Source organism: Procambarus clarkii, chromosome 65 (assembly GCF_040958095.1).
Source record: "Procambarus clarkii isolate CNS0578487 chromosome 65, FALCON_Pclarkii_2.0, whole genome shotgun sequence".
Lineage (NCBI taxonomy): Eukaryota > Metazoa > Arthropoda > Malacostraca > Decapoda > Cambaridae > Procambarus > Procambarus clarkii.
Genome location: NC_091214.1, coordinates 20467533 through 20539154, shown reverse-complemented (window position 1 = coordinate 20539154; position 71622 = coordinate 20467533). Strand labels below are relative to the sequence as shown.

At 43.8% G+C, this 71622-nt stretch overlaps 7 protein-coding genes across 7 annotated transcripts in view; 4 read left to right on the top strand and 3 right to left on the bottom strand.

Moving 5' to 3' along the window:
* The window catches only part of LOC123771170 (mucin-2), a 17736-nt gene extending 9017 nt beyond the window's left edge, over positions 1-8719 (bottom strand). The window contains exons 1-6 of the mRNA XM_045763622.2: positions 8485-8719; positions 7834-8007; positions 7337-7510; positions 5322-5735; positions 4919-5125; positions 1961-2052 (exon numbers count right to left, since the gene is read on the bottom strand). Of these exons, the coding sequence (XP_045619578.2) occupies positions 1961-2052; positions 4919-5125; positions 5322-5735; positions 7337-7510; positions 7834-8007; positions 8485-8542 (1119 nt within the window). The 5' untranslated portion in view covers positions 8543-8719. The remainder of the gene's footprint in view (positions 1-1960; positions 2053-4918; positions 5126-5321; positions 5736-7336; positions 7511-7833; positions 8008-8484) is intronic.
* An 8366-nt stretch (positions 8720-17085) lies between these two features.
* Positions 17086-34426, top strand: LOC138354959 (uncharacterized). Its single transcript, XM_069309573.1, has 3 exons — positions 17086-17203; positions 22943-23023; positions 31379-34426. The coding sequence occupies exon 3, from the start codon at positions 31566-31568 to the stop codon at positions 33606-33608; it is 2043 nt and encodes a 680-aa protein (XP_069165674.1). The 5' UTR covers positions 17086-17203; positions 22943-23023; positions 31379-31565; the 3' UTR covers positions 33609-34426.
* Positions 34202-40312, top strand: LOC123771229 (uncharacterized). The gene is made up of 2 exons (XM_069309722.1): positions 34202-34208; positions 34289-40312. The coding sequence occupies exons 1-2, from the start codon at positions 34202-34204 to the stop codon at positions 40192-40194; spliced, it is 5913 nt and encodes a 1970-aa protein (XP_069165823.1). The 3' UTR covers positions 40195-40312.
* Positions 40313-47125: 6813 nt separating this feature from the next.
* Positions 47126-47476, bottom strand: LOC138355012 (SUMO-interacting motif-containing protein 1-like). Its single transcript, XM_069309721.1, has one exon. The coding sequence runs from the start codon at positions 47474-47476 to the stop codon at positions 47126-47128; it is 351 nt and encodes a 116-aa protein (XP_069165822.1).
* On the top strand, positions 47475-55029 carry LOC123771230 (uncharacterized). The gene is made up of 3 exons (XM_069309720.1): positions 47475-47904; positions 48237-48436; positions 49239-55029. The coding sequence occupies exons 1-3, from the start codon at positions 47475-47477 to the stop codon at positions 53850-53852; spliced, it is 5244 nt and encodes a 1747-aa protein (XP_069165821.1). The 3' UTR covers positions 53853-55029.
* A 3372-nt stretch (positions 55030-58401) lies between these two features.
* On the bottom strand, positions 58402-66955 carry LOC123771081 (uncharacterized). Its single transcript, XM_045763399.2, has 4 exons — positions 66749-66955; positions 64750-64824; positions 64462-64594; positions 58402-64289 (listed from the first exon to the last, which is right to left on the bottom strand). The coding sequence occupies exon 4, from the start codon at positions 64264-64266 to the stop codon at positions 61588-61590; it is 2679 nt and encodes an 892-aa protein (XP_045619355.2). The 5' UTR covers positions 64267-64289; positions 64462-64594; positions 64750-64824; positions 66749-66955; the 3' UTR covers positions 58402-61587.
* Positions 66956-70099: 3144 nt separating this feature from the next.
* Positions 70100-71622, top strand: part of LOC123771082 (uncharacterized) — a 37778-nt gene continuing 36255 nt past the window's right edge. Inside the window, exon 1 of the transcript XR_011223754.1 lies at positions 70100-70308. The gene's annotated coding sequence lies outside the window, so the exon portion shown is untranslated. The remainder of the gene's footprint in view (positions 70309-71622) is intronic.

The following is a 71622-nucleotide window of genomic DNA, read 5'->3' as shown; positions in this document are numbered from 1 at the left end:
ACCCCAAGTGACCTGAGGTCAGATCATGCGAATTTCACCTTACTTCTACTAATCTCATAATTGGAGCCTGGTAGCCTTCAAACATGCCGACGTTTAAGGAGTGGCTTGGTAGAGAGCCGGAGGCTATCTACTTGTGGGCGGAGTTAGCTATTAGGAACTCTAGAAATGTATTCTAGAGTTCTCTCTAGAGTTTCGGGTAGCTGATCCAGTTACGGCGCCTTGTAGTCTTAGCACCTAGGTAGTCAAATACCTAGGTTACAAGGTGTTGAACGAGAGAGGTTGCCTTAGGAACTCTGGAGGTGCTCTAGAATAGTTAGCTAACTGGGGACGGGATAACGAACTAGAGAGAGCTGTTTCCCCCGGCCTCGTTAGTTAACTGGGGGGTGGAATAATGGACAAGATAGAGCTATTTCCCCCACCCCCCGTTACAAGAGAAACTCGGCCCATCGTTTTTCGCCGGCGCCCGGGATCGAACCCGGGACCACAGGATCACGTGTACAACGTGCTGTCCGCTCGGCCACCGGTTGTGTGTGTGTGTGTGTGTGTGTCAAGGTCCGGTATGAATTCATTATATATGTAGTAGACAATAAGAATAAAATATATGCAGTGACCGACGTATACTGAACCGTTTTCTTCTAAACTGCTGCAACTCAACATTTCCAGGATCATTAAATTTTCACTCTTTGTGAGTACAAGTACCTCAATATTATAATGTATTTTCAAATTGCATGTTCCGGACAAGGAATTTATTTACACGAGAAACGTAGCTCATTTGTCGGTGTTTTTACACTGTGGGTTTACGTTAGTCTTAGATAATTCTTGACTAATGTTCACGACAAATTATATTAGACAGTCATTAGGCTACTAAGGTGGTCATACAAACCCCCCCTAAGGTTACGAGGCCTTAAACCCAACACCAAACATGAAAGCATGCTACCAAGTGTCACCCTAGGTTCAATTCCACCTCCACTAGTGTCTTCAACAGTCTCACACTTTTACCTCCACGAGGAAGTGGTGTGGCGGAGGCAGACTCCAGACAGTTTCAAATGTAGATATTAATGAGCTCGATAGCCTCAGGAACCTGTAAACCAGTTGATTGATGGTCGAGAGGCGGGACGAAAGAGCCGAAGCTCCACCCCCCACAAATACCACTAGGCCACTAATACCACTAATGTCTTCAACAGAGCTTTGCTTTGATGTCCATAGGGAATGGAAAGGATGGGGGAGGTAGAGGGATGGGGAGATGAAATTCAGGAAGAGGATGTGGGTGTAGAGAGAGAGGAGGTTTGAAAGTTCGGTGGCCTGTCCACCATGGGTTGACATTTTTGTATGTGTTGTTTGTTTGCGTGTGTGTTATGTTGGGTTGTCAGTACATTGGCTGGGGGGGCTAGTGTTTGTGACCTTGTTGGTGTCCTAAAGCACTAGAGCCGATGGAGTTGGCTGAAGGAGGCTAATCTTAGAAACATCAGGGTAGTTACACTTCTGACGCCACGACAAATGGCAACAGAGCCTCACCATTAAAGAACTAAGTTGTTACATATTTAATGCACCGACTCCCCACCTTCCAAACGCATTGGTGCTTGCATTGATCAAACTCAAAAAAAGCATATTATTTAGCATTTGGTGAAGCATAAATTTACACAGAGAGAGAGAGAGAGAGAGAGAGAGAGAGAGAGAGAGAGAGAGAGAGAGAGAGAGAGAGAGAGAGAGAGAGAGAGAGAGAGAGAGAGAGAGAGAGAGAGAGAGAGAGAGAGAGAGAGAGAGAGAGAGAGAGAGAGAGAGAGAGAGAGAGAGAGAGAGAGAGAGAGAGAGAGAGAGAGCGAGAGCGCGAGAGCGCGAGAGCGCGAGAGCGCGAGAGCGAGCTAGCTAGCGAGAGCACGAGCACGCAAGCAAGCACGCAAGCATAGAATGTTTTGTTGTAATGAACATAGGACAAAAGTAATGTTTGGTGGGTACTCACGGTAATAGTGGTGTTGCTGGGCCTGATATTGTATATCTGACCATTCATGTTAGTCAGGTTGCTGGCAGCGACCTCAGAGCAGTCCCGTGGTACTACACACCACCACCCACACCATGGAAAGAGATGGGTGGGGGGGGGGGGGATGGAAAAGGAGCGTTGAGCGAAAAGAAAGGACAGAGCACGGGGAGGAGGAAGAGTGGCACGGACAGTGGAAGAGGGGAGAAGGAGCAAGGAGAGACATCGATCAGTAATTTTATACATTTTTCTGGCAATATCCCGCAGTATCTAAGGTATCTAACTCGAACTCTGAACCTAACCTAATACCTAGTTTAGAACTATCACAGGTAAAGCCATGTGTCACTCATGTGTCACCAGTCATTGATTAAATTCTATTCGTAAATGATTTATACAAATTGTTACAACTGTAGCTGCACTGAACAGGTGTCCACCCGGAAGAAACCCTTTAAGCTAACAAGTAGTGATGAGACTTGTTTTGGACCGAATATAAGATAAGGCTACGGTAGTTTACATAGCCTATGAATTACAATTAAAAAAGCATACACCAATAATCATACCAATATGACTGCAAGACATATATTGTGAAGAAAATGTTGCTTACAATACTACCTTATTTCAGTTTACATAGTAAGTATATATTAGATTATTCACATTTTGAAGATATATTTTGAGACCAATAGAAAGGTCATCGGTAAGGTGGTTCCCTGATTTTAAACTCTTGAGTTTACTTTAGTACTGAACATGTTCAGGACTAACGTTTATAATAATAGCAATAATAACTTTAGGTTATTTAAAAAATATATATACTAAAGAATAATATACAATGGTTTAATAATTGTTATAGAGTATGCATCTTTATTAATAAGACCAGTAAGTTATGGCGTTTCTGCCAGAACTTAAAATATGTCAGTAGGGTTTAGCGAAATATTCAGTCTACCTCAACTGTGTAGAAAGTTTTGTTCAGGTAAATGCTTAATACTATACAAGAAGTAAACTAACATAAGCATTCTTAGAGACAGTTAGCACATGATATACAACTGTTAATGAAGGCATAATGGAAAGAAACAGGAGAAAAAGAACATGTGTTATTGAGTGATACTTAACATTAAATGAGAAATTGTAACATTTATGAATTGTGGCAAGATCTGAAAATAATTGACAATTATACAGGAGACATGTAAACAGCCGTTTACATGTTATTAATTTTAAAATTGTAGATGACACTTAGAAAAAAATTACATACCATTTGTTATGACATTTCGAAAAGCAGTATATAGTAACAGTATATATGTAGTAATTAAGAATTTAAGGACAAAATAACAGCAAAATACAGGTTGACATGGGTGAAGAGAGGTAGTGAGGGAAAACTAGTTACATCAAGTGAATAACGTAGTTCTTAGTTTCCATTTTAAACTGGGCGGGCGGAGCACAATTTTAAAATTCCTTAGGGAGGTCATTCCACAGTTTAGGATCTTTTGATTTGCAGAGCGTTTCTGCTTTGGTTAAGTCGCCCTCTTGGAAATAATTAAAATGAAAAGATATTTGTTCCTCGTGTGATGCTCACTGGTTCATTCGCTGATTTATGTTGAGTAATTAGGGATCAAAGGTAATTTTAGATTGTAGATCCCCAGGCACTGATAAGAAGTATTTTGCCGCTTTTTAGAAGAAGAAATGGTGGGTAGTGGTCTGTTGAACTATAAGTTATTATTCCAGAGGTTTGTGTAGAGGTTAGGTTGGTCCTGGTCACATTCTTTATGACATCACTGTTCTACTTGGTCATTTCTCCTTAGTATCTCGTATGTCGTTATCATGTCTGCCCTATCCCTTTTTTTTCGCCCGGTGTAGTGAGCTCCAGTTCCCCGAGTCTTTCTTCACAATTCTGGCACGAGTCTTAATTGTTGCATGTCTATTGATGTTCCTTGGTTTTCTTTTGTGTTTCTTTGTGTAAAGGGTTCCGTGCAGGCGCAGCATACACAAGAATGGGTCTCACTGGCAGGCGCAGCATACACAAGAATGGGTCTCACTGGCAGGCGCAGCATACACAAGAATGGGTCTCACTGGCAGGCGCAGCATACACAAGAATGGGTCTCACTGGAATTATAGTCTTTGAAAGTGGTCTTTTGTCCAAGTTGTTAATATTTATCCAAGTTCGGACGTGTCACGGTGATACAAATACTGTGAGATTGTTTTGCTATGCCAGTGACATGGTAATACTGTGACTGTTATTGAGAACTATGCAAATTTATGAGCTAGAAAAAAGACGTTTGTTACTGTGCATGACCTCACAAATTCTAAAATGTGTGGTAGTGCAGGCAGGCACTACACCCCCATGGGCAGGAACACAGTAGCCTCAGCACTGTGAAATCTCCATTACACGATCCATAAGCTGGCCAATTGTCATGTACCACACTAACAATAATAATTTAAGTAGTTAAGGTGAAACCATTCTAAATGCTCTTTAAATAGTTTTGTCCAAAGGCCTTGAGAAGATATCTATTATAATGAATATAATTGTATAGTATAAATAAAATATTTGGTGTAGATTACAAAATTGTTAATACCAGTAGATGAATTTTAAAGGATTTACTACGACCCATTACAACTACCATGTCACGTTACCAGTGAACTTATACAGTTTGCTTCAAAGTTAGCAGCGATCGAAAAAAAAAACTTGAGGCTACTGTAAGCAAACTTTCCTCTACACCAACCACCCAAGGTTCCTCATGAACTTGGGAACTTTTGCCCGAAGCGTGCTAGTGGCTTTACAAGAATGTAAATTCATCATTGCTATGTACAATGTACAAACCGATCGCCACGACCGAAAGAGCAGAAACCCCTGCGCCGGAGAAGAGCATGAAGCTCCCCGACCCGACCCCCGGAGACTAAACCCCCCAATGTATGTTCTTGTATATAAATATATAAACTGTGCCAGCAACTCACCCTTAACACAAGTGTCATTAGTGGTGACCCAAGTGCTGCCTGTACACTGCACGAGGCCGCCGGGCGCCCCAGACGCCGTCTGCCACCCGTCCATACACTCCCAGTACACAACATAGACGGTACCGGTACTCAACGTGAAGTTCTTCACCATGCTGGCGTTGGGGTCAAGTGCTGGCGCAGGACCGGAGCAGCTCACAGTGTTGCTTACTGACGCAACAATAGATACATAAAACACTAACAGGTTTAACTAGGCTAGGTTTGTTTAAAATTTGTCGCTATAGGCGACACATGGATAAATTACCATGCGTAAAATTATCTAGTATTAACACGAACGCACACAAAAGAACGGAGGCTCGTAAAGTAGCCTATTGCCTCTTGAAAATATAATAAAACAAAAACTTACCATTACAAAAGCCAGGAGATGCCCAGGAGGGTCCGCCTGGGTATGTGAGGACTGCGGTGATGTTGGGTGCCCAAGCTTGGGCTGAGTTATTGCATATCCATACCCAAGCTCCAGTCCCAACCTGAGTCAACGTCGCTGCTGGTACAGCTGTCGTGGTGGGTGCTTGTGTGGTAGTGGTGGTTGGGGCTTGAGTGGTAGTGGTGGTGGTAGTTGGTGCTGGTGTGGTAGTGGTGGTTGGTGCTAGTGTGGTAGTGGTGGTTGGTGCTGGTGTGGTAGTGGTGGTGGTTGTTGCTTGTGTGGTAGTGGTGGTGGTTGGTGCTTGTGTGGTGGTAGTGGTGGTTGGTGCTTGTGTGGTAGTGGTGGTTCTAGTCATTATAGTGGTGGCAGTAGCAGTAGTTGTAGTAGCAGCTGTTGCTGCAAAGAAATTAAAAAAAAAGTGACATTAACAATTATTAAATTAAGAAAACAGATGCCTGAAAACTTCAAGACAGCAAAACAAACTAAAATTTCTGCTTGATGGAAAGAAAAGCCTCTACTTCGATGGCTCTCAATGCAACAGTGACCCTTGATGTCTGATTCTTCAAATGCTAATTCATGAATAACCGCAAAAATAAATAAATATGTCGTTAAAAGAATTGGAATGGCATCTAAATATTCAAATAATTCTATACTTTGAGTAGCCTAATGAAGGACTTTGGCTGGTATTGTTGACTAGAAGAGAGGCAGACAGTGTTGACCAACTCTATAACCATCAACAAACAAATTCCAATCAAGTCAGTTACGTGTGCAGCAAGCCCTGCTCAATATCTTTACGTGTGCAGCAAGCCCTGCTCAATATCTTTACGTGTGCAGCAGGCCCTGCTCAATATCTTTACGTGTGCAGCAGGCCCTGCTCAATATCTTTACGTGTGCAGCAAGCCCTGCTCAATATCTTTACGTGTGCAGCAGGCCCTGCTCAATATCTTTACGTGTGCAGCAGGCCCTGCTCAATATCTTTACGTGTGCAGCAGGCCCTGCTCAATATCTTTACGTGTGCAGCAAGCCCTGCTCAATATCTTTACGTGTGCAGCAGGCCCTGCTCAATATCTTTACGTGTGCAGCAGGCCCTGCTCAATATCTTTACGTGTGCAGCAGGCCCTGCTCAATATCTTTACGTGTGCAGCAGGCCCTGCTCAATATCTTTACGTGTGCAGCAGGCCCTGCTCAATATCTTTACGTGTGCAGCAGGCCCCGCTCAATATCTTTACGTGTGCAGCAAACCCTGCTCAATATCTTTACGTGTGCAGCAGGCCCTGCTCAATATCTTTACGTGTGCAGCAAGCCCTGCTCAATATCTTTACGTGTGCAGCAGGCCCTGCTCTATATCTTTACGTGTGCAGCAAGCCCTGCTCAATATCTTTACGTGTGCAGCAGGCCCTGCTCTATATCTTTACGTGTGCAGCAGGCCCTGCTCTATATCTTTACGTGTGCAGCAGGCCCTGCTCTATATCTTTACGTGTGCAGCAGGCCCTGCTCTATATCTTTACGTGTGCAGCAGGCCCTGCTCAATATCTTTACGTGTGCAGCAGGCCCTGCTCTATATCTTTACGTGTGCAGCAAGCCCTGCTCAATATCTTTACGTGTACAGCAGGCCCTGCTCTATATCTTTACGTGTGCAGCAGGCCCTGCTCTATATCTTTACGTGTGCAGCAGGCCCTGCTCTATATCTTTACGTGTGCAGCAAGCCCTGCTCAATATCTTTACGTGTGCAGCAGGCCCTGTTCTATATCTTTACGTGTGCAGCAGGCCCTGCTCTATACCTTTACGTGTGCAGCAGGCCCTGTTCTATATCTTTACGTGTGCAGCAGGCCCTGCTCTATATCTTTACGTGTGCAGCAGGCCCTGCTCAAAATCTTTACGTGTGCAGCAGGCCCTGTTCTATATCTTTACGTGTGCAGCAGGCCCTGCTCTATATCTTTACGTGTGCAGCAATTATTCAACCACCTCCCAAATGTCTCGGTAGCGAGGCTACTTACTGGTGGTAGTTGCGGGAAAGTCACACTTGTTGAGGCTCGTGTCCCACACAGTGCCTACAGGACAGGGCATGGTGGTCCATTTTGACATGGTGCTGCAGAGCAGGTACTGTACCGTGCTGGTTGAGTCGGCCACCATTGTACCGATGGTTGTGCACGATCCCCCGGCCACGGGCGCTACGGAAAGCCAGAAAGATGTTATGGAAAGCAATATTTGGAGAATAAGTAAATACATTAGTAAATAAGATGGAGTTGGGTTAACAGCCAAGAGTAAAGGTAAGACATTCAAAACGCTTTTGTGTATTTAACACATTTAAGTTCAAGTTTATTGAGGCAATAAGATACATCTCAAAAAGGTTAGAAGAGCTTAGGCTATTTCTACCCTCTTATTTATCATATTTGGTAATGGAGATTCGCTAAGAGTTATTAATCATTAAAACAAATCACAGTTCATTATTTAACCCATTATAATGCATGAAGCAAGTCTTCCTAGTACTCACTAGTGGTCAGCGGCGTGCCACATTTGTTTAGGTCCGAGCTCCATGTTGTGCCGGAAGGACAGGCCATAGCTACCCATATCATGGTGGTACACGACAGGTAGCCGTTGGGGTTGTTCGGGTCTGCTGCTGTAGAGCCAGTTGAGCATGATCCACCAACAGTGGCGCCCGTTGATCCTACGGAAGCAAAGAGGAACATTCGGATGTTACGATGTAGCACTAGGGAAGGGAATTATCAGGAAATATCACTTGGAAGGATTGAGGATTAGGATTTCGGATAGAAAGGAGGGACAGAATGGTGCCCAACCACTAGGAAAGTAACATATATATTTTCCTCGTCAGCACATACGAATATGTTGACGACATATCTAAAGTATATACTAGGGCTAAATCCATCCATCTGAAGGGTAGACGACGTAACGTGAAACATAATGCCTGAGCAAACAAGATTCTCAATGGGGGTGAGTCCCACTATATCCTGTAGATATGTCCACGACATATTCGTATGTGTACAATGAAATCACAACAACGTGAAATATCAATGAGAAAATCAGTAAAGCCAATCAATTCGAATCTACATTGTGATTCAGAGGAAATATCTGTTCCATCCATGCTGGCTTTAGAATTTCTAGAATTAAATATATCAATAGATACCCTTCTCCGGGACACAGGTCAAGACGATGAATACAAGCAACAAAAGGTGCCGCTTCATGGTGCAGAAACTCTATGGTGCTCCCGACTGAACAGTGGAGCACTTTCCTCACGTCTCAGGCCCGTGTGGCGAATGAACACGTGCACGGCTGCTCTTGCGTCTTGCCGCTTATTGGCCTGCTTGATGTTGGTCTTTCTTCGTGTCTCGTCTCTGATTGGTTCGCTTCGCCGTTGCTCCTCCTATACATGGCGATGATTGGTTCGTTCGTCCCTGCACCGCCTTATTCATGCTAATTGGCCCACGTTTAGACGGTCATGTTTGCTAGGAAGGAGGAGCCCACATTGGTCAAAAAGTGACGAGCGTCATATAATTAATGCAATTTCAAGATATGACGTGCTTTCAGTTGCACGGTGCTGGAAGGGGAGGGGTGTGATGCATGTCATTTGGTACGTGATACATTTCAGCTGTGATGCATGCCTGAACTCACCCAATCAACAATTATATACACAAATCATAATAAATATCCATAAATTACTTCTCACGCTGCACAGGAACACCGGTGTTCAACACAACGTCATATAATATAAGACTAGTTGGGTTGTCACCTGTATTTAGCCTGGCTGTCCAATCTCATGTTCGGTGAACTAACTCACGCGAAAATAAACGCAATAAGGTAAGCGTTTTTATTCAACCTGGTTTAAGAGGTGGGTGAATTATAGAGCGTTTTATAAGTCTCATGAACTTGAATGATTCGTCATGAGGTGCACGACAACGGGCCCAGAGTGCATGTCGTTCTGGATCTCGTGGAATAATTAAGTATAAGTATAATTGGCATATTGATTTACCAGTACACGTGACGCAGTTGTTCGCGGAGCCTACTCATCCAGTTAATAGCCACACTCCGAAGCGTTTAACCTTTTTTGAAAGGAATTTACACCCACGTCGTAAATGCTTATCACCTTTGGACTAAAATAATAAATGGTCACTGCAGGTTTTATTGATCCGTTGATCGATTGTTGCCGCATGAGGCAACTAGGTTATTGTGCACCCCATACTCATCCTGTGAGCAGTTGCTCTAAAAAGGATTATAGAGGGCACAAATAAGGCATCTCTTGTAGTAATCATCGCCGGTATATTATTGTGTTTAAGCAGTATATCTCAACTTGTATTCTTGACATGCATCTCATTATGTATAATCATTTACCAAGCATATATTCATTTACTCCACTAATGGGAATATATATATTTACAAGTATACACACAGTATATTAATTCCTACATTTCTCAGCACCGCCCGAGCCCACACCGGCGTCCCCGCCCGCCTTCATAGCCTCATAACACCGCTTATCGCTCAAATTTTCAAATTTACAAATTTTATGTTAAGTCACTTGTAACTGCAGATATGCTACTTACAACACATGTATTCCACAAGATTGATTGATTGACGAAGATTAAGCCACCACAAGAAGGGGCACGGGCATGAATAGCCCGTAAGTGGAAGATGTTTGGAGTGAATGTGATCTATTCCACTAGAGGCTTCTACCATCTAACTTCCGGTAACAGCCCCATTCCTGTGCCAGGTAAGTCCACGACGGGCTCACCATAGCCCGTGCTAGTTGGAACTTTTTGTTCCCTGAATCTAAAATAACAACAACTCCCATCTGAGACATTATCACTTGGTGAGGTGGTCCCGTGACACCTGTTCCGACCGGTCTTCACAACGGAACTGCTCCTCTTCTCTCACTTCTGCCTAAATCTCAACTCAAAATCCACATCTGGTCACATGTCATCTGGCCCTCCAAGACCATAACCCCTCTCCTTTCTGGTCGTCCACCAATTCTTGAAGTATGTACATTAATGACACTATGTAAAAGACACATCTAATAGTTTATGTAGGGCGTACGTAAATCTGTGTATCTTTGTATTTACGTATGTAGGTTAGCTTAGCATTTTAAAAGCACCGAATCACCTTCTGTGGTTGAGTGTTCAATAAACCCTTGAACTGTATGTTTAACACTTCTCTAACCCTGTCCATGGAGGACAGAAGAAAATGTATATATGCTGGTTAGCATTGTAAATGTCTGGCCACGTCTGTGGTAGAAAATAATAAAAAAAAAAAAAAAAAAAAAAAAAAATTCTTGAAGTATCGCCGCCCCTCATATAATAGGCGGCCGGTACACACAGGCCTCCAAGTGTCGCTCTTCAGCCGCTGTCGGCGACATCGGAGTCTCTCCTCCCAACCGGATTTAATTGGCGCCACTCTCAATGATAGCGACAATTTGGCGTCCCATATTGTCTGCACAACCACAGCTTCAAACAACATTTTAGTAGATGTGGTCGCTGGTATACCATTGTAGTAGATGTGGTCTCTGGTATACCATTGTAGTAGATGTGGTCGCTGGTATACCCGAGTTTATTGGGCAGCGCCACTCGTCCTGTGAGTGAACACACCGCCATAGCAGCATGTATAACATTCCCCAATAGGAAGAAAACCCGCTTGTTCATCTTGTCACTTGTACCCAGACACAGCTAGACTTGCTTAACTGTATAAAGTGAACAGCTTATCAAACAAGATTAAAAAGAGTGGCTTGTGAAGTCAGACCCATCATTGGTCAGCAAGAGGGAGAAGAGGCATGGTATGTGGTGACAAGGGCCACACTGGTAACTGATGTGGGATTGTAGCAGGAAGAGGAGAGGGGGAGTGTACTCACCTAATTGTACTCATTTAATTGTGCTTCGCCTGTTTGGTCCCGCCTCTCAACTGCCAATCAACTGGTGTACAGGGTCCTGAGCCTACTGGGTTCTATCATATCTACATTTGAAACTGTGTATGGAGTCAGCCTCCACCACATCACTGCCTCATGCATTCCAGTTGTTAACTACTCTGACACTGAAAAACTTTCTCATGTCTCTGCCTCATTTGGGTACTCAGTTCCCACCTGTGTTCCCATGTTCGTGTTCCACCCATGATAAATAGTTTGTCTTTGTCCACGCTGTCAATTATTCTGAAAATTTTGTAGGTGGTGATCATGTCTCCCCTTACTCTTCTGTCTTTCAGGGACGTGAGGTTTAGCTCCCGTAGCCTTTCATCGTAGCTCATACCGCTCAGTTCTGGGACTAGTCTGGTGGCATGCCCTCTAACTTTGTGTGTATATTTGTGTGTGTAATTACCTAAGTGTAATTACATAAGTGTAGTTACAGGATGAGATCTACGCTCGTGGTGTCTCGTTTTCCCAGCACTCTTTGTCGTATAACGCTTTGAAAAAGGTATGTGTGTATTGACTTAGGTTGGTCATTAGTTAAGTCATGTCAAAACAGTTTTAATTGAAAACCTATAGAATGCTATGAATGATGTTTTTAATATACTTAAGAGCACCAGTGTATAAACTTTCAGTGGTACAGTGGTATCAGGTAGAGGGTTACAATGGTAGCAGGTGTTACAGTGGGACCCCAGTCAGACCCCAGCGACCCCAGTGAGACCCCAACGACCCCAGTCAGACCCCAGTGGTTGTTTATCTCTTTACGGGGGAGGGTAGAGAGTGAGGAATTTTCAATCACGGGGTGTTTATAAACACAGTACAACACTCAGTGTCCCCATGATGTATTTATCCCTTCATGGGTGGAGGGGAGGGTAGATAGTGGGGAAATTGTCCCATTAAAGGTGTTTACCAAGTGAGGTGAGCCTCATGAACTCTTTTCCCCTTACCCTGTACAGGAGAAGATGCGAAGTAGTCAGACGAGTATGTGTAGGGTGTAGGAGGAAGGGCAGAAGAGTGTGTAGGGTGTAGCAGGCATGGTGGAGAGTGTGTAGGGTTCAACAACTATTGCTGGAGTGTGCAGGGTGTAACAGCCAGTGTTGGAGTTTAGCAGCCAGTGTTGGAGTGTGTAAGGTATGGAAGTCAGCGTAGCTATTAATATATGAATTTATGAGTGAATAATTTGGAGAACAACTGTGAGAACACGTGTGAACACAGTCTCCGTGGCGCAGTGGTAAGATACTCGCCTGGCGTTTCGCAAGCGCCTTGCCTTGGGTTCGAATCCTGGCCGGGGAGGATTGACCGGGCGCCAATCCTTAACTGTAGCCTCTGTTCACCCAGCAGTGAATGGGTACCTGGTTGTTAAACGATTCGGCGGGGTCGTATTCCGGGGAAATTAGGGTTAAGGACCTTGCCCGAAACGCTACGCGTAATAGTGGCTTTACAAGAATGTAAAAACTCTTGTATATAAAAATGTGTTATTCAGGGGTCGAGAACAAGGCAGAGGCAGTGAGGCTGGACCCCCATTGAAGATGATTAAGCTGCCGGCCAGACGGGACTCTTGGTTATCCAACCCGTCAAATGTAATCTTAAACAATTTATCAAGAGGCTACGAGACGCCCGATCTTGCCATCTCAGCAAATTACTTTCAGGATTTGCACCTTAAAACAGACTAGGATTGAAACTTTAAAACAGACCTTGCTACCTAATCCCAGCCATTCAAAAACGAAAGCTCCTTGACATGAGAGAGCAAGCTTAGCTTAGCTGCCAACACACACAAGTACACAGTGAGTACACAGTGGAATAGGTGAGCACACAGTGGAATAGGTGAGCACACAGTGGAATAGGTGAGCACACAGTGGAATAGGTGAGCACACAGTGGTATACAACACACACAATTCGGGAGCCGGTGGCCGAGCGGACAGCACGCTGGACACGTGATCCTGTGGTCCCGGGTTCGATCCCGGACGCCGGCGAGAAACAATGGGCAGAGTTTCTTTCACCCTATGCCCCTATTACCTAGCAGTAAATAGGTACCTGGGAGTTAGTCAGCTGTCACGGGTTGCTTCCTGGGGGTGGAGACCTGGTCGAGGACCGGGCCGTGGGGACACTGAGCCCCGAAATTATCTCAAGATCTGGGTCCTTGTTTGAATTACACCATCTTGGAACAAAGACAGCACACCTATCCACTCACAGTACTTTGCGTTGGGGAAATAAAAAAAATATATACGAAGTAATTAAATACAATTTAGTCCATGTAACATACTAAGTTCGCTATTAATTTGCTTAGAAATAAGTTTGTTTTCCTATGGGATAGGTAGGCGACAGTGACGTTGAACAGAACCGGCAATGTTTACATTCTTCCCGAGGGGAGGTTGCGAGGGGTAATAAATTGAAGGGTGACCCTTGACATTGGTAGTCAGTCAATAAAGATAAAAAAAAAAATAGCATACAAGGGATTCTTAACCGGAGGGGGGAACCTTTGGTGGGGGGGGGAGGTTGTATGAGGCTCTCAACAATATGCCAAAATGTGGTTTGATTAGAATTATCTACATCATCCTATTGAGTACTTTTTATAACTCTGTGTACCATCGTACATTCATAGACGTGATGGGTAATTAAATAGTAGAATTTGGTACTATTCACTCTACAGTCCGACAAAATAAAGCTGAAAACCAAACTTAAATATTCCTAGGCCTCGTATTGTACATGTATGTACTATATTAGGCCTCAGATAGCGTGTATTTGGCTTAGGAAAGTTAGGTTAGGTTAGGTTTTCCTTGCAACATCAGTACAAAAACTTTCCCTAGTACCGATTTCTAATTGCCTTTAATTTTTAAATTTTGCCCTGAGTGGCGTGTTTATTGGGCAGCGCCACTCATCCTGTGAGTGGACACACCGCCATAGTAGCATGTACAACACTCCCCAATAGGAAGAAAACCCGCTGGGTTCTTCATGCAGTTTTGTTTTGAATAGAAACCAGTCCACAGTTTCTAAGTATCTGTTAGACGCATGTGTAATGTGGTTATCAACTGCACATTACCTATACTGTCAACTCAGCAGTATTCAGCAGCATCCGAGAAAGACAGCAGATGTTAATGCGGCAGTATCAGCAAAAAATGCTGATTGTTATGGGCGTGGGTGAGGGTTGTTGGTTGGTCAGGAGGGTGTTGTGGTCGTGGGTGAGGGTTGTTGGTTGGTCAGGAGGGTGTTGTGGGTGTGGGTGAGGGTGGTTGACTGGTCAGGAGGGTGTTGTGGGCATGGGTGAGGGTTGTTGGTTGGTCAGGAGGGTGTTGTGGGCATGGGTGAGGGTTGTTGGTTGGTCAGGAGGGTGTTGTGGGCATGGGTGAGGGTTGTTGGTTGGTCAGGAGGGTGTTGTGGGCGTGGGTGACGGTTGTTGGTTGGTCAGGAGGGTGTTGTGGGCGTGGGTGAGGGTTGTTGGCTGGTCAGGAGGGTGTTGTGGTCGTGGGTGAGGGTTGTTGGTTGGTCAGAAGGGTGTTGTGGGCGTGGGTGACGGATGTTGGTTGGTCAGGAGGGTGTTGTGGGCGTGGGTGAGGGTTATTGGTTGGTCAGGAGGGTGTTGTGGTCGTGGGTGAGGGTTGTTGGTTGGTCAGGAGGGTGTTGTGGGCGTGGGTGAGGGTTATTGGTTGGTCAGGAGGGTGTTGTGGTCGTGGGTGAGGGTTGTTGGTTGGTCAGGAGGGTGTTGTGGGCGTGGGTGAGGGTTGTTGGTTGGTCAGGTGTTGTGGGCGTGGGTGAAGGTTGTTGGTTGGTCAGGAGGGTGTTGTGGGCGTGGGTGACGGTTGTTGGATGGTCAGGAGGGTGTTGCGGGCGTGGGTGAGGGTTGTTGGTTGGTCAGGAGGGTGTTGTGGGCGTGGGTGAGGGTTATTGGTTGGTCAGGAGGGTGTTGTGGTCGTGGGTGAGGGTTGTTGGTTGGTCAGGAGGGTGTTGTGGGCGTGGGCGAGGGTTGTTGGTTGGTCAGGAGGGTGTTGCGGGCGTGGGTGAGGGTTGTTGGTTGGTCAGGAGGGTGTTGTGGGCGTGGGTGACGGTTGTTGGATGGTCAGGAGGGTGTTGTGGGCGTGGGTCAGGGTTGTTGTTTGGTCAGGAGGGTGTTGTGGGCGTGGGTCAGGGTTGTTGGTTGTTCAGGAGGGTGTTGTGGGCGTGAGTGACGGTTGTTGGATGGTCAGGAGGGTGTTGTGGGCGTGGATCAGGGTTGTTGACTGGTCAGGAGGGTGTTGTGGGCGTGAGTGACGGTTGTTGGTTGGTCAGGAGGGTGTTGTGGGCGTGAGTGACGGTTGTTGGATGGTCAGGAGGGTGTTGTGGGCGTGGGTCAGGGTTGTTGACTGGTCAGGAGGGTGTTGTGGGCGTGGGTCAGGGTTCTTGGTTCGTCAGGAGGGTGTTGTGGGCGTGGGTGACGGTTGTTGGTTGGTCAGGAGGGTGTTGTGGGCGTGGGTGACGGTTGTTGGATGGTCAGGAGGGTGTTGTGGGCGTGGGTCAGGGTTGTTGACTGGTCAGGAGGGTGTTGTGGGCGTGGGTGAGGGTTGTTGGTTGGTCAGAAGGGTGTTGTGGGCGTGGGTGAAGGTTGTTGACTGGTCAGGAGGGTGTTGTGGGCGTGGGTGAGGGTTGTTGGATGGTCAGGAGGGTGTTGTGGGCGTGGGTCAGGGTTGTTGACTGGTCAGGAGGGTGTTGTGGGCGTGGGTGAGGGTTGTTGGTTGGTCAGAAGGGTGTTGTGGGCGTGGGTGAAGGTTGTTGACTGGTCAGGAGGGTGTTGTGGGCGTGGGTGAGGGTTGTTGGTTGGTCAGGAGGGTGTTGTGGGCGTGGGTGAGGGTTGTTGGCTGGTCAGGAGGGTGTTGTGGGCGTGGGTGAGGGTTGTTGGATGGTCAGGAGGGTGTTGTGGGCGTGGGTCAGGGTTGTTGACTGGTCAGGAGGGTGTTGTGGGCGTGGGTGAGGGTTGTTGGTTGGTCAGAAGGGTGTTGTGGGCGTGGGTGAAGGTTGTTGACTGGTCAGGAGGGTGTTGTGGGCGTGGGTGAGGGTTGTTGGTTGGTCAGGAGGGTGTTGTGGGCGTGGGTGAGGGTTGTTGGCTGGTCAGGAGGGTGTTGTGGGCGTGGGTGAGGGTTGTTGACTGGTCAGGAGGGTGTTGTGGGCGTGGGTGAGGGTTGTTGGTTGGTCAGGAGGGTGTTGTGGGCGTGGGTGAAGGTTGTTGACTGGTCAGGAGGGTGTTGTGGGCGTGGGTGAGGGTTGTTGACTGGTCAGGAGGGTGTTGTGGGCGTGGGTGAGGGTTGTTGGCTGGTCAGGAGGGTGTTGTGGGCGTGGGTGAGGGTTGTTGACTGGTCAGGAGGGTGTTGTGGGCGTGGGTGAGGGTTGTTGGCTGGTCAGGAGGGTGTTGTGGACGTGGGTGAAGGTTGTTGACTGGTCAGGAGGGTGTTGTGGGCGTGTGTGAGGGTTGTTGACTGGTCAGGAGGGTGTTGTGGGCGTGGGTGAGGGTTGTTGACTGGTCAGGAGGGTGTTGTGGGCGTGGGTGAGGGTTGTTGACTGGTCAGGAGGGTGTTGTGGGCGTGGGTGAGGGTTGTTGGCTGGTCAGGAGTCAACAGAGAAAACTAGTTTCCTTCAAGAAGTGCCGGACCAACCGGGCTGTGGTAGGTATATGGGCCTGCAGGACACTCCAAGCAACAGCCTGGTGGATCAAACTCTCACAAATCAAGCCTGGCCTTGGCTTGGAGAGTAGAAGAACTCCCTGAAGCCCACCATCAAAGTGCCCAGAGTGGCCTTGAGTGCCCGACTGACTGTTGGAACTCACTCAGCAACACTGTTTAACTGGGTAACTGAGTCAGGTCCAAGCTCAGTGCTCCCCGCGCACCCAGCGAGGGAGGGTGTGTTGTGTTCGTGCTCCGGTGGTTCTTGACTTAACTTTGTTTCATTTATAATATATACGAATTTTGGATTACCCTTCGACTAGTTAGCCTCAAAAGTAAGTTATCATAGTTTTGTAGACTTTATTAGTTATAAATAAACCCCCGTTATGACAATAAATTCATTAACTGTGAAGTCACAGGTACTTTATAAGTCAATTAAGCTATAAAATTATTATCTCAGGTATGGACATAACCTTATATTTAAATGTTTGTTTGATTATATATTAATTTCGGTGTTCGGATATCTCGAATGACTTCACATTCACTAATCCACGTGTATAATGGAATAGACTAGGCAGTGATGTGGTGGAGGCTGACTCCATACACAGTTTCAAGTGTAGATATGATAGAGCCCAGTAGGCTCAGGAACCTGTACACCAGTTGATTGACAGTTGAGAGGCGGGACCAAAGAGCCAGAGCTCACCCCCGCAAACACAACTATATGAGTAACGAGGCTTGAGGTCTTTAATTATTTCATTAATATGTGCTCTTTAATGATCGTAGTGATTAATTAGGTTTCTTTTTTATTAAAGCCAGTATTTACGAGCTGAAGAGTATGTATATATGGTATTATACATATTTTCAAAATTTCTGCAGTTTTGCCATACCATTGACAAGATGTATAGTGAGTTTACTTGTAGTTCAGTCGACTCTAAAACTATTGCTGCTTGAACCAATAGTTCAATAGAACCAAGTAATTCATTACCAGGTTGTGAATGGGTCAAATAGGCTCTGTGAGTGTGAGTTTTACAGTCATTAAACTGTAACAATATATTTATTGCTTTCGTGTGAATGTAAGGATAATCATCTTTCACGGGAATCTAGAACTTATTCAGGGCTAGGTTAGTGAATCCTATCCAGGGCTAGGTTAGTGAATCCTATCCAGGGCTAGGTTAGTGAATCCTATCCAGGGCTAGGTTAGTGAATCCTATCCAGGGCTAGGTTAGTGAATCCTATTCAGGGCTAGGTTAGTGAATCCCATCTTGAGTGAACGATCAGATCGCAACACACAAGATTCTTCCTTCTTAAGACGTCTGGGATCCTCTAGGAAGTAGGTTCGAACTCTCATCACGGCCCTTATGGATTTGTTCTTCCTTCTTATTCAAGTTTTCAGATGAGCAAAAGATTCAGATTATGATTAGGAGATTATGATCCCTCACCCAATCGTACACTTGTGTTGAAAGGGAGGGACAATAATATTCAAGTTTGATCAATACTTTTTCCAGATGAGTTTCAATAAGACTTGAAATTTGCTGATATCCTTTTCCACTCTGCAGTAATTGAAACATTTTAAGATTTCCTTTTGCATCCATGATTTTTCCAGAGATTCAGTCTTCTTTTAAATCCATGATTCTTGGCACTTGAGGTCAATGCATTTCTCCAGGTTCTATCTTGAGGTTATCTTGAGATGATTTCGGGGCTTTAGTGTCCCCGCGGCCCGGTCCTCAACCAGGCCTCCACCCCCAGAAAGCAGCCCGTGACAGCTGACTAACACCCAGGTACCTATTTACTGCTAGGTAACAGGGGCATAGGGTTAAAGAAACTCTGCCCATTGTTTCTCGCCGGCGCCTGGGATCGAACCCAGGACCACAGGATCACAAGCCCAGCGTGCTGTCCGCTCGGCCGACCGGCTCCCTGTGACTTCTAGCAGTGACTTGTTCAACTGATTCATGTGACGAAAAATGCTTGCTAAGGAGGCTCGCATCAGCAATCATTCTTCATCTTCAAAACACTTTGCAAAATCTGGCTTATCCTTATTTGACCCTGACAGCTGAGTGGACAGCGCTTCGGGTTCGTAGTCCTGAGGTTCCGGGTTCGATTCCCGGTTTAGGCGGAAACAAATGGGCAGAGTTTCTTTCATCCTAATGCTCCTGTTACCTAGAAGTAAATAGGTACCTGGGAGTTAGACAGCTGCTACGGGCTGCTTCCTGGGGGCGTGTAACAAAAAGGAGGCCCTGGTCGAGGACCGGGCCGCGGGGATGCTAAACCCCGAAATCATCTCAAGATAACCTTGAAATCCTTGAAAGTACTGTATTCACCTAGTTGTGCTTGCGGGGGTTGAGCTCTGCTCTTTCGGCCCGCCACTCAACTGTCAATCAACTGTTTCTACTATTACTATTTTTCCACACCACACACACACACCACAGGAAGCAGCCCGTGACAGCTTACTAACACCCAGGTACCTATTTCTGCCCATCGTTTCTCGCCGTCCCCCGGGATCGAACCCGGGACCACAGGATTACGTGTCCAGCGTGCTGTCCGCTCGGCCACCGGATCCCGGTGTGTACAACCGCTAGTGATCACACGGTTGCGGTTCCAAGGGACGCCCCTAGGGGTTCAGAAACGGTGGTTTAGCGTTCCCTTTCCCTACCATAGTGCCCTGAGGCCCCTCTCCCTCCACCCCTTGCCAGGGTATTCTGGATATAATCTTACACTTGTGCGCCAAGAGCCCTAAATCTTTCTCTACATTGACTCAAGTTTCCTTCCTCAGTTGGGTTCCTTACATCTGATGCCTCTATTCACCTAGCAGTCAATAAGTACCTTTGACTTTTTTATTTATTTATTTATTTATATACAAGAAGTTACATTAGGTTTATAAGAGTACATAGCATGTGTTGTTTACATTCTTGTAAAGCCACTTGTACGGACAGCGTTTCGGGCATTACAGTTGGTACAGTTTGTACAGTGGGTACAACCCACTACAGTTGGCTGTACTGGGTTGTATTCTAGGGAAAGATAGCCAAAACAGGGAACTCTCGATAGGCTTCGTGTCCCAGACTATGGCACGAAGGGAACACTGTAATAAGTCACGGTGCCTATAGTCCTTGACGACCCATGACTTGTCCTGGCCGCTCCAGCAACCCACTACCTCCCACATCCTCTCAACCACTTCTATCCTCACCTCTCTCCACCCCCACCGAATCCAAACTATCCCAAATCCCACCACCTGCCAACCAACCTATCCCAGTATCTCCCACTTAACCTAGCCCACCACCTCCCACTAAACCTAGCCCACCCAACCTAGCCCACCCAACCTATCCCCTCACTTCCATCCCCAGCCTGTCCTGCCATCCCCCGCCCACCACCACCTCGCTAAGCCCACCCCCAAAGCGGCGTTGACCGTGAAACATTAGAACGCCCATAAAAGATCTCTGTTGTAGGCTAATTTGCTCATTGGAAGCAGTACTTGTGCTTACTACAGTAGGCCTAGTGGTCAAGAGAATGTGCCTTTTCATTGATTTGTGTATCTAATTCGATGCCTTACCAACCCGTTCTCCAAATAGAGGTTACCTTGAGGTGCTTCCGGGGCTTAGCGTCCCCGCGGCCCGGTCGTCGACCAGGGTCGCATTTTGACCTATACTCTCCCCAAGGCCAAAAAATTGTGCTACTTAATGTTAGTGGCTCGCGAAATTGACGCACTGTCCCGTTTTCTGTTTTGGGACCTCTGGTAGGTTAGGATAAGGGCACTTAATTTAATTAAGTAGAACAGTTTCTTGCCGTTTGGAGACCTTAAGAGGATAGACTGCGTAATGCCTACTGTAGTGTTATGGTGTGCATACTAAATGAAGTAATCCATTTTTTCGGTATTATTTTTTTGTTGTAGAATTCTTGGATAGAAAAATGTAGAAAAGATGGAGATAGACATAGCGAGAGATAGGGATAGATAAAGATAGAGGTCAAGAGTTAGATAATTGGAGATAAAGGTCAAGAGCTCAATAAATGTAGATAGATATTGAGATAGAGGCAAAGAGATATAGATAAATTGAGATATAGAGACAAAAAGATATAGAGATGCAGATGGCTGGAGATAGATTAACACAAGTGATAAATATAGATAAGCGATAGATGGAGATAGATAAAGGTATAAATAGACATAGAATAGAGATAAATGCATAGGTAGACCTGGAATATATATATATATATATATATATATATATATATATATATATATATATATATATATATATATATAAATTAGATAGTCTCTCTCTTTCAAATATATGGGGTGACGGAAGTGTGTATGAGTTTAATATGAATGGATTCCATTCATCTAGGCTGTATGGGTCTCGAACCCTGGAACCCACGTGCATGAGGTCGAAGCTCTAACCGGTCCGTCTAATTACCAAAAACTACCACATACTACACACGCTTCAGAAAACTTCCTGGCAATACGTTAGTAATGAATAAATATGATATATTTACTCATTACAATGTTGGTGCTGAACATACAACATGAAAAAACATAATTTTAATCCGAAAAAGTATCTTTTTATAAAGAAATTAGACGAAAATAAAAAGCTGGTGACGCCAAATCAAGTCGACGATCCAAGCTTCGGTTAGGTTAGGTTAGGTTTGGTTAAGTTAGGTTAGGTTAGGTTAGGTTACGTTAGGATAGGTTAGGTTAGGTCAGCCTAACTTAATATATCATATTTATTCATTACTAACGTATTGCCAGGAAGTTTTCTGAAGCGTGTGTAGTATGTGGTAGTTTTTGGTAATTAGACGGACCCGCTCTAACCACTATTGACCCATTGAATGGGTGTTTGTTTGAAGGGGGGATTGGTCAAGACCTCTGGGAGCCAGGGTGTCGCTAACATTGGACAGTGTCGCCAGTTATTGGAAGCTGGGCGCCAAATTTGATGACGTCTTGTTGATTTAGTCGAGGCTTTGTTGCTGATGTTCATGTTGAAAGTATTTTGTTGGTGTGTTTGTCGAGTGTCTGTTGTTGTTGTGATTGTTGAGGTTTTCTTTAGAGACATTAGGAAGTGTTCAATGATTAGCTGTGGATCATGATCATGAAATCATGGGAGGTAGTGAGACGCTTCCCCATTTCAGACAGGAAGAGGAAGCTTATACTGACTTTGTGATTGATTGGCGCTCAGCTGTACAAGTGTCTTACACTGATGGGTCTCTCTCTACACTGAGGTTTCTCTCTACACTGATGCATCAGCTGGTAGTTTTGCTCACCCAAGTGCCTGTTATCAATCTCGTTAATAATATCACACTTAGCATTCTATAGGAATTTTTAATTAAATTTGCTTGGCATAAGTTTATCAGAGAGAACCGTTGGGGTCGCGCCCCGCCTGGTGGTTCCATTAAGATGTTTGAAACAAGATGATACATCAGCACTTGAAAGATTCTGTAGGTGGAAGAAGGTCATCTGGGACTGACCTCTCTCAGTGAAGGGTTATGTTACCCTGGGTGTTATATCTACACTGATGGCTCTCTACACTGATGGCTCTCTACACTGATGCCTCTACACTGATGCATCTCTACACTGATGACTACACTGATACATCTCTACACTGATACATCTCTACACTGACACATCTCTACACTCTATGTAACACCATCAATGTGTTTTATTTAATATGGACATACAAGGAGAGTGAGTCACACGGGATATTTGGTGTCGCCAGACTACCGGCCATGAGCAGTTAACAAGTCACACTTTTAGAGATTAATGGTCAGAAGTTGAGTAGGTTGAGTAGGGGTCAGGTTGTGTGAGTTGACTTTGCTTTCTGCTAAGCTGATAATTGCAGACGGTTGGTGGTGTCTTTTCATGAAACAAACCGCTGTTTAGGCGTGGTAGGTAGATGACCTGAGGCTATCTATCTACTTAGTAGGGGGAGCTTAACTCCCGGTTCCCCCCTATAAATACCCAGGGAACTGTACAGAAGAGATAGAATCCAACTTAAATTCAGAGACTTTGGTGAGTGACTGTTAAGGTGATGTATATTGTTTTTCAACTTAAGTTGTTAGGAAAGGTCACTCAACCTTTTCTTTTTTAACAGACAGACGTCAGTGGGCACATGAGCAGACGACTACAGACTCCTGTTATCAAGTTGAGAGCTTTCCCCTTCTCATAGCTCATGGTAAGTGTTAATGAGTATCTGTATATGTTTTGTCTGTGTGTCTATTGACCATCCCCCAAGGTGCAGCCCCATAATATTGTCTAGCTTCCAGGTACCTATTTTCTGCTAGGTGGAAAGAGGAATGGGGTGACAGACTGCCACAGTGTTTCTGTGATTGTGAGGTCATGTCTACCTAGATAGATAGCCGGTCGGCCGAGCGGACAGCACGCTGGACTTGTGATCCTGTGGTCCTGGGTTCAATCCCAGGCGCCGGCGAGAAACAATGGGCAGTCAGTCACGGGCTGCTTCCTGGGGGTGGAGGCCTGGTCGAGGACCGGGCCGCGGGGACACTAAAAGCCCCGAAATCATCTCAAGATAACCTCAAGATAACTTATAGTGCACATCTAGTTACCACTCTTGTGTTTGCAATAAGTGAAGTGTATGCAGGCGATGAGTCACAATAACGTGGCTAAATTATGTTGACCAGACCACACACTAGAAGGTGAGAAGGGACGACGACGTTTCGGTCCGTCCTGGACCATTCTCAAGTCGATGGAGAATGTTGAATGAATGAAATTTGTTGCGTACCTTTACCTGGGTCATATCCGGAGTGGGTTTCCAGAATTCTACTCCCCATGCTCGACTTGTGATAACTTGGTCCAACAGGCTGTTTGCTTGGAGCGGCCCCCAGGCCCACACATCCAATACAACCTTGGTTGGTCCGTACCTGTACAAAACCTGTACAAAACCTGTACAACCTGTACAAAACCTGTACAAAAACACTCGGGAATCTTTTCATTAAAGTTGTTTGACAGACTATCATACACCTCTCAAGGGGGTGAGATTAATTATGGAAGGGTGAGGGAGGAAATGAATGTTTCCATTAAATAAGATGTTTGCATAATCAAAACAAACTCAACTCTGCAGGTGTCAGGGTCACCGGGGTCTGACCTCTGACCTAGCAGAAGGGTAGGCTTCTAAGAGTTACAACCGGGCCGTAGGTCCTTTGGTTCCTGGAACGTACATATGAGACGCCCCATTCCCACAGCTGGTGGCTCAAGATGAGACGCCCCACTCCCACAGCTGGTGGCCCCAAGATGAGACGCCCCACTCCCACAGCTGGTGGCCCAAGATGAGACGCCCCGCTCCCACAGCTGGTGGCCCAAGATGAGACATCCCACTCCCACAGCTGGTGGCCCAAGATGAGACGCCCCACTCCCACAGCTGGTGGCCCAAGATGAGACGCCCCACTCCCACAGCTGGTGGCCCAAGATGAGACGCCCCACTCCCACAGCTGGTGGCCCAAGATGAGACGCCCCATTCCCTCAGCTGGTGGCCCAAGATGAGACGCCCCACTCCCACAGCTGGTGGCCCAAGATGAGACGCCCCACTCCCACAGCCCGTCCATTTAATTACCCAAAGCCACAACATTGTCGCCTGGAGCGCCGACTTCCTGTCGCGTCACCTGCCACGGGTAACTTTGAGTAGCTTTGGATAGCGAAGGTTAGGTTTGGGTTAGGTGACTCTCAATCCCCCTCCCCCAGAAAAAGACATTGGTGCATCCCTCCCCACAGAGGTGGCACGGGCATGAATAGCCCGTATACGTAGAGGATGTGGTCATTTGCTTAACTTTGTTTTAATTAGTCCACATTCTCCTTCTAACTGTCCTATAATCAACTTGATTTTATTATATAAATTGTACCAATATCAGTCTCGCCCCTCTAATGGTAAACTACTTTGTCTTGCCCAAATAGCTTTCAAGTTGTAAGCTAAATATTACTTTATACCAATAATATAACATTGATTTAGACAGGAGGCCTGGTCGAGGACCGGGCCGCGGGGACGTTGAGCCCCGAAATCATGGCAAGATAGACAGCTACACAGCTATTTAGTCCAGCCATTGTTATAATGATTTTTGTAAGTTATGAATACATTTTCTGGTACTAGGTTTATGTATGTTATCTGTGGGTCGGTGTAATGAACATAAGAACAAAGGTAACTGCAGAAGGCCTATTGGCCCATACGAGGCAGCTCCTATCTATAACCACCCAATCCCACTCATATACATGTCCAACCCACGCTTGAAACAATCGAGGGACCCCACCTCCACCACGTTACGCGGTAATTGGTTCCACAAATCAACAACCCTGTTACCGAACCAGTATTTACCAAAGTCTTTCCTAAATCATCAGACTTTTGGTCTCTGTAGTCTACCAGTAGATGTCCCGTGGGCGGGGGCCTGACAGCTGAGTGGGCAGCGCTTTGGATTCGTAGTCCTGAGGTTCCGGGTTCGATCCCCGGTGGTGGCGGAAACTAATATGCAGAGTTTCTTTCTGATGCCCCCTGTTACCTAGCAGTAAATAGGTACCTGGGAGTTAGACAGCTGCTACGGGTTGCTTCCTGGGGATGTGTAACAAAAAGGAGGCCTGGTCGAGGACCGGGCCGCGGGGACGCTAAGACCTGAAATCATCTTAAGATGACCTCAAGATGGGTCAGAAAGCGCCCCTGAGGAGTTAGGTTTAACCGTGTCAACTATTTCCATGTAACCTTTTTAAAGCACTAATCTAGGGGTGTGTATCCTAGCGGTCAAAGGGCGAGGCTACTGGGAATTTTCTCCCCCAGAACCAAATCTTTTATGGTGACAAAATCCTGAAACAATGCTACATTGAAGTATGTGCGCGTGTATTCCTTCTATATTATCTTCGTTCATCCTAGCCCTCCGTTACTATCCATTACTAGTGTTGCCCTCCGTTACTATCCATTACCAGTGTTGACAGAGTGTCGTCTGTCAGCCATCGTCGACACCTCTCTCTCTTCACCACCCCGCCAACACTCACTGACACACACCCACACCACCTCGCGATGCCCTGCGCCACACCCCTCGGGTCACACCTTGGGTCACACCTCATGTGCTAAGGTTGAGCTTTGGCTCTTTGGTTCCGCCTCTCAACTGTCAGGTCAACTGGTGTATGGATTCTTGAGCTTATTGGGTTCTGATCATATTTACATTTGAAAGCCTCCCACCAGGTCCCACCTCACACCAGGTCCCACCAGGTCACACCTCTCCTCCCACCTAACACCAGGTCCCACCTCATAACATGTGGGGTGAGGTGCGGCGGTTTCCCTGGGTAAAAACCTCTTAAGATATATGGTGGTCTGAGCGGACCCTTCACTTGTCAGGTTTATGACCTGCTAGGGGAGAAGGGCCAGTCTTGGGTCACGACCCTGGGAACACCAGGGTGTGAGGGGGACCAGGGCTATCTTGAGGTTATCTTGAGATGATTTCTGGGCTTAGCGGCCCCGCGGCCCGGTCCTCGACCAGACCTTTTTGTTACACATTCCCAGGAAGCAGCCCGTAGCAGCTGTCTAACTCCCAGGTACTAACACTGCTAGATAACAGTGGCATCAGGGGTGAAAGGGAACTGCCTATTTGATTCTGTCGGCCCCGGGGATCGAACCCGGAACCTCAGGACTACGAATCCCGAGCGCTGTCCACTCAGCTGTCTGAGTGGACAGCGCTTATATTAAACCTTGATACTATCAAGGTTTAACTGAACACTTCCTATTGGTTGCATTTGGTAAAACTTTGTAACACAAGTGTTTGTATTCAATGTAATATGAACTGAAATGTTGGCGTTACAAATCTTCTTGTGAGAACGTTTGGGGTGGTCTTGTTCCCAGCTGATTCAGCCTGACCATAAATTTACAATTAAAAGTGTTTTGCACACCTAACCTCTTGGTCAGCATTTGAAGGACTCCAAGAAGATCTGAGCGGTCCGTCTAATTAAGCAATACGTTAGTAATGATTAAATATGATATATTTACTCATTATAATGTTGGTGCTGAATGTACAACACGAAAAAACATAATTTTAATATGAAAAAGTATCTTTTTATAAAGAAATTAGACGAAAATAAAAAGCTGGTGACGCCAAATCAAGTCGACGATCCAAGCTTCGGTTAGGTTAGGTTTGGTTAGGTTAGGTTAAGTAAGGTAAGGTAAGGTAAGGTTAGGTTACTCGGCCACCAGCCCCCAATATATATATTTACATATATATGTATATATATATATATATATATATATATATATATATATATATATATATATATATATATACTTCAGTGCGTGTGTGTTTTAGAGAAATATATATAGTAGACATAATAGGAAATATAATTTAGTTAAAAAGGCAGGGTCCAAGAGCTAATAGCTCTATTCTGCAGATACAAATAGCAAATACAGATACTAATCCTGCTCCACCCCCACCCCAACGGGTCGGCAGTTTTACAAATATGTGCGTGTATTACCTACAGTAAGCAAACTTTGGATACTTGGCTAAGATTCCTGGCAGAACATCATTATGAATTAAATTGTTACACATTTCCTGAACACCATTGGTAGCTACAGCATTTCTGAATTCCACGATTTTTTTGGCATTAATTTATATAGTGATGCAAAGTACCGTATGTTGACTAGTTCCTGCTTTTCATTTTGTTAAAGGCTACCAACCCAATCCTCACCTACCCTAGCCTCATCTACCCTAGCCTCATCTACCCTAACCTCATCTACCCCTGCCCACACCTACCCTCGTTCTACTGTTCAACCGGGTCCGTCTAATTACCACAAGCTACCACAAACTTCGGAAAGCTTCCTGGCAATACGTTAGTAATGAATAAATATGATATATTAAGTTAGGCTGACCTAACCTAACCTAACCTATCCTAACCTATCCTAACCTAACCTAACCTAACCTAACCTAACCTAACCGAAGCTTGGATCGTCGACTTGATTTGGCGTCACCAGCTTTTTATTTTCGTCTAATTTCTTTATAAAAAGATACTTTTTCAGATTAAAATTGTTTTTTCGTGTTGTATATTCAGCACCAACATTATAATGAGTAAATATATCATATTTATTCATTACTAACGTATTGCCAGGAAGCTTTCTAAAGTTTGTGTAGTTTGTGGTAGCTTGTGGTAATTAGACGGACCGGTTCAACCGAGTTTCGGGTGGCGCCAGGCAGGAATTAGGAGTCCATCATGTTTGACAGTTATCAAATTATGTACCAGGACCAGCGTACCCCCCCCCCCCCCTTCGCTAGCCTAGACCTGTCATCCCGGGTAGTTACAAGGACTAGGCTCCAGGCCTTCCCGTGGGAATGTGTCTCTGGGTTCACTAAAGCCTACCTAGCCTTGCCATTGGCCCTTGGGTGCCCGGGAAGAGCCGCAGGGGGCGGAGATTCATAGCAAGGTTTGTGAAGAAAGTTTGAAGAATTTAATGAGAATTGACAAGTGTTGGGGAAGTATCTGTGTTGTCACTTGAGGGGAGAACCGGTTGTGCCATCTGCTGGTGGAAGTGGTTATCTTGAGATGATTTCGGGGCTTAGCGTCCCCGCGGCCCGGTCCTCAACCAGGCCTCCTTTTTGTTACACATCCCCAGGAAGCAGCCCGTAGCAGCTGTCTTAACTCCCAGCTACCTATTTACTGCTAGGTAACAGGGGCATCAGGGTGAAAGAAACGTTTTGCCTATTTGTCTCCGCCTCCACTGGGGATCGAACCCGGAACCTCAGGACTACGAATCCGAAGCGCTGTCTATCCAGCTGTCAGGCGCACAACCCATTCTGGATTTGTTAAGTCTCTTGTGTTTCACATCCATCGCTTCTCCCTTACGGGTCAAGGGAAGTACTTCAGTAGTTGACAAAGACAACAAGGTTATGGCGGCTGTTGAACAGTTGCATCTGGTATGATATTAGCTCTTGACATAATTCCTTGTCAGTTCTCGCACGACGTTTCAATTTTCACTCCCGTGGGTGTGGTTCTGGCTTTAAAATTGATGAAGATTAAGCCACCAAGAGGTGGCACGGGCATGAATAAATAGCCCGTAACTAGCTTTAACTTATGGTTTTGAATAGATATGTACATCGGTGGTCAATTCAAAGTGTCAAAATGTTACAAATAGTGGTGTTACACTCACCTACCCTGACCTGACCTGGCCATGACCTCACCTACCGTGACCTCACCTACCTACCTTACCTTTGTAGCATCTTAAGGTACTCTCCTTTCTCCGTATTCGCTTCTCACGTGCCTAGACAAGGGGTCAGAGGTCACGTTGCTGGTCGGGCTAGTAAAGATGCCCAGAGGATGACCTGGGATCATGTTTGTGGCAAACAAGTTGCAAAATGGCTACCGACTCTTAATTCATGTTTTCTCTATATCCTTCGTCGCCCGCAATGATAAACTCCATCGTTACGGAGTGTTCCTAGATGTCTGGCATTATTCCTGTTCTGTGTGTGTGTGTGAGAGAAAGAGAATCTCACTCTCTCTGGAATGTTTCTCCCTATTTCCTCTATTTTTCGTCTCATTCCAATCACCTGGTTTTGCAAATAGATAGGGGTCAAGAGGCTGACCTTATGGAGTAAGCAGTGTGTAATTGGAACCCCCATATCAGACGCTGGGGTGACTGTATCGTGTGAACTCTTAATAGGACGTAGATAAGGATTAGCTGAATAGTGCGCTCTCCTCAGCACCAGCCAGCTACAACACGCTGGCTCATGGAATAGCTCATTACAAGAGGAGATGCCATCTCCCACTTTTAAGCCCTGGGTCAAGACCTCAAGGTTAGTGTGAATTGGGTCGTGGATGGAAGAGGAGTGTGTGTGTGTGACAGGCTGTGGAAGGGAGAGCAGGATACCTGTAGCCTATAAGGTATGTCGTGAATTAGGGACACATATATAGCCTAGGATACTATTTGCATTTACAAAGATATAAAGTTTTGATTACATTATGGTTCAAAGTGTTTATTTTTTGTATGAGACTTGTACTGTTTTGCCACTGAGGTAAGCTGATCGAGCCCTTGACATTACAAGTGGACGTGTAGACTTCATGGAACATTATTTAATTTTGCCCGAGTTTATTGGGCAGCGCCACTCATCCTGTGAGTGGACACACACCGCCATAGCAGCATGAACAACACTCCCCAATAGGAAGAAAACCCGCTGGGTTGTTCATCCTGTTCTACCATATTTATGGAACATCTAAGTGGTCCTGTCCACCTCATTACTTGTGTACTGGTTAGTGGTCGCATACAACTAGTTTCAGCACCAATATATATCTCGTCTAGTCAGACCAGTGGTCTTACGGGCTATTCATGCCCGTGCCACCTCTTGGGTGGCTTAATCTTTATTAATCAATCAATCACCAGTGGTCATTGCTCAATGGGTCCTTGACTCTCCACTTGCGCTAAATAACACGTAAACAATCACCTCTCCCTAAGTAATTATGGAAAGCTCCTTTCAAAAGGAGGATAGATGAAGGTACTGGAGGCAAGACCTCCTGTTTAGTTAGCATTTTTTTTGTAACTATGCAATTAGATAAAATTTGGTATTATTCACTATAGTCTGAAATACAGTTAAAAAACAAACTTAAATATTCCTAGGCCTAGTATAGCACATATATGTGCTATATTAGGCCTCACATGGCGTGTTTAGGCCTAGGAAGGTTAGTTTAGGATAGTTTATGTTTATCTTTGCAATATAAATACAAAACTTTTCCGGTTTGTCAAAATTCAGTAGTAACTATTTCTACTTTCATAATTTTTGTTTAAATAGTATTAGGATTTCTGTGGGATTCCTAAATTTGAACGTTCTCATAATCCATCCTAATAAATGTCAGGTCGTGAGACATCATAATTCCCCAGACATCATTTACATGTTGCTTTCCTTCTATGAGTAGGTCTGATTGTGTCCTGTACCCTCAGTACCTGGAACTTATCACCGTTAAACATCATGATATTTTCTCCTTGCCCAATCAAAGACTTGTGCCAGATTAGGCTTTGTCAGTCTGTGTATGTTTTATATGTTGGTTTGTGTACGGGAAAAGGGGGAAGAGCAATGATATTTAGGATGTTGTTGCTAATAAGGTTCGCTACTTGGAACAAAAAGTTCCAAGTAGCACGGGCTATGGTGAGCCCGTAGTGATATTTAGGAATATTAGGAATATTTATAATGTTGTTTATACAGTGTTGGAAGAGATTAAATACCTTCTGCAGTCGAATTTATCTAATTCAGGTTTTCAAAGGTATTTGTTTTGTGAGGTATTTTAAGCAGGCCCATTAGTATAGCGTTTATAAATAAATGCAAACAAAAGCTACTCTTGGATATAACTTCAAAAATACACTAAATTTTCCAACTTTCCTTAGCGAGTATTATGGATAAGAGATTAGAAAATAGCCTAAGCTACTCTTATCCTTTAGAAACGAAAACTTAACTTGCATTACCGCGGGCTTTTTATCACGTATTTCAGATGTTACTTTGGGATATCACATGATATTTCCCGCGATTCTGACCTGTTTTTACATATATATTAAACATTATCTTTGCAGGAGAGACTTGGACATTGACTGGAAACTACAGCACTGGACCTAAGACCCTTATCAAGACTGCGATACATGTAGGTGGCATCTTGGTAGGCGATGATCAAGTCACTTCAGGAGTTCTGATATATTTCTGGAATCTGTTGTGAATAACGTGATTGCAGAGAATTTGTTAAGACAACACAGCTGACTGGATATGTATAAGCTTGTTGGTTCTTCACCAGGGGTTGCTGACGGTCTGGTACCACCAGCTGACGCTCTGGTATCACCAGCTGACGGTCAGGTACCACCAGCTGACGGTCAGGTACCACCAGCTGACGCTCTGGTACCACCAGCTGACGCTCTGGTATCACCAGCTGACGGTCTGGAACCACCAGCTGACGCTCTGGTACCACCAGCTGACGGTCTGGTACCACCAGCTGACGCTCTGGTACCACCAGCTGACGCTCTGGTATCACCAGCTGACGCTCTGGTACCACCAGCTGACGCTCTGGTACCACCAGCTGACGCTCTGGTATCTCCAGCTGACGGTCTGGTACCACCAGCTGACGCTCTGGTATCACCAGCTGACGGTCTGGTACCACCAGCTGACGCTCTGGTATCTCCAGCTGACGGTCTGGTACCACCAGCTGACGCTCTGGTATCACCAGCTGACGGTCTGGTACCACCAGCTGGCACTCCGGCACCTTCAGCACCATCAGCTGACACTCCGGCACCTTCAGCGCCATCAGCTGACACTCTGGTACCTTCAGCACCATTAGCTGACACTCCGGCACCTTCAACACCATCAGCTGACACTCCGGCACCATCAGCTGACACTCCAGCACCTTCAGCACCATCAGCTGACACTCCGGCACCTTCAGCGCCATCAGCTGACACTCCGGCACCTTCAGCACCATCAGCTGACACTCCGGCACCTTCAGCACCATCAGCTGACACTCCGGCACCTTCAGCACCATCAGCTGACACTCCGGCACCTTCAGCTGACACTCCGACACCACCAGCACCATCAGCTGACACTCCAGCACCTTCAGCACCATCAGCTGACACTCCGGCACCTCCAGCACCATCAGCTGACACTCCGGCACCTTCAGCACCATCAGCTGACACTCTGGTACCTTCAGCACCATCAGCTGACACTCCGACACCTTCAACACCATCAGCTGACACTCCGGCACCATCAGCTGACACTCCGGCACCATCAGCTGACACTCCGGCACCATCAGCTGACACTCCGGCACCTTCAACACCATCAGCTGACACTCCGGCACCATCAGCTGACACTCCGGCACCATCAGCTGACACTCCGGCACCTCCAGCACCATCAGCTGACACTCCGGCACCTTCAGCACCATCAGCTGACACTCTGGTACCTTCAGCACCATCAGCTGACACTCCGGCACCTTCAACACCATCAGCTGACACTCCGGCACCATCAGCTGACACTCCAGCACCTTCAGCACCATCAGCTGACACTCCGGCACCTCCAGCACCATCAGCTGACACTCCGGCACCTTCAACACCATCAGCTGACACTCCGGCACCTTCAGCTGACGGTCCGTCACCACCAGCTGACACTACAGCACCACCATGTGACCCGCACCATCAGCTCACACTCCCACATCAACTGACTCTCACCCAGCCCCAGTTGACGCTCCCACATCAGCTGACGCTCACCCAGCCCCAGCTGACGCTCCCACATCAGCTGACGCTCACCCAGCCCCAGCTGACGCTCCCACATCAACTGACGCTCACCCAGCCCCAGCTGACGCTCCCACATCAGCTGACGCTCACCCAGCCCCAGCTGACGCTCCCACATCAACTGACTCTCACCCAGCCCCAGCTGACGCTCCCACATCAGCTGACGTTCCCACAGCAGCTGACGCTCCTACAGCAGTTGACGCTCCCACAGCAGCTGACGCTCCTACAGCAGTTGACGCTCCCACAGCAGCTGACGCTCCTACAGCAGCTGACGCTCCCACAGCAGCTGACGCTCCTACAGCAGCTGACGCTCCCACAGCAGCTGACGCTCCTACAGCACCTGACGTTCCCACAGCAGCTGACGCTTCCACAGCAGCTGACGCTCCTACAGCAGCTGACGCTCCTACAGCCCCAGCTGACACTCACCCAGACCCAGGTGACACTCCCACAGCACCAGCTGACATATATTTCCAAAAAACTACCTCAGATTTCCGAAAAACAGCCTCATATTTCAAAAAAAACGGTCTCATATATCTGAAAAACGGTCTCAAATTCCTGAAAAACGGCCTCATATTTCTGAAAAACTGCCTCGGTTTCGTATTTTTGTAAAACGGTCTCACATTTCTAAAAAACAGTCTCGTCTTAGTGAAAAACAGCCTCATCTTAGTGAAAAACTGCCTGATATTTCTGAAAAACAGCCTCATCTTGGTGAAAAACTGCCTGATATTTCTGAAAAACAGCCTCATCTTGGTGAAAAACTGCCTGATATTTCTGAAAAACAGCCTCATCTTAGTGAAAAACTGCCTGATATTTCTGAAAAACAGTCTCAACTTAGTGAAAAACTGCTTCATATTTCTGAAAAACAGCCTCATCTTAGTGAAAAACTGCCTGATATTTCTGAAAAACAGCCTCATCTTGGTGAAAAACTGCCTGATATTTCTGAAAAACAGCCTCATCTTGGTGAAAAACTGCCTGATATTTCTGAAAAACAGCCTCATCTTAGTGAAAAACTGCTTCATATTTCTGAAAAACAGCCTCACCTTAGTGAAAAACTACCTCATATTTCTGAAAAACAGCCTCACATTTCCAAAAAACGGCCTTGTATTTTTGAAAAACAGCTTTATATTTCTGATGAACGGCTAAAACTACCTGAAATTTCACTGACATCACTTGGACTTGACTTTTGCCTGTGTGGCGTTTCTGTGGTATCACAAATAGCACTGTCTGAAGTTCCCACAAAACATCCCGAGGTTTCTGGAGTACCACGGGTTCTCCCCGAGGTTTCTGGAGCACCACCGGCGCTCCTCGAGGTTTCTGGAGCACCACCGGCGCTCCTCGAGGTTTCTGGAGCACCACCGGCGCTCCTCGAATTTTCTGGAGCACCACCGGCGCTCCTCGAAGTTTCTGGAGCACCACCGGCGCTCCCCGAGGTTTCTGGAGCACCACGGGTTCTCCCCGAGGTTTCTGGAGCACCACCGGCGCTCCTTGAAGTTTCTGGAGTACCACCGGCGCTCCTCGAAGTTTCTGGAGCACCACCGGCGCTCCTCGAAGTTTCTGGAGCACCACCGGCGCTCCCCGAGGTTTCTGGAGCACCACCGGCGCTCCTCGAGGTTTCTGGAGCACCACCGGCGCGCCTCGAGGTTTTTGGAGCACCACCGGCGCTCCCCGAAGTTTCCAGAGCACCGCCGGCGCTCCTCGAAGTTTCCAGAGCACCGCCGGCGCTCCTCGAAGTTTCTGGAGCACCACCGGCGCTCCTCGAGGTTTCTAGAGCACCACCGGCGCGCCCCGGGGTTTCTGGAGCACCGCCGGCGCGCCTCAAAGTTTCTGGAGCACCACCGGCGCTCCTCGAGGTTTCTGGATCACCACCGGCGCGCCCCGGGGTTTCTGGAGCACCACCGGCGCTCCTCGAAGTTTCTGGAACGCCACCGGCGCTCTTCGAAGTTTCTGGAGCACCACGGGTTCTCCCCGAGGTTACTGGAGCACCACCAGCGCGTCTCGAGGTTTCTGAAGTACCACCGGCGCTCCCCGAAGTTTCCAGAGCACCGCCGGCGCTCCTCGAAGTTTCCAGACTAACACCAGTAAATTATGAACAATCTCTCATGATGGCTTCTGGCCGTCAGAGTTTACGTCCCATGCCAAGAGTAACAAGCCCGCGTCTTCACTGCCTAAACACACACCACCAGCCAAGTCTGAATGGTGGAGAAGCAAGGTGTAACAATCGTATAGAGATTCTGACCCCACCAGAAGAAGAGGAAGCTACCATTATATCTGCAAGAGACAAGTTTGCCCCAAGATTTTCTCCGTCCATGTTGACACATCCTGCAGAAGGCATGTTGCAATACAAGCAACAGAACTCTGAATTTTGTTCTACTCAACGCGCGCTCCACACCCGGCAGCTATACTGGCCGCAGCAGCCTGATGCACAGTGTCTGTCTTCGTTAAATCAACCCCCATGGGGTTCACCCTGGCAATATTACATGCACCATACTCAAACTGCACAGTACTCACAGTATTGCCAATCATTACAGGGTTTACTTGGTCAGAATCTTTCATGTCAGCACCCCCAGGGTTCACTTGCTCAAGACCTTCCATCACGTTATCAGCACCCACAGGGTAATCTTCCATCGCATCATCAGCAACCCCAGGGTTCATCTGCTCAAAAGCCATTACATCATCAGCAACCCCAGGGTTCACCTGCTCAGAATCCATCACATCATCAGCAACCACAGGGTTCATCTGCTCAGAAACCCCAGGGTTCACCTGCTCAAACTCTTCCATCACATCATCAGCATCCCCAGGGTTCACCTGCTCAGAAACCCCAGGGTTCACCTGCTCAGAATCCATCACATCATCAGCAACCCCAGGGTTCACCTGCTCAGAAACCCCAGGGTTCACCTGCTCAGAATCCATCACATCATCAGCAACCCCAGGGTTCACCTGCTCAAAATCTTCCATCACATCATCAGCAACCCCAGGGTTCACCTGCTCAGAAACCCCAGGGTTCACCTGCTCAAAAGCCATTACATCATCAGCAACCCCAGGGTTCACCTGCTCAGAATCCATCACATCATCAGCAACCCCAGGGTTCACCTGCTCAAAATCTTCCATCACATCATCAGCAACCCCATGGTTCATCTGCTCAAAATCCATCACATCAGCAACCACAGGGTTCACCTGCTCAGAACCCATCATATCATCAGCAACCACAGGGTTCACCTGCTCAGAATCCATCACATCATCAGCACCCCCAGGGTTCATCTGCTCAGAATCCATCACATCAGCAACCACAGGGTTCATCTGCTCAGAATCCATCACATCATAAGCAACCACAGGGTTCACCTGCTCAAAATCTTACATCGCATCATCAGCAACCCCATGGTTCACCTGCTCAGTATCCATATCATCAACAATTCTGGTGTTCACCTGCTCAGAATATTCCATTACATCATCAGCACTACAAGCGTTCTGCTCAGAATTCATCACATCATCAGCAACTTTGGGGTTCACCACATTACCAAGCTCTCCAAGGTTCATTTGTTCAGTACCCACAATCTCAACAACTCTTGCAGGGTACACATACACAATATCCACTCCATTACCAGTTTCAACAAGGTTCATTCGCACAATATCAGTCACTAAATCAATCCCCATATTGTTTTAAACAATACCCAAAAGAGCATCCAGCTTCACAAAGTTCTCATATACAATATCTACCTCCACATTTGCAAACCCCACATAATTCACCTGCTCAGTATCCAGTATACCACAAATCCCCAAAGTGCCCTATTACTCAACATCATCAAAAATATACACACACTCAGTATTCTGAATCTACAGATCCAGGAGGACATATTACACAGTTATTGACTTGGTCCAAAAATTATGAACCAAAGAGTCAGTATCAACATCAACAATGGCAGCAGTTCCACTCCACATCACAACAGCATACAGCGCAAAATTATTACCACAAAAAATTAAGGGGAAAAACACAACATCGGCAACATTTGGGAGACGAGTATCTGCCATCCAGTGAAGTACAAATGCATGGTCAACACATCCTAAGCAAGCAGGACTCTCAGACTGCAAGAGTGCTAACACACACAACTCACCACACGGCGTCCCAGTCATTGGAAGAGCAACAAATACCATCTACTAAACCTAATTATGAAGAGGCACATAAGAGGCTTCAGAGCTTATCATCTAATGCCCTGAATCTTAACAAAGGGTCTGAAAGCAGCTTACGTCAAATGGTTCCTATGAAGTTTGACAATGGGGTCCAGGATACAAACTTGAGACCAAGAGACGTCTTTCAGCAACAAATGAACCTCCAAAGACCAATGACAAACACTTTGAATCACACCTACAATTTAGAGGGAACCGGTGAACATCAGTTTGAATTGCCTACTCAACAACAAAGCCAAGATAATACTCAGAACTCGTGTCAAAAGATCTGCACTGTTGACAATGTGGTCCGGAATGATTACCTTAACAGTGAAAATCAACTAAGTAATGTATATTTAATTGAATACGTCTCAGAATCTTCAGCTATTTTTTGTCATACTTGTGACAGTAGAGTTACTAGGGAAAATTTCCTTGACCATCTGTTTTTTGGCAGACTTCAGTGTAATCACTGTTGTGATATTATTGTGAACTGCAGAAGCTTGCAGCATGTTAGGAAGTTTCCCGGAAAGTGCATGAAACATAAGAATTATAAACATAACTTTAGCAAGTGGCTTGAATGCCCAATCGATTACTTAAAATACCATATTACTCTAAAGCTCAAAGGTTTTGGAAAATATAAAAATGCTTCCCAACCAAATGGGGAAAATTTTGCCAGGTCATTTGCTGCCTACTTGAATAACTTAAAAATCTTAGACAAAGTAAATCCGTGGATGTCTGCCATTAGCCAGTGTCAAGAATACTTGGATTGCTCTGGTGTATTACTCGAGCTCTGTTCCAAGACATCATCTGGTGAAAAACTTATATATCAAAAAAATCTTGCTAAGCAAAGTACTAATATTCAAGAAACCAGTCCTGTCATGCAAAGTTCTAATGAGCATCAAAACAATCCTACTATGCAGAGTAGTGATGAGAAGCAGTACAATTGTACCATACAGAGCACCAATGATAATCAATACAATCCCATGCAGAGCACTGATGAGAATCGATGCAATCCTGATAAGCATAGTTCTCATAAAAATCAAAACCAAACCAAACAGAATGCCCAAGAATTTAAAAATAAAAAACAGAGAAGCTACACCAAAACTTTATGGAAAAATGATAATAATCATTCAAAGAGTCTAGGCAAGACTAGAGAGAAAAACAGCAGTGTCACAAAGCAGCAAAATGAAAAAAATAAGCCAAGAAATAGCTTAGCAGTTGAACCCAAAAGTATAGAGAAACACACACTAGGAATTTCTTATGAACAAAAGAAAGAGCATCCCCCCAAAAAGGCACAGGATGCCAATAACATTTCTTGCCATGCATGGGACAGGAAGGACCAGGTAACCAAACAAAGGATTATCAGGGACGCCAGTGATATTTCACGAACACAAGCAGGAGTAACATTACAACCGGAGACTTGCCAGTCTGAAAGAATATTAGAAGGTGGAGTTCAGGAATCGGAAGTACCAATAGCTGAGCTTAACCCGAATAATTTGGTTAAAAAGAATGGAAAAAGAAAAATGAATGATTGTGACACTTATGCAAAGCATAGCAAGGCTCGGAAAACTGGGTTAGTGTGTAATGAAGAAGCCATTGCCAATTTACACACTCAAGTACAGTTACAATCAAAGGCTTGTTGGTCTCGAGGGTTGTTTCAATGTGCAAATTGGAAATCGGAGGAGCTTTCTCAACAGGAACCTTGTGAGCTTAAAGTGACTTCACCTGTGTATAAATCTGAAGAAATTTTACAGCAAGAATTTTATGAACTGGAACAAATTTCTCAGCCCGAAGCTTGTGGGGCAGGAATATCTGTACAACATGAAATTGTACAATCTAAAGTTATATCAGAAACTAATTGCTGTAAGCCTGACCCAATGCACCAGCTCGTCGTCTGTCCTTCAGTTCCAGTACCACAGGTTACAGTTCGTGAACAAGACGCAACATCCCAGCTTAAAATTTCTGATGTACGTGAACTGCAAACAAAGTTTTCACCTGTGGTTTGCCAATCAGAGACAGCGTACCAGCTAGCTGGGATCCAATCAGAAGTGACATCTCAGCTTCTTGCACAACCATCAAAAGTAGACTCACAGTATGAAACTTTTGAACTTTCTGAAGATTCTAATCATTTCCCTGCACTAAATCCAAACAGTAGCATTTCATGCATTGAATCTTCAACAGAACTCGCCACAGGAGTGCAAGATGCCTCTGATATGGCCCCTTTAACAGAACTGGCCACAGGACCACAATATGGCTATTGTATGCCCACTTTAGGGAAACTGGCCCCAGAAGCACCACAAGATGACTCTAATGTGGAAGCTGCAAGTGGATGCGTGATTGAATCTCCAATAAGACCCGTCATAGAAATACCAGATGTGGCTGCTGCAATTGGGTACACAATTGAGGAAGATAGGAGTGGCTGCCTAACAATAAAGAAGAAAGAAATGTCCAGCTCAGTTGGAGAGAAGACAGCACAGAGGAAGATACTAGATTTACAGGCTGGGTGGATCGAGGGTGCCAGTGATGATTCCGGTGCTGAGATGGTGGCCCTTGTAGAGGAATCAAGATGTGGAGAAGAGAAGACACACGAAAATATGGAAATGCAAATTAAAAATGAATTGGAAGGTATTGCAGTATCATTTCCTGAAGAAGAATCCAATCCAAGAATAGAACATTGGCCTAGACAGATTTGGAATCCAACAGTGGTCAATGGAATTCAGTTACCCATGGACCATGTGGAAGACAATCGGTATCTGGTGATAAGATACCCCGAGGAGGAGTGCCCAGAAGAATGCCCTGAGTGCTATTGCACCTTCTGTGCATCCATGTTATACATTAACTATAAAACGTTGCTAATCACTCTTGTCTGTCCTGATTGCAATCTTTCCATTTTTATTGTCCCTGATGAGATGTCTATGAGCAGATTTTCCAAAGATGTAAAAAGGGCCAATTGGTCACTGTAAATGTGAATAACAAAATATAATTTTAAAGTGATATTTTACTGACATGCACTTTTTAATACAAGCTGCATATTGACAAAGATGTATGTACCATACATGTAATAAAATATATTTTTCTTAATTTGGTGTTTTTTCCAACCTTTTAAAACATACATTTAATTAAAATCTAAATGAAACAAGTAAGAGGTAAAGAAAATTATCTGCATTAATAAGAAGAGTGATTTTCAGATAACAATAAGTGCATGAATCCTTCTTTTAACACTGAGACTTAAATCTTTTTTTGATGAATAGAGGATACAAAGATTCGAAAATTTGTAAATTATTATACTGTAAAACAAAATAGAACAAATTAAGAACCAAGACAAAAATATAGACTAATCTAGATACTGTATTTAAGTACTTATCTGAATATGAGAAATATTGACAATGTTTATCTATAAATACTGTTCAACCTTTTCCCCTGCAATACCAAGGATTAAAATATTGGTGAAGAAAAGTACAGTATTTTTATTTTGCACTGCATTTCTATAAAAAGGTTTTATATAACTTTTTAACGTTTCTAATCAAATATTGTCCTATTAACTCAATACCAAGCCATTAGTGCTCCCAAGACAATATCATATATACTGTACAACCAATTTGATATATTTTATTTACAAAAAGCAAATTTTTTATACACGTGCATTTACATTTCTGATCAGAAAGAAGACAGCTTTTTAATATTTAACTATGCAAAAAAATCAGAACTGGAACAGTAGTTACATTACTTATTGTACATTTATTTAATGTAAGTAATTAAATGTCGAAGATGTGTTTGATCTTTACCCTCAGGCTTTGTAATTAGATGTCAATAGTGTGATGCATTTTGAGAAGTGTATACTGAAAAGCTGAACTAACAGCTGTTGTCAAGAAAAAAAATAAAATGGCCTACACTGGAAGTCATGTAAAGTTCATTGATTTTGGCTGCTTGTTTTGCAGACATTGCATGCTGAACCACTGCTCACCAGCATCTAAAATATTAACACCGATACCTGATCAACCAGGCTGTGATTCATACGTCAGGCTGCGAGCAGCTGCGTCCAACAGCCTGGTTGACCAGTCCAGCAGCAAGGACCGGGCCGCGGGGACGCTGAGCCCCGAAACCATCACAAGGTAAGGTAACCATATTTAACCAGGTACTAATATTCACACCCAGGGGTCCAAGAGCTTAAATGCCGCATCTCCAGTTCTCAGGAACGTATCTTGAGGTTATCTTGAGATGATTTTGGGGCTTTAGTGTCCCCGCGGCCCGGTCCTCGACCAGGCCTCCACCCCCAGGAAGCAGCCCGTGACAGCTGGCTAACACCCAGGTACCTATTTTACTGCTAGGAAACAGGGGCATAGGGTGAAAGAAACTCTGCCCATTGTTTCTCGCCGGCGCCTGGGATCGAACCCAGGACCACAGGATCACAAGTCCAGTGTGCTGTCCGCTCGGCCGACCGGCTCCCTGTAACCCAATGTATCAAAACAGTAATGCCATTGTTAGGAATTGGTAGCATTCATCAACGAGTTAAGAATTGGACCTAATGTATAACCATCGAAAACTATTAAATTCGCATATTGAACTTCTTGAAACCCAACTTTTTATACTTGTTGCATAAAACTCGTCTCGGTGAAGAATTGAGATACCGTCTTGGAGAATCTTGAGTGCCCTCCAAATTGTTCAATCATTACACCTGCCTACTGCCACCATTAATGTGTATGCAAGCAGCCTGTTCTTTCGAGTTGTCATTTCACAAAAATGTGGCTAATTGGCAAAATGTAACCTAACCAAGCGACTTAAATAGAAAACGTGAGTGTTTGTGAGCTGATATGATTTATAGAATCCGTTCTGTGTTCTTTTTGTTTATATAATTTCTGCTTTAATGTTGTATATCTTCAATGTTTGCACAGCTGTTCTTTGCTACTAATATCAGGTGTTGGAAAATAACAAGTGGATCAATATGTATGAATTTCTAAAGGAAGTCTGAACCTCATATCACATTATATAATTACTTTCTTGAATATGTGGTCCGAATCCTTCATTTGGACCAGACTCATATTGTCTACCCGTTGTCTCTTTGGCTGTTTCAACATCAGTAAATGAAATTACACATTTTCATTTCCTCAGGAAAATGTTGTAGGTTTACCCTAAAATAGGCAGTAGTCCTTAAAATTAAATCTTCCAGTAGGCTGATACATGCAGATACTGGACTGTATCATGTCGATAGCACTCCTATTTGATAACATTAACATTACAGTAATTCCATGCAATATTTTTTTCATGTATACTTTGCCTAGTGAAAGTCAAAAGTGTGTCCAGGCATTTTTCACTACCAATGTTTATACATTAGCTGCCTTTTATACTATGTGTGCTAGTGGCTTTACAAGATTGTAATTTCAACTTAAACTTTATGGTCTCTCTTAACCCCCAATGTACTTTCTTGTATATAAATAAATAAATAATTACCACGAGTAACAGCAGGTTCACTGCCATCTAATGGTTCATTGCAAAACAAAACACATGCCTATTTTTTTCATTAATCTGAAAATATGCAAATAATTATTCATTGTGTCCAGGGACAGGAAGCTATAAAGTGTATTCATACACGTTAGGCTTATATATCGAGGTCTTGTATATGAGGGAGGGGAGGGGGAAATACGGGTGGGGAGGGGGGGAAATACGGGTGGGGAGGGGGGGAAATAAGGGAAGGGAAGGAGGGAAATACGGGTTGGGAGGAGGGAAATACGGGTGGGAAGGAGGGAAATACGGGTTGGGAGGGGGGAAATACGGGTGGGGAGGGGGAAATACGGGTGGGGAGGGGGGAAATACGGGTGGGAGGAGGGAAATACGGGTTGGGAGGAGGTGAAATACGGGTTGGGAGAGGGGGAAATACGGGTGGGGAGGGGGGAAATAAGGAAGGGGGAGGAACCACGTGGTCCCCAACACTCCAACAACCACTAGGCCTCATTACCACCGCTGACTCAGTACTGTTTCATGCCTGGAAGAGGGCGGGTGCTCCTCACACGCTCTCATGTTGAATGGGCTCTAATGTAATTGACAAGTGCCATTTTGTTATCAAAATTACAATATTTCAAGACGTATCCACTAATTTGGAATTGCAATTAGCTGAAAAGGGTAAGGTTAATGCTGGATTTTTTAAGTTTGTTTTCTTGGTCAAAAAAAAAATTGTGAAGCAAAATTAAATTTTGTTTGTCAATATATTTATAAAATATTTTCTAGGAATTCAGATTATTTCCAGAAAGTACAAATTCTTCTTTCGTCCTAAATATTAATTGCCATTAAATTAGGTCTATTTATTATCAGCAGGTAATGTATATGTTCACTGCCACGCCTTAGATAATTAATACACAACAATAACTACATTTTATTTTAAGTAATTTATTATAAAATGGTTCATATTAAGAACAAATGTTTATCGCAGGCGGCTAACAACCCAATGGTTCCCGGAAACAATTTCAGAGCAGTGAGACGTTAGGGCAGATTTCTTTATCCTGAGGCCCCTGTTTACCTAGCAGAAATAAATAGCTACTCGGGTGTTAGGTGGCTATATATATATATGTTGCAATGTTGCTCTATTGACTTTGCACACATAACGACTTTTGAGTGGACTGAATGAAGCTTTTTGACTAGCTGGGGTTCCGCGTCTATGGGAAAGTGGGGGGGGGGGGTCTCATGCACTCTCCTGGGGGTTTCCCCAAGTCTTCTGGGGGCTCAACCTGTCCTCTGGTGGGTCTCTACATTCTCTATGGGGCCGCCCTGCACCCTCTAAAGCTCCCACGTCCCCTGGGAGACTCCAGCATTTTTTGGGGTGCGCCCAAGCCCTGAGGAGGGCTCCCTGCCCAAGCCGTCTTCAGACCAAGCCTATTCCATCCAACCGTCAACCCCAAAGACGTATTCACCAATTTAACATGCTGTTCATTCAAAACAAGAATTCTCTCAAATATAAATTATTTATATAAAGGAACCAATTCCTTTAATGAGTAAGAAACTACTGATACTGGCTAAAGATGCAGGAATCACTTTTGGGTCTTTGTTTGGAGGACGGACTGGTTTACAGTGTTGTGGTTCGAACAAAAGTCGTCAGCGAAGTACTTGTTCCGGAAGTGTTCGAACGGAACACTGATCAAAATCAGTCGAGTCGTATGTAAACCGTTTTCATTCATAAACAGGGGTTTGGCGGGTGCATGGAATCACTTTTGGGTCTTTGTTTGGAGGACGGGCTGGACCTCGATAAGCAGCCCGTCCTTCTAATAAAGACCCAAGTGATTCCCTGCACCCGCCAAACCCCCTGTTTATGAATGAAAAAAGATTTACACACGACTCAACTGATTTCGTTCGAACACTTCCGGAACAAGTACTTCACTGATGAATTTTGTTCGAACCACAACGCTGTAAATGCTTCACCCACGTACTACAAATGCAAATAATCGCCAACAGAACCACTTCCTATCTCCCGTCTTTTGAATTGTTTTTTTGTTTATAATTTTTCGAGACGATTTGGATGTATTCACAAATTGTTATATTTAAAAAATCGCCCACGAACCAATTCCTTGAGTAACAAACTACTGGTACTGAACTACTCAAATTCCTTAACGCTCATCATTTTTTCTAACTGGTTTCTGTAACAATTTCTTGATCCACACTATGAGAGAATGTTAGAGAATGAGAGAATGAATGACTCCAGCAACATGCACTCTCCTCTCAAATATTCACGAAGAAATTATCATGACATACTTCCTAATACAGCGCGAGTAGGCTCCTCTCAATGTGGCCAGGTACTGGGGACAAGGGTCATAATTGCTTTTAGTGTGCGGTCACTCTTAAATTAAGTCTCCCGTCTTCATTCGTTGTGAATCAGAATTGTTTACCCTTGTAAGTTCAGCTGTTGATTCACGAGGTATAATGTTTTGTTTCGTTCATTGATTGATTGATAAAGATTAAGCCACCCAAAAGGTGGCACGGGCATGAATAGCCCGTAAGTGGTGGCCCTTTTGAGCCATTACCAGTATCAAAAGCTGATACTGGTGATCTGTGGAGGTGCCACTGCACCCTGCGTGACGGGAGATGTCTCCCGTGTTCGTTTATTTCCACTCCCTGGATTATATGCCCATTTTCATTCATTACCCCTTTAACCCCACTCCTCCATCTTTATCCATTGCCCCTTGCACTCCTCCCTCTTCATCCATTGTTCTTTTAACACCGTAGCACCACCCCTGCCACCTAAGGCCGGGGACAACTTAAGAGCTTATAATGATAGAGAATCTAAGAGCTGCTTGTCATTAAAGTTAATTACATTTGTTGCTACCACCTCTGCTTAATGAAACCTGCCAACCAAGAGTTAATTACCAACAACCTGTGTGATTTTAAGAGGACGGGTTGAGATAACAGGACCATTATATGACGAAACGCCGGAGGTAGGGTGTTCCACTGATACTCTGATGTTAATTAACAGATGATTAACAAAGATGTTAATAGCTCATCGTCATTGCTATCTAATGATCATTCTGTCTGCTGGGGTCGGTGACATCTATGACCCCGAGTCCTGTAAGGGTGTTCTCGCTGGGTCTGATTTTACCGATTCAGCTTTGCAATTGGAATATTTTCAGGCGGCTACTACTTTGCTTTCCTTTGGTTTGCTCTGCTCGTATTTGGCGTTTGCGGCATGTTGATTGTCTAGATGCCCAGGATTTGGCCCCGTATGTGTTTATGTACCCAAAATTGAAGGTGTTGGTGACCACCTAGAATAAGTCCTCACCTCTTTCTTCCCTTGCAAGTATAGTACATCCTATATAGGGCTTAACGGTTAAGTGGACAGCGCTCGGTATCCGTAGTCCTTTTTTCAGCTAGACTGGTCGAGATGGGGGGTGCTTTTTACCTTTTTCCCCCCAGTTTAGTTGACGTTTCGGGTGCTGTTCTAGTCTGGCGTTAAACTTGAGGGTGATCCTTCTGGCCTCTTGGTGGCTGGCCCAGCCTTGGTTTCCAGCAATGAGTTTCGCCCAGTATCTGAACCCTGACAATTTTCAAGGTTTGCTCTTACTTCTGGCTGTAAGGCCGGGGAACTTAAAGCTCTTCTCTGGGGGCAGGCGATTCTGTTCTTTGGTTGGCAGGTTGTTCGTTTCTTTCTCCTTTCTGGCGAAGTGTCAGCGGGCTTCTGGAAGGTTCCTTTGACGATATTTCCTTGATTGGTTCACCTTTTATTGTTTAGTGGTGGCTCTTTGCCGTTACCTTAGAGCCATTGGCTCAACCGTGCTTTGGCCTTGTTTTCTTGGGAGGTTGAATGAATAATTTGTGTGTGAAGTTTGTGGATTTGTTTAGCAGTTATGAGCCTTCATTTTCTGTGAAACCTCCAGTTCTTTGTAAGATTTTGGAAGCTTTTACCAATGAGATGGAAAATTCTCATTCTCCATGCGCCTCCTGAGGGGCTAAGTTCTGGCTCTAGTTCCTGGTAGGCCAAACAGAGCTTCCACAATTGGTTACCTTTTAGTATGGTGCAATCTGAGCAAGATAGCTTCAGGAACCCACCAGGGCTTGCCCAGAAAAGCGTTTCATTATTCAACACTGGGTTTTTGCAGTGAATTATCATTATTTTGTGAATTATAATTTTTTGTCAATCATGTGTTACCATTTATGACAGCACAAAGGGTTAAAAATTATCAACATTGGCTTTTGTTATATCTTTGTATGAAATGTTCTTGTTATCCAGTCTACCATTTTTCTTACAATTATATACATATTCTACTATGATCTTTCCGTTTTTGTGGGTTACCATATTGTCACGTTTTCACAGATATTTAACGTTACCTTTGCAGGTGTTATTGATGGACTAGCAGCAGCAAGTACTGTTCACATCATTGATAGGACCACTGTCATGGCTACTGTTCAATAGCACCACTAGGATTTTTCCATGGCCCCGACTGGTGTTTCCATGGCCCCGACTGGTGTTTCCATGGCCCCGACTGGTGTTTCCATGGCCCCGACTGGTGTTTCCATGGCCCCGACTGGTGTTTCCCTGGCCCCGACTGGTGTTTCCATGGCCCCGACTGGTGTTTCCATGGCCCCGACTGGTGTATCCATGGCCCCGACTGGTGTTTCCATGGCACCGACTGGTGTTTCCATGGCACCGACTGGTGTTTCCATGACACCGACTGGTGTTTCCATGGCACCGACTGGTGTTTCCATGGCACCGACTGGTGTTTCCATGGCACCGACTGGTGTTTCCATGGCACCGACTGGTGTTTCCATGGCATTGCCAGAAGTGTCACCAGCATTACCAGAAGTATTGCCAGCATTACCAGAAGTATTGCCAGCATTACCAGATGTATCGCCAGCATTACCAGAAGTATCGCCAGCATTACCAGAAGTATTGCCAGCATTACCAGATGTGTTTGTAACACCACCAGGAAATTCCACAGTAGCAGTGAAAGCTTCTGCAACACTGCTGGAGATTTCTGCTTCATCATCAAAGGACTCTGGAGCTCCCTCAGGAGTTTCCACAGTACCACAAAAAAATAATAAAGAACAAATGTACCTGCTGACTCGTCTCCATCGTCAAAACGATGGCATGAAGACTTATAGTAGGCGTGTAAAAATACCAACTCTGCCAGAAAAAGTAATCCTTGGAGCTAAGAAGTTTGCTCAATGTGTTTCTCCAGCCGTGGTGCTTGTACAATGTACACCACATCAACAATCTTCACAAAATTCACCATCTTCCCAATCAAAACATAGTTTGCCTGTAAAATATTCATCAACACAACATCAATCATCACAAAGTTTCCCTGTGCAATACAAATTAAAGCATCAACATCCCCCACATGGCATTCCTGCACAATATCCAGCATCACATAAACAACCCAAACATCATTCATCTGCACATTATCTGCCACCAAAACACAAACCATCTCGATACATTATACCACCACAGCGAGGGCAACATTCAGCAAGATATTATTCTCGGTTACAGGTACTAAATAGGGATAATGTGCAAAAACAATCTCACCATCAGGGACCACTGCATCACCAAGAACTACATCAACAGCAATATCAAGGACCTCTGCAACAACTTCAGCAGCAGCAGCATCAAGTGCCACAGCAGCAGCAGCATCAAGTGCCACAGCCGCAGCAGCATCAAGGGCCACAGCAGCAGCAGCAGCATCAAGGGCCACAGCAGCAGCATCAAGGGCCACAGCAGCAGCAGCATCAAGGGCCACAGCAGCAGCAGCAGCAGCATCAAGGGCCACAGCAGCAGCAGCAGCATCAAGGGCCACAGCAGCAGCAGCAGCAGCATCAAGGGCCACAGCAGCAGCAGCAGCATCAAGGGCCACAGCAGCAGCAGCAGCAGCATCAAGGGCCACAGCAGCAGCAGCATCAAGGGCCACAGCAGCAGCAGCAGCATCAAGGGCCACAGCAGCAGCAGCATCAAGGGCCACAGCAGCAGCAGCAGCAGCATCAAGGGCCACAGCAGCAGCAGCAGCAGCAGCAGCATCAAGGGCCACAGCAGCAGCAGCATCAAGGGCCACAGCAGCAGCAGCATCAAGGGCCACAGCAGCAGCAGCATCAAGGGCCACAGCAGCAGCAGCATCAAGGGCCACAGCAGCAGCAGCATCAAGGGCCACAGCAGCAGCAGCATCAAGGGCCACAGCAGCAGCAGCATCAAGGGCCACAGCAGCAGCAGCATCAAGGGCCACAGCAGCAGCAGCATCAAGGGCCACAGCAGCAGCAGCATCAAGGGCCACAGCAGCAGCAGCATCAAGGGCCACAGCAGCAGCAGCATCAAGGGCCACAGCAGCAGCAGCATCAAGGGCCACAGCAGCAGCAGCATCAAGGGCCACAGCAGCAGCAGCATCAAGGGCCACAGCAGCAGCAGCATCAAGGGCCACAGCAGCAGCAGCATCAAGGGCCACAGCAGCAGCAGCATCAAGGGCCACAGCAGCAGCATCAAGGGCCACAGCAGCAGCAGCATCAAGGGCCGCAGCAGCAGCAGCAGCAGCATCAAGGGCCACAGCAGCAGCAGCAGCAGCATCAAGGGCCACAGCAGCAGCAGCAAGGGCCACAGCAGCAGCATCAAGGGCCACAGCAGCAGCAGCAGCAGCATCAAGGGCCACAGCAGCAGCAGCAGCATCAAGGGCCACAGCAGCAGCAGCAGCATCAAGGGCCACAGCAGCAGCAGCAGCATCAAGGGCCACAGCAGCAGCAGCAGCATCAAGGGCCACAGCAGCAGCAGCATCAAGGGCCACAGCAGCAGCAGCAGCATCAAGGGCCGCAGCAGCAGCAGCAGCATCAAGGGCCGCAGCAGCAGCAGCAGCAGCAGCATCAAGGGCCACAGCAGCAGCATCAAGGGCCACAGCAGCAGCATCAAGGGCCACAGCAGCAGCAGCAGCATCAAGGGCCACAGCAGCAGCAGCAGCATCAAGGGCCACAGCAGCAGCAGCATCATCAAGTGCCACAGCAGCAGCATCATCATCAAGTGCCACAGCAGCAGCAGCATCATCATCAAGGGCCACAGCAGCAGCAGCATCATCAAGGGCCACAGCGGCAGCAGCAGCATCATCATCAAGGGCCACAGCAGCAGCATCAAGGGCCACAGCAGCAGCAGCAGCAGCATAAAGTGCCACAGCAGCAGCAACACCACCCAGGACCACAGCAGCAGCATCAAGGGCCACAGCAGCAGCATCAAGGGCCACAGCATCATCCAGGGCCACTACAGCATCAACAAGGGCCACAGCATCATCAACAAGGGCCACAGCATCATCAAGGGCCACAGCATCATCATCAAGGGCCACAGCAGCATCATCAAGGGCCACATCAACATCATCAAGGGCCACAGCATCATCATCATGGGCCACAGCAGCATCATCATCAAGGGCCACAGCATCATCATCAAGGGCCACATCAACATCATCAAGGGCCACAGCATCATCATCAAGGGCCACAGCATCATCATCAAGGGCCACAGCATCATCATCATGGGCCACAGCAGCATCATCATCAAGGGCCACAGCAGCATCATCATCAAGGGCCACAGCATCATCATCAAGGGCCACATCAACATCATCAAGGGCCACAGCATCATCATCAAGGGCCACAGCATCATCATCATGGGCCACAGCAGCAGCATCATCATCATCAAGGGCCACATCAACAATTGCAGCAACAGCAACATCATGGACCACATCAACAGCAGGGACATAAGCAGCATCAAGGGTTCTATGAACAGGCACATCATGGACCACATCAACAGCAAGGACATAAGCAACATACAGGGTTACAGCAACATCAAGGACCAGAACAAATACAACAACTTCAGCTATGGCAGCAACAGCATCATCAAGGGTCACGGCAACAACTGCTAAAGAAGTGGCAGCAATGGCAGCAGCAGCAATGGCAGCAGCAGCAGCAATGGCAACAGCGGCAGCAGCAGCAATGGCAACAGCGGCACCAGCAGCAGCACCAGCCACCACCGCAGCAGCAGCACCAGCCACCGCAGCAGCAGCACCAGCCACCGCAGCAGCAGCACCAGCCACCGCAGCAGCAGCAGCAGCCACCGCAGCAGCAACATCAGTATCAAAATTTACAGCAGTATAAGCAAAATGATGTACGTGTATATGTGCATCCTAAGAGGAAACGGCACTTCACGTGTGATTCAGAAGAAAGTTCACACCAACAATCAAGTGTCCAGAGAGTGGGGAATGAGTGTCAGAATGACATTAACCCAAAATCACAGCCAAAACCAAAAAAGAAAAATATAAAAAATAATCAGAAAGAATCCAATAACTTTATGCATGTATCAGAGTCGGTCTCGGATGTCAGTGGCTTCAGTAATGCAACAAGCAACATGAAAACACATTACAATGTCTCTACAGCAGACAGTATGCTTGGGAAGAGCAGCATTGATTGTAGAAATCCATTAACCCAATTACAAAATGCAAACATTCCACAAACGCTGTGCATTATGTGCCATACTTGTGGCAATCGAGTAGAACGGAAAAATTTCTTGGATCATCTGTTTTTTGGACGACTTCAGTGTTACCTTTGTTGTGATACCATTGTGACCTGCCAGAGATTTAAAGATAAAGATTTTGAAGGAAAGTGCATGAAGCACCCACATGGTCATCATGACTTCAGCAAGTGGCTTGAATGCCCTGTTACATACATAAAACATTATATAATGGAAAGTCTGACTAATTTTCAATTATATGGAAATGTTATGGGTCCACCAAATTGGACTAATGTTATTTTAGCAATCACTGACTACCTGAATGAATTAAATATTTTAGGGAATTTTAATCCTTGGATGTATGCCATTTTGCAGTGTGAAGTAGATATGGACAGTCTCAAGCTATTAGTTGAACCATCCCTGGATACTACTAAAATAAAATTTTCTAATGAATTCAGTCACACCAAACAGAATACTAAAATAACATCCAGAAATAAAAACAAAGCCAATCAGAAATCTCAAGAAAAATGTAAAAATAAAACCAAACTGAATAACCGTACAAAAACATTACCGTCAAAATACATAAATAATCATCCAGATTGTCAAGCCAAGAGACGAGAGGAAAGTAGTTCTGTGATGCAGCAAAACACCACCAATGGCCCAATAAAAGAGCCATTGGTAGGTGAATCAAAATGTGTGAAATCACAACAGCCTGGAAAAACTTTTAGTGATAGCTATGAGGAAATAGAGTTGCAAAAAATGCAAGAGAAAAATAAAATGGTCAATGATGACAGTGACATAAAATTTAAAGAGGAATCCAGGGTAATGTGTAACAAAGAACAAAGTGACATTCCACTATTACATGCCAGGGAAATGTTACATCAAAAGATTTATAAGTCTCAAGGTATGTTACACAAGGAACCTTGTAAATCTGAAGTGACTCGACTACAGGTGGCGTGCAAATCACAGATATTACAAGACGTTAATGTAGCAGAGAAAGTATCACAATCTATGGTTTGCAAGTCTAGTGTAATTATGCAGCATGAATTTGTCCAATCAAGGGATATATCGCAGCAAGTGACTTGTCAGTCTGAGTCAATATCCCAGCTTGGAAATTTTCAAGCACAAGAACCACAAGTAGTGGTTCTTGCAGTGAATTGGCCCCAGCTTGGGGCTGATTCGGAGGCAACGCCCCAGCTTGGGGCCGCTTCGGAGGCAACGCCCCAGCTTGGGGCCGATTCGGAAGCAACGCCCCAGCTTGGGGCCGATTCGGAAGCAACGCCCCAGCTTGGGGCCGATTCGGAAGCAACGCCCCAGCTTGGGGCCGATTCGGAAGCAACGCCCCAGCTTGGGGCCGATTCGGAAGCAACGCCCCAGCTTGGGGCCGATTCGGAAGCAACGCCCCAGCTTGGGGCCGATTCGGAAGCAACGCCCCGGCTCGGGGCCGATTCGGAAGCAACGCCCCAGCTTGGGGCCGATTCGGAAGCAACGCCCCAGCTTGGGGCCGATTCGGAAGCAACGCCCCAGCTTGGGGCCGATTCGGAAGCAACGCCCCAGCTTGGGGCCGATTCGGAAGCAACGCCCCAGCTTGGGGCCGATTCGGAAGCAACGCCCCAGCTTGGGGCCGATTCGGAAGCAACGCCCCAGCTTGGGGCCGATTCGGAAGCAACGCCCCAGCTTGGGGCCGATTCGGAAGCAACGCCCCAGCTTGGGGCCGATTCGGAAGCAACGCCCCAGCTCGGGGCCGATTCGGAAGCAACGCCCCAGCTCGGGGCCGATTCGGAAGCAACGCCCCGGCTCGGGGCCGATTCGGTGGCATCACCCCGGCTCGGGGCCGATTCGGTGGCATCACCCCGGCTCGGGGCCGATTCGGTGTCATCACCCCAGCTCGGGGCCGATTTGGTTGCAATGCCCCAGCTCGGGGCCGATTCGGAGGCAACGCCCCAGCTCGGGGCCAATTCGGAGGCAATGCCCCAGCTTGGGGCCAATTCGGTGGCAACGCCCCAGCTTGGGGCTGATATTAAGTTAGTGTCGTCCCAGCTTGAGAGTGATTTATTGGTGGCACCTGACAATGCATGCACTGTGTCCTCAGAGGCAGCAGCCATAAGAGTGCAGAATGTTTCCAACTTGGCCACTACCACCGAATACTCTGAGGATATGAGAAAATCACCAAGCATAGTTGAGAACCCATCAGCAGAAAATTCAATTTTGTATGCAGTGCTGCAGGAAACACCAAACATAAAGGTTGAGAGGACGCAGTGTGCTAGCGAGATGGTCACTGCCGAAATGTTGATCCCAGCAGAAGAATCAAGTTTCAGAGAAAAGGATAAGATAAAAGAACATATGGAAACTAAGAAGACTGGAGATGGATTGACAGGCATTGAAGTTTCACTTGTCAAAGAGGAATACAGTCCAAGTGCAGTACACTTGACAGAACAAATTTGCAATAAAATATTTGTTGATGGAATTCAGCTTCCCATGCACTTGGTGGATGGTAATAGGTTCCTGGTGGTAAGATACCCAAAAGAGCAGTTACCAGAGGAGTGCCCTGAATGCTATTACTCCTGTGCATCCATGTTCACCTATGACTGGGGTATTATATTAAAAATACTTGTTTGTCCAGACTGTGGCCTTACCATTTTCATTACTTGTGATGATGCTTTAGTAAAATCACAAAAGTGCTAACCAGCTACTGTATTGTAAATAAAGTACAGTATGTACACATAAGAATTTTCAGCTGACTACAGCTTCACTGTCAGTTTTGGGTTATTCTTATGTGACTGTGCTATATATTGTATACTGTACAGTACTCTTATTCAGCCATAATTGAAATTCATTACTATGGGCTATTTTGTTTGCTTTTGCCAGTCTTAAGTTCTTAATTGCTTAGAGTATGACATATAACTCTGCTGTTCTTATTTGGGTAGATGACTGCAGAGAACCTGCAACTATCTACTTAAATATACATGAAGAATGTTGCAGATGAGGAATCACAATAACGTGGCTGAAATTGTTGACCAAACCACACGCTAGAAAGTGAAGGGACGACAATTGACTTGAGAATGGTCCAGGACGGACCGAAATGTCAGTCGTCCTTTCACTTTCTAGAGTGTGGTTTGGTCAACATCAAGAATGTTTATTGCTGTATTTGTGTGTGGTATCTACAAAAGTTTATTTCTGGCACTTCTCAAGGTTGTGTTGTATATTATACTGTATAGGTGGAATAGTACAAATGTATATACCAATATGTATATAGACATTACAAAATTGGAGTGACCAACATAGTGCTCACACTAAAAAAGAAAATTATGTGAAGCCCATTTAGAAGTGCTCAATTAGCATAGCAGAATTAATACTAAAAACATTTTGATGCACAAATAGCACAACAGTGATTGCATAATTTATATATAAATTTGTTTCAGTTCACTGAAGTAAACTGCAAAACCATAGTTTCTTACCGAGTGGTAACACAAGAGGTCTGCCATAAATGATTGAGAGTACAAAGTTCAGGGTATCTGTATACAAATAGATTAGACATATTTTTCTAGATACTATATATTTCTGCTCTTCATATTACTGTATATTTGTATAAATAAACAAGTTTGTATTCTTTCCAGTGATCTGTTGCTCTTTAACTTCCTTCTTTAAAACCTTTCTATATGACATTGTACTCTTGTCTTGCTTGTAAACCAAGCTCTGTATAAACATTTGTGATATAAATGTAGTAAATTGTATAAATCTTGAAATTTTACATCTCTTGATATCCTAATAAGATATCTACTAAATGCTGTATAACAAGAACTTTCAGGAAACTGCAAAATGAATCAAATGTACAACAAATAAATATCAATTTAAAAATTGACCTGTTGTTTTCTTTGTTAATGTTAAAAATTTTGTGTGATAATGGAGCCTGCCTGTTGCTTATTTTAGCCCAGTCTAGTACACAGCGATACATGGTTGATACCTGGTTGATGGGGTTCTGGGAGTTCTTCTATTCCCCAAGCCCGGCCCGAGGCCAGGCTTGACTTGAGAGTTTGGTCTACTAGGCTGTTATTATAGATAGTGCTATACACTATCGTATATCTCGTATTATATATACTGTACATATATCGGCGTCACTGGTGATTTGGTTTGTGTCTGGTTTTTAATTTTGTCAAGAGTGGAAAATGTAACTTCACACACGTCACTTAAAAAAAAGCAACAACAAAATGCTAATTAAATTTAAGAATGATATTCCTTTGAAACATTCAAAATATTGATGACGATAATGATTGCTTACTGATTATAAACCCCTCTAACTATGCAGATTTAAATCATTCATTGTCTTCCATGCACACAACAAACATTCCCATTAAAATTATTTTTTGAATAATATTATAAATTAGAATCCAGGAAGCACAACAATCCATGTAAAGTCTCTACAAAGGTTTGAAATTGTAGTCAAAAATTATTAAAAATGTTAGATGTTGAAAAAATCTACTAAATATGATAGCACCATTGTCCAATTGATATTACAAAATAAACCTGACAATTTTTTGCAAAAGAAAATAATGAATCTCCATCCCTAGTTAGGAATGGGATCTCATCTCATCCCTTGTTAGGCCTGTTAGGGATCTCTTAAACTATTGTTAGGCCTGTTAGGGATCTCATCAACCCTTGTTAGGCCTGTTAGGGATCTCATGAACCCTTGTTAGGACTCGCCGAACTCCAGTGATACATGTGGGAATAATCAGCCGCCATTTCTAAGTACTTTTAAGCATATGTTTCAAAACCACATTAAAACTATCTTGCATAATCTTAAAAGCTAAAGTTCATTTTGAATAAGATTCAAATATCAACTCCTCAAGTTCAGGGGTGTTCTACTCCCCAGAACTTGAGAGCAAAGTCCAACAAGCAGTTCCTTAAGGCAGCCCACAGGCCCACATATCCAGTACAACCCAGTTAGTCTAGCACTTCTTGCAGAAAACTTCTGCCACTTTCTTTCTGGCAATATTTCTTATAGTTGCTCAGAGGATATTGAACAACTGTGGACTTCTTATGTCCATAAAGTGTTCTCTGTGTGTATGGCACTGCTACTCTTCGCTGGCTCTATTCTGCACTTCTTTCCCTATCATTCACCCCAGGATTGTGTTATTTTACTGTGCAAGTGCTTAATTTAGATCAATCCCTTCACCTATAAATTTAGTCTTTTCTAGCCAATATTCATTTAAACTTTACATGCCTGTAAAGTACAATTATAGTAGTAAGCCAGTTATCACATTTCATTTCTACACATATTGTACGTAATCATGCATAGACTGTATTAAACCTCTTATCAAGTATATCTGATAATCATCAATTTAATTATTAAAACTGCAATTACAGTATTATACAGCAAGCCTTGGTCAATAATGTACTGTATTGGCAAATCACCATAATATATCAGTACTGTCTCTTAATGTAAATGTAAGGTTTGTGAGCAAATACCATGGTGATGATAGTGCCGTACTGCAACCACTAAACAACAAATTCACTTTTGTAATATTCACAGAAACATAACTAAATGGTGATTGTTTAGACTGAACCGGAAAGGCAGTGGTACTGAAGTTTACCGTGACCAGAAGCTAACGTGCACCAAAGTTATTAGATCTACACACACCTGTGGGGAATACACATTTTCCCCAATTTAAAATCGAGAGTTTGGACACTAACTTTACAGTGGAACTGTACAGAGAATTCCTAACAGATTAACATAACCTTCAGAAATTTAATAAGCAACAAATTTTAACAAAAATCAACTACTGTAATACCAACACAAGATTTTATTGACCTTTGCCAGCTAATACTCATGATCATCAAACCCACCAGAATTACTCGAGTAACTGCTTCCATCCTTTATCATCTTCAGAATAATCACTGATGGGACAAGAGACCACTACCCTACACTTTTATTAAGAATCAAATCATTGTCTGAAACAATGAAGATTATATTTATACTACACAAATAACCTAGTTTTGGTCCCTAACTGAATGACCTTGCCAACATTCCTGCTGGTGAGCCCTGTCCTTTCCTCTTCCTTTCTTTTATTGTTGGGATGACCAGTGTACAGAATTCTCTCTCAGTACATGCCAGTAACGTATCCCTCTGTAATTATCAAAAGAAGCACCAAACTGGAAAGATCATTTAGCACCACCTATGTCGCAGGATATTTAAAATATGAATATCATGCAGGATGCCAAACCAAAAGCAAAAATGCTTGAAGCGAGTGACATCAGAAGTATCTGATACACTAAAAGGTCTTTTGAGAGATATTAAGAAAGCAAGACTGATGGCCATCCTGAAAATTAAAACATTCCATAAGTAGGTACACAACTGTAGGTGGGGAAATGCAGTTTGGATAGTAAGTGTCCACAAGTTGAATGAGTGTGGCCAACATATGCATCTAGCCAGAGCCGTTTCTCGCCACCTATTATGGAGGCAAGAGGAATGCCTCGGGGATATGTCACGTTTTAGAGAACACAGTTTAACCATAATTCCAGTGTGGTGTCTGCAAATTCCTCAAGGCAAATCCAGTGACAGTGGTAAGCATTGCTTACCCTATAAAAATTCCTCTTTAAATTAAAATACAGTATCTTCATTTAGTAAACATAATTGAATTATAGCATTCAGCAATTTTTTAACTCTGATTTTCAAGTGACACTTGCTGCTATTTTTAATGCACAGTACAATAAAGTCAGGTGGAATACTGTTGCACAATAATAGCCCCAATTAGAGCTGGAGAAATTACTGACTTGGAGAATGTGCAAACATACTGCATTGTTAGAATCCACTCAATAAAAACACCTAAATTATCAGGACAATAAAATCTAAAACTTTCTCTAGTGCGATTGAGAAATATTCATAATCTACACTTTGAAAAATATTAAAGGTACTGGTTCAAAATCTGCAAACAAATTTACCAGACCACCAACCAGGAAGCCTGGTCAGAGATTGGGCAGTGGGGCCCATCACAAGATAAGGTAAGGTACGGTTTCGATAATCGTCTTCCTAAGTAAATTAAACATTAAGGTTATTGAAACAAAATATCCATAGTATTTCTCAAATAAAATAAATCCTATATACAAATTAAGTATTGATTACAAAATCAAATACCACAAATATTACACAAGACTGTACATGAATAGTTAATTTGTATTAAAATTATTAATACAAAGGTTCAAGTAATTTAAATATAAAAAGATTAAAATAAAATCATTTAGTTTAATTTAATTTAATGGATTTTTTTTTTTTTTACAAAATTCAAATACATATGTACAAACAACTCTCGCATAATTTAAAATATTAAACTGTTTTGTATTAATATATCACAATGTATCTGCAATAATGATTTCTGGTAATACTGTACATGTAGCAATTGTGGGAGAATGTGTACAAAATCTTGACTACAGAGTATTTCAAATCTGCAAAAACATAACCCCTCTTTGGCATAATATAAGCAACCTTAGGGCTAATATAGTACATATATGTACTAGGCTAGGAACACGTTGGCCTGGGTTTGTATCCTGGCCGGGGAGGATTGACTGGGTGCCAATCCTTAACTGTCTCCTCTGTTCACCCAGCAGTGAATGGGTACCTGGTTGTTAAACAATTTGGCGGGTCGTATTCCGGGAAAGAGTTGGGATTGAGGACCTGCTCGAAACACTATGCATGCTAGTGGCTGTACAGGAATGTAAGAACTCGTGTACAGTATATATAAAAAAAATTTAAAAAGGAGAGGCTAGGATTTTTGCATATTTTAAATACAGTACTCTTTAGTAGTCCAATAATACAAAAGGTGGACTCTCTTTGTGTGCAACAGTCTAGATTTTTGCACCTACTTCCCCACAGTTATTTATGTACTAAAAGGTTTGGGTACATATCTCAAGGCACACATTTGTCATTTGCACATTGTAGTTGGATATACTGTACATGCAAGTACAGCATATATAGACACACATCTTGATACAGAAGGAATCACATTACATTTCACACACACACACTTCAAACTTTATAAAATACTCTTTTCATCAATTTAATAACAAAAACAAATATAACATGCGGTATACAGTGTGTATATACATACAGTTTTTACTTTTAGTAGCTTTTACAGGCTGAGAGTTATAAGTATGTGAGGGCATAGTATGTGTGTATTCACCTAGCTGTGCTTGCGGGGGTTGAGCTCTGCTCTTTTGGCCCACCTCTCAAATGTCAACCAATCAACTGTTACTAACTACTACAGTACTAATTTTTGTTTCCCCTGTGTAAACACACTATGCAAAAAAAGGAACCTAGTCTATGGAACTCACCTTAATGAATTAAAAAGCTGTCCAATCTACTCCTCATTCAAAAGTAACACCAAAAAGTACCTAATTTCATGCTCATAGTTTTCTACTTAATGCATCACACTCACACTGTATTGTGGGCTACTCCAAAATGTGCGCCTAAGCCATATAACTTCACCATTGTAATCACTGCCATCATCTTGTATTATGGTGGTTATGTTGAATCAAAAAATTTTACTTCAAAAATTTTCCTTGAAAAAATGTACCTTGAAATAATCCTCAAATTATGCTACCTGTACAATGTACCTGTCGATAATCCTCAGATTTTTACTAAAATGTACCTACTAATTTTCTTCAAATTTTTTTTTACAATGTACTTTTTATTTTTTTATCAATTTTGCTACAAATTACCTTCTTAAAATTATCAGTTTGATTAAGGACCTGTCTGAAATGCTGTGTGTTAGTGGCTTTACAAGAACATAAAAACATCAATGCTATGTACTGTACTTTCATAAACCCATTGTACCTTCTTGTATATATATATAAATAAATAAATAAAATCAGATTTATTAAGGTACTACAACTCCTTAACACTTTCGCGCTCCGTGGAAACTCGCGGTTGACAGGGGGAACGTGGCCCCTCCGTGCGGGTAAGCGCGCGGTGACACCCAAATGTGTATACTCGTTCCAGCTTTCTCACCTTAATTCTCGTGCTACGTCGGTCGTTTTGGTATCGTCAATGTGTTCGCAATTAAATTCTCTACAGGTGTGTATAAATATAATGTCCAAAAGCCTAGCGTGACTCCCAACAGCAAAGCGTAAAGTCGGCAAAAACGCACAAAATCAGTAACATGTGCATTCTCTTTCCATTTTTTTACCTTAATTCTCGTGCTACGTTGCTCATTTTGGTATCATTGTGTTCGCAATTAAATTCCCTACAGATGTGTATGAATAAAATGTACAAAAGGCTGGAGTGCCTCCCCGCAGAAAAGCCTAAAGTTACCCGTGAACGAGCACCATTTTGTACATTGCAACCTAATGTTCAACTCGTTCAATTTGATAACATCAAATTTCGTGCTACGTCGCTCGTTTTGGTATCAAATTGTTCGCAATAAAAAGGCGAGTATTTTAAAACTAGTCCCAGAATAATAGAGCAATAACTGGATTTTTAACAAATATTTTAATTCTGGACGCTCATCATCACAAATTTATTTATAACTTTCCAGTGTTCTGACATAAATATTTGTGTTACATCTTTCATTTTGGTATCAAATTGTTCGCAATAAAAAGGCGCGCATTTTAAAACTAGTCCCAAGATAATAGGACAATAAATAGAATTTTAACAAATATTTTAATATTCGGACCATAGGCCTATTTATAATATTTCAAGTGTTTGGACATCAAGTTTCATGTTATATCTTTGATTTTGGTATCAAATTGTGTGCAATCTAAAGGCGCTTATTTTAAAACCACTACCAGATTGATCTGATAAAATTTAAATTTTTAAAAAATATTTTAATGAGTGACTCAGTACTGCGTCGTTGGAACACATTCAGTAGAAAAATGAGTGACGAGATAGTCTGTGGAACCTCAAAGTGTTAAATACTTTTCAATTTTAAGACAAAATTCAAATGTTTGGGTTGCATTACTGTCCCTTAATACTTTAAACACACTCAATTTTACAATCAAATCCTTCATAAAACATTTTAAAGTTGTCTCACTCTCTTTTTATCAACACAGTACTAAAAACTTTCAATGATGTCCTTCAACTGGAATAACTCGCCTTCCACCTTATACCCTTTTACTTATACCACATAAATGTTTTTCTTATTTAGAAGTGCTTCTCAAAAGTCTCCCTGCAGCTTCACACTTCGTTTTTAGTATTGGAAAATAAAAAGTTTGATACACAATAAACAGAATGTATCAACAAAATATCCATCTGTAGCTGAATGAAACGGCTTCAGCATTAATATTAGGGTGGTTGGATGTTATAACACTCTGGAAATGTTCGTACAATCAATAAGCTTCTCATAAAGCAGTAAAGATCAAATACTGACAAAGCAATTAGACAGGCAAATTGTAAACAATATAACTACTGTATATACCAGCTTTAAGTTTCTCATGCAAGTCCCATTATTCTCTTTTGCAACTCTAATCGCTCTTTCAAAACTGGTAAAATATATATATGGAGTGAGCAGTCTGGGCACACAACCTGTATAACAAATGTAGAGCAACTGACAGTAACATTGGATGGGTACAAAGAACAATAACATTCAGGACACTCATCAGGGCACTTCTGAGGACTACGTAAAACTAAATACCGACCATCTATCAGTTTAAGTGGGGATATGAAGCTAAACTTTTCCTGTTGGATCTCAAGTTCTGAATCACTCCCCACAGACTCTTCATGTCTCGCACTGAGTTTTTCAATTTTAATTTTTTTCTTAACACTGGAAGGCCCAGCAGTATAGTGTTTCCTTTTCCCCTTTGATCTCGGAACTTTTTTATCCACTGAGCTGCAGTTTCCGTTATCTTTTAACTGATCCAGACTATCGGAATCAGGAAAATTGATCTCCTCCCGTTTTGGAAGTGATAAACTCTCTATATCTGGCCTATTGCACATAGATGTCCTGATATTTTTTTTATGTGAGCCACTTAATGTTTGGGATTCAGAAGATTTTGTTATTTTCTGTACATTGAAACTTTGAATATATTGCTTCATTGCCTCGCCATCAACAGTATCTTCATTGGAATTATCAATATCACTAAATAACACAGGAGATTTGCATCTTTCTACCAGATGTTCCATGGATAACAAGTGAGTGTTGCTAGCATTTGCCAGTGAGCCAGCTTCATTTGAATTCTCATCTGTATCCCCATCAGAAAATGTAATGATATCATCATATTTACTGTTATAATCGTCATTAGTAGTTTGCAGTGCTGTGTTTTGCTCTTCACTGTTATTAAGATTACATGTTTGCAGTGTTGTGTCTGATTTTATGACACCATTACTAGCTGGTATTGTTTGTGGCACCATGTCTAATTTATTGCCATCACTGTTGCTACATGTTGTTTGTGGCATTATGTCTAATTTATTGCCATCACTGTTGCCACATGTTGTTTGTGGCATTATGTCTGAATTTCTGCCATCGTTGTGACCATGTTTTGTTTGTGGCACAGTATTTAATTGTCTGGCATCACTGCTGTCATAATGTGTTTGTGGCACCCTGTCTGATTCTCTGACATCACAAGTTGTTTGTGGTGCAATGTCTGATTTATTGTCGTCATTGTTGCCACATGTTGTTTGTGGCACCATGTCTGATTTTTTGTCATCATTGTTGCCACATGTTACCTGTGACACCATGTCTGATTTTTTGTCATCATTGTTGCCACATGTTACCTGTGACACCATGTCTGATTTATTGTCGTCACTGTTGCCACATGTTTGTGGCACCATGTCTGATGTATTGCCATTACTATTGCCATATGTTGTTTGTGGCACCATGCCTGACTTATTGTCATAACTGTTGCCACATGTTTGTTTGCATTTGATTAAAATTTTCTCATCATTGCTGTCATGTATTGTCTTGGGTTCCATGCCTGATTTTTCATAATTATTTTTATCTTGTGTTGGTTTGGGTTCCGTGCCCGATTTTCTATGCTCATTTTCATCTTGTGTTGGTTTGGGTTCCATGCACAATTTTCTATGCTCATTTTTGTCTTGTGTTGGTTTGGGTTCCGTGCCCGATTTTCTATGCTCATTTTCGTCTTGTGTTGGTTTGGGTTCCGTGCACAATTTTTTATGCTCATTTTTGTCTTGTGTTGGTTTGGGTTCCGTGCACAATTTTCTATGCTCATTTTCGTCTTGTGTTGGTTTAGGTCCCGTGCCTGACTTTCTACCATCACTGCCATCAAATGTTTTGAGCAATGTACCTGATTGTCTTGGAGGTAAATCTTTCTCACTTTGCGGCCTCTTAGTTACATCAAGGAATGTTCTATTTAACACACCTTTTACTCTCTCATCTGCCTTGGGATCTGTTACTAAAATTTTAGCTGATGGGGTTGTACTTAAGAAATCTTTGCAAACTAGGATGGCAGACTTCCATGGTTTAACATTTCCTAAGAAAAGCACCGTCTTAATGTAACTAGTGATAGCTTGGTTGATCTCGGAAAAAGATGGAGAATTTTTAGAGTTAGTGCAAAAACTCGCTAGAGTAAGATCTTTACGAATGGAATATGATATATATTGTACAGCATCTGTGATCCACTTTGTAAATTCATGACGTTTTTTGGTTTTCTTACATAAATTGGTCCTAGATGAAAACAATTCAGGGAACCGTTGACATTTTTCAATTTTAAATGTGCAGTTTTTACATTGAAGATTACCAAAATAGAGGTGTTTATAGATTTCATTTTTTACTACTAAACGTTCACATGTGTAACAATAGATTTTTCTAGTTGTTTTATTTCTGATATTTTGGCACAGGCTTGTCTTAGTTTCATGGGGAGGTGTTGTGTTACCTTTATCCCCATCATTTTTCACCTGTACCGTAATCTTTGTTGAAGGTTTGGTAGACAATTTCGAAGCCAATGGAAACACTTTTGTATGACTTTGAGTTTCATTTAAACTACTCAAGTTACTATGACAAATATTGGTAGACACAGTTTGATTAACAGGTTTCTGAACAGATGGTTCATCTTTGTTTTGTGAGGGAGAACACTTAAAATATTTCATTTGCCTCAACTGTGAGGCCTTAGTTTTGGATGAACTTGTTGGGCCATCGCCTTGGCTATCCATTTTCTCAAGGGTTCTGTGGATGCCTATAATTTGTTGAAAAGCTTTAGATTATTTTTAAAAAATTCCTTTATATGTGTGACCAGCATACATTATGAATTGCAGCATGTCTCAGCCTCTTAATACTCAGATTATAAAATATAATATGGTACATTTACTTGTATTAAAAATATATTTTTGTGTACAATGTTATATTACCCAAGTCTGCCCTAAATTTGGAGCTTTGTACTTCAACCTTGGAATGTTCTTCCTTTTTCTTGACGGGTGATTTTGCTTCTCTTCTGTTATGCTTCCGGAACCACAGAGGGCACCAGACCCACCATAATGCACACTGTAAAGAAACCAAAAACTTTCAGTGTTCTTTCCGGGGTCAAGAAACCAATACTTTAATAAATTTAGTGTTCCAACTACTATAGTTAGAACACACTGTAGTTACTCTGTAGTTCATTAGATATAACATTCTATAAAAAACCTTGCTTCACTTACATGCCTTAAAATGTATGGTAAACCGTGGGAGTGGAAGGAATTATGCAGCCCAACTTGAAGAAAGTACTGTAGTACCTGAAAAGATATTATGTTTTTAAAATATGGGTATTAATTGAATTGAATTTGTATATGTAATGTTCTCTATACATGCAAGTCTGCCTTCCTACTAATGATACTCCTCCCTCTCTCCAGCTTCACTGATACAGTAATATTGCTCTTTGGCTTCATGACTAGACTTTCCCGGCCTTTTCTTCTCTCTAAGCAATCTAGCTCCTATAAATTTCAAAGTTATATGGAAATCCAATTACAGTACCTCCTTCCTTTCCTAAATGTATATTGTTCACAGCTGTGTCCGATTCTCTTTCCCTGTCTATCATAACCTACGTACAGTGATAGGTACATCAATTTTTGTCCTATCATCTACCTGTTAAGAAAAGTGTTCTTGCCTCCCTTTTCCTCTGGGTCCTACACATCAGTGACTCGCAGTTTCTTGATTCTGAAATTTCTTTTCAAGTCTTTTGCCTTGGCTATTCCTTAAATTTTTGACTGTGCCTGTTCTCAATATAAAAACTTTCTTTCAACACTAGGAACAATGCGTCTCTTCTCTTATATCTGAACTAAAAAATCCAATACCCTCCATCCTCTTTTGACGTAAAACTCACTTTTCGACAAACCAACACACGTCCTAGTAATCTATTCCACACCGCCCCTCTTGCTTCCAGTGGTGCTGATTATTTTATTTCCTGTATCTCTTAGCCTTTCCAATACAGTACTGTACTTTGCCAAAACTAGCCATACTCTTAATGACAGACTGAAAAAAAAAGCCACAGAAGTGTTAAAGCCACAGACACCAACAATGCTCTCTCTTCTTCTCATGTTATGAACTCATATCATCCTATTGATTGACCTTATCCTAAAATAATCTTTCCTGCCTCTGTTCTTCACAGACGCCGTCTTGTCGACTAGGCTCTCAAACACAACATCGAGACTCGTTGCTGTTGATGCTTGCTTTTCTCACTAGTACATAGTTAAATGCACATTAGGATCTCATTTTCTTTCTCTTAATTTCTATTTTTCACCTCTTTCTCTTCACCATTAGGTGTCTGCAATTTTATTTATGCATTTTAACCTCACCTTTCACCTCACATTCTTACCTTGTATTATGACTACTCACCTTCCCCAACATGCAACCCACAACACTTGCCTAACTCTCGAGTATCTATTTAATGCTAGATGAACAGAGGTATTAGGTGGAAGCAACCGTGCCCAACAACTGATGTCTTGCCTGGGGATCGAACCCAGGATCCCCGAGCGAGTCGAGAGGTAATGAATTTGGCGTAAAAATAAGTTTGATAGTCTTAATCGTTACCATTAATGGTGGAGGAAGGCAGGGTAGACTGTGGTGGGAGGGAGGCAGGGTAGTGAACTCATCACTGTGGAAGGAGATGAACCTAACAGTGAGTGAGGGAGGTCTGGGAAGCAGCGCCCTGGAGCGGTCCGTCTAAATTACCGCAAGATACCACAAGCTACACAAGCTTCCTGGCAAACCGTTAGTAATGAATAAATATGATATATTTACTCATTATAATGTTGGTGCTGAATGTACAACACAAAAAAACATATTTTTAATCTGAAAAAGTATCTTTTTATAAAGAAATTAGACGAAAATAAAGAGCTGGTGACGCCAAATCAAGTCGACGATCCAAGGGTCAGTTAGGTTAGGTTAGACTAGGTTAAGTTAGGTCAACCTAACCTATCATATTTATTCATTACTAACGTATTGCCAGGAAGCTTTGTAAAGCTTGTGGTAATTAGACGGACCGCCCTGGAGGAGTGCCTGGCCCCCCAGGGCCCCTACCTCCTGCCCTGGTGGCAGCAGTTTATGACCATATTGCCTGTGAGAGGACTTGGGATGATGGCCCACAGACGTGAGCGTAAATTTGAAAATGGTACAAAATAAAACACCCATTGTGCAACAACTGTGTTGACTGGTACGTACACCATATTTCACACTCCTCTCCCTCACAACGCTCTCATTGTCAGCTGCACACAGCACAAGGCACCGTAGAGCATCCTCTGGGGTTCAAGATCCACGAGGAATGGTCTAAATCTGAGACGGAAATGCGAGACTGAGCTCCCGTCTGGTGACTCGGTCAATTCGTACACACGGCGCCTCCCATAATGTAAACACACTTTTCGTACACAACCTCCCCCACCCTCTTCACAAGGGACACCATATATAATAATAATAAACATTATTAGTTATATTCAAGTTCAAGTTCAAGTATGTTTATTGAGACAAGAAAAAATACATCTCAAAGGGATAGAGTAGCTTAGGCTATTTCTACCCCCCTCTACTTCAAGTCCCTCAAGGGGCGCACAAATTCAGTGAGTACAGATACACAAATCACAATACAACATTTAACATTGCATATTAATATAGTAAGTGTTACAATCATTGGGGCAAAATTCTTGTAGTTCCTAAGTATTCTGTCTATCATATCATTATCACACATCCAAACAATTTGAAGTGGTACACTACTTATTTCCTTATTTCTATGGTTATCCATAAGTTGACACTTTAATACATAATGGTCTTCCAAGTTCAAGTAGGTTTATTGAGACAAGTTAAAAAAAAAAAAAAAACTCAAAGATTAGCTTAGGCTATTTCTACCCCTTCCCATACTTCAAGTCCCTCAAGGGGCGCACAAATTCAGTGAGTACAAATACAAGAATCCCATATAACATATCAGGTTAATATAGTACTATCTAAGAGTATAATAGTGTACATCCACCGCACTAGATTTTAACCCATTAACGCTCCAAGATAATATTCTCACTCTACTTTCATCCATGATTTAATAAAACTACCTTTGCCCTGTCTGTCACATTCCATGAGATACGAGATTTTCTCAGACAGACTCTCCCAACACTGTAACATTTTTGCTTTCTCCTCATTTGCACAACAGCTACTAACATCAAAGGTGATCTTATTCATATCTAAGTTCTTTCTTATTTCTCTATACCGTTTTACTTTAACCTTTGTTTCAACATTTGTCACTACAGAAGGTTGAACGCTAACACTACTAGAAAGTTCATTCTCCTGACTATCCTCTATCATCAATACGTCATGTTCTTCCTTACTTTCTTCAACGCACATTTCACGTCCTGTTTCACTTTCCACTTCACGTCCTATTTCACGTCCTGTTTGACTTTCCATTTCACGTCCTGTTTCATTTTCCATTTCACGTCCTGTTTCACTTTCCATTTCACGTCCTGTTTCACTTTCCATTTCACATCCTGTTTCACTTTCCACTTCACGTCCTGTTTCACCACCATCTTCACCCCATCTACCCCCCATAGCTAATTTTTCTAATGATACCTGGTTGATACCTGGTTGATGGGGTTCTGGGAGTTCTTCTACTCCCCAAGCCCGGCCCGAGGCCAGGCTCGACTTGTGAGAGTTTGGTCCACCAGGCTGTTGCTTGGAGCGGCCCGCAGGGCCACGTACCCACCACAGCCCGGCTGATCCGGAACTTCTCTTAGAAAACCGTCCAGTTTTCTCTTGAAGATGTCCACGGTTGTTCCGGCAATATTTCTTATGCTCGCTGGGAGGACGTTGAACAACCGCGGACCCCTGATGTTTATACAGTGCTCTCTGATTGTGCCTATGACACCTCTGCTCTTCACAGGTTCAATCTTGCATTTTCTTCCATATCGTTCGCTCCAGTACGTTGTTATTTTACTGTGTAGATTTGGGACCTGACCTAATGGGACCTAATGCCTCAATCCTCTTTTCTAGTTTTTTTTAGATATTCCAATATTTGAGTACCAACCTCAGAGTTCACTATATTGACCTGAACCTTGTTTCCACAAGGTTTAATTTTTTCAGCTGCATTTCCTACTTTCCCTAGGCTCGCCTTAATCGTCTCTGTTCCTTTCTCCCACACATTGTTCATAGGCGCTGTCATTGGCTTCCAGCTGTTTCCTCCATGTTCCTGCTGCACAATCTTTCCTTCCTTCGAGGATACATCTATCCTGCTTGTAGCACCCGTCCTCGAGTCTCTCAGATGATGCTTCATGCGACATAGATAGGAACCAGCATTGTGGCTTCCTCGACAATTGCAACAAGATGGGACGATTTTTTCACCGTTTTTAATCTTGACTCTACACTCTCGAGTCGTGTTTCTTACCACAGTACCGACACCTGGAGTCAAACTGGCATTTCCAAGCCATATGTCCCCAACGAGAACACTTCATGCATAATATGGGCTCCTCAATGTATTTTACAACTTTCCTGTAGCCTAGTCCTTGCACAAAAATTCTTTCTGGAGCCTCACCCTTTACCAAGGCAACAACCTGGCTTTGTTTTTCACCACGAACACTGTTCCTCTTTGCCCAAACAACACTATCATTGTTGAGCAATAGATAATCAGGATCCAAATAAGTTGGATACTTAAACACTATGACCTTGGTGTACATCATACCTTTTTCCGGAGTAACCATCACAATATTCTCAAACCCATCCTTCGTTAGGTGTTCCACGGCCTCTTCTGTCCCAACTGTTATATAGGGCCGGTGAAGACCCTCCTTGAATAGTGGTTCATATTAAAAAAAACTCCTTAGCCAAACGAACCGTCCACTCCAGCTTTTGATGGAAATTCAGTTGACATGCTGTAGGGAACAACAGCCTCTTCCTTCCATTAGTCTGCATCTCCCGCGTCCTGCTGAGCATGTCTTCATTTTTTGGTCTCTTTGTTATTTCCTCCTCACTGTCTTTGAATATTTCTCCGTTTATATCTGTTTACTACTGCTTGATACGGCCTAGTATCATCCTGTCTGCCATCCCCACTGTCACACTCTCCAGGCCCAGTACAGGATCTTCCATCACCTAGGCAGACCGCCTCAGCCATTTCCTCGATACACAAAGGCACTGTATCACTGCAACAGTCGAGAACAAATTCACAACATCTAGCTGCAGCAGCCACGTGCAAACACGAAGATGCGGAGCAACACGTCCTCCTCGCATCATGCAGCAGACCGCACTGGTGGATTATTATTACTACTACTACTATATTATTATTATTTGGAATAATAATAATTTAATTTTCCAAATATACGTAATACAATGGCTACTTAGTAGGAACAGATATAGTAACTATATTTGTGTAAAATACCAATATTTACGTGAATTTTCCTAAGGGTCACTAAATCCCTGTATATGTTTCTGATGATTTTTTGCTAGATGGATTTTAAAATTCAACAGCTTTGGCTTTTACGGCTTCGGTTGGTAGGCGGTTCCTTGGGTTAATAACCCTGTGGGTGAAAAAGCATGTCCTGTTCTCAGTCCTACGCTGTGGCTTGTTGAGCTTGGAACCGTTGCTCCTTGTTTGTGTTACATCTAACCTTCTGAAGAAATTGTCTGGATCAACATCCTCCAAATTGTTTAGTACATTTAGTTCGATGAGATCGGCATTGAACTTTCTCCAAAGCAGCTATGTCTTTGTCAAGATGTAGCTTTAATGTATGACTACAATAATCCAAGTGGGGAATTACACAGTTGAGTAACTACTTTCTTTTCCTTAAAAAAATTATTCCTCGGGTTTGGTTACCTTTTTTTTTTTTTTTGCAGTTCCTACTTGTGCAACTTTCAGTAAGTGATGGATTCTGACTCTAAGGTATTTTTCTTGAATCTACCACAAGATATTGTTGTTAATTTGGTACATGTGACGTGAATTGTTATACCCCTACATGCACGATCTTACATTTATCGATATTAAAAAGCATTTGCCAGTTTTCTGACCATTGTGGAATTCATGTCGATCTCTTTGTAAGGCGTCAAAATAATTTTCCACGTCCCATTTTACCACAAATCTTAATGCAATCTGCAAATTTCATAATGAAGTTTGTAATATTCTCGTCTGTAATTGATGTGTATGGCAAAAAGAGTTGGTCCCAAAATAGACCCCTGTGGTACACCACTCATCACATTTCTCCAGTTGGATTCATTCCCGTTTAGCACGACCCTTTGTTTCCTTTTCTTTGTTTTAACCATAGTTTTATCTATTCTAGTATTCTACAATATATCCCATGTGTTTGTAATATCTTTGTAAGTCTTTCATATGGTACCTTACGGGTCCGTCTAATTACCACAAGCTACGCAAGCTTCACAAAGCTTCAGAAAGCTTCCTGGCAATACGTTAGTAATGAAATGGTCACTGCTTGCATCACAAGCGGGGATGTTTCTGGCGGGGGAGAAAGAAACAATTGCGCAGCGCGTCCCGCAGCGTTGCGCGGGCAGTTTGGGGCCGTATAAATACGGGCGCACAATGGGGCTCCGCCTCACTCCGCCTGCCCTCGCCGCTGCCCTCGCAAAACCCCACCCTCCCCCCCTTTGCAAGCGGCTGCTTTTGTACCCCCGTCATGCTTTGCACAGTTGTCCCGATTGTCTCCCCACTGCATGTGGGAAGGGGGGTGCAGCGCCGGTCCCCAAGTGTCCCGCTGTCCGCAGCTAATACTTTGCCCAGTCTAGGTGCTAGTAAGCCCTACTTGTAGTCACACCCCCTTCTCCTTATCCATTAGGTCTTTTACGGCCTCTTGGCCGGGTACATTACGTGTTATGTGGTCTCTCACTTATTAGTTATTCTTTGTGTCCTGCCTGTTATATCCTAGTGTTATATAATTACTACACATTTGCACTCGGCCTTAATTCTAGTACCAGTTAACCTTTAGGTTTCTGCAGAATTAGTTTCCATGTCACTATAGGCTAAGGTCTCATACTTACTACGGGTGTACCTTTTAAGTTAAATCTAGTCCTTGGAATTGTTACTGTTAATTCTTACTTTATATATTTACTTTATATATTTACTTTAT

Excerpts from the sequence above, each read along its gene's own strand:
- LOC138354959 (XM_069309573.1), top strand. The coding sequence starts at position 31,566 with ATGTATAAGCTTGTTGGTTCTTCACCAGGGGTTGCTGACGGTCTGGTA.
- LOC123771230 (XM_069309720.1), top strand. The coding sequence starts at position 47,475 with ATGGCATTGCCAGAAGTGTCACCAGCATTACCAGAAGTATTGCCAGCA. Across the intron at positions 47,905-48,236 it reads AGCCGTGGTGCTTGTACAAT|GGACCACTGCATCACCAAGA; the intron begins GTACACCACATC and ends TCTCACCATCAG. Across the intron at positions 48,437-49,238 it reads CAGCAGCAGCAGCATCAAGG|CAGCAGCAGCAGCATCAAGG; the intron begins GCCACAGCAGCA and ends GGGCCACAGCAG.
- LOC138355012 (XM_069309721.1), bottom strand. The coding sequence starts at position 47,476 with ATGGAAACACCAGTCGGTGCCATGGAAACACCAGTCGGTGCCATGGAA.
- LOC123771081 (XM_045763399.2), bottom strand. The coding sequence starts at position 64,266 with ATGGATAGCCAAGGCGATGGCCCAACAAGTTCATCCAAAACTAAGGCC.